Source organism: Neltuma alba, unplaced genomic scaffold, assembly GCF_004799145.2.
Source record: "Neltuma alba isolate B1F8T4 unplaced genomic scaffold, ASM479914v2 tig00011497_pilon, whole genome shotgun sequence".
Classification (NCBI taxonomy): Eukaryota; Viridiplantae; Streptophyta; class Magnoliopsida; order Fabales; family Fabaceae; genus Neltuma; species Neltuma alba.
In genome coordinates, this window is record NW_021636165.1 from 569,191 (window position 1) to 641,279 (window position 72,089).

Here is a 72,089-nt window from a genome sequence, read left to right on the forward strand (position 1 = left end):
AGGCAATCACTCTGTGCCGGGAACCACATTTTATGCAGCTCCAGAGGTATATATTTGTTTTCTCAGTGATCTATCTGGACATCACTATGTATACTGATAAAGCTGTTAAATTTCTCATACAGCTTATGGAGCGGGGAGCATATAAAAGCTCGGGTGAAGGCTGTGCTGCTGATATATGGAGTTTGGGCTGTGTAGTCATTGCAATGTTCACGGGCAAGCGTCCTTGGCTTGATTGCAGTCTGCCGGTAGGCACTTTGCATTTTAGGATTTTAATACTTTAAACGCACTTATATTCAAGCTTTAGAAATTACACACACACAATTTAGGTGACATTTCTACAAAACTTTAATATTTTACTGTCAAATTTTGTTGACTTTCAGCTTTCAAGACCATATATGTTGAGCTCCAACTCTCTCATTCGAGCGGTTTAAATTTCTCCACAAAGTTTGAAAAGAGATGTAGGTACCTAATTAAAACAAGGAATTAAGCCTGAACTCCACCATGTGACCAAGATAAACCTTCATACCCTGATCAAGATGCCCGTTTTAGGCTCTCAGACCTATAAATTAAACAATGGTTCCAAAACAAATCCTATGTAGTTTTAATACATTCAAACCCACACCATCGGCACAATTGAGTCCAAACAACTCTTACACAACAGAATTTAGTCATCCTGGCTAGACTAATTTAGCAGAGATGTTATATATGTTATATGGATTCTTGGTTTATTAATTAAACATGTTACTGACTAAAACATGCTTATACAATAAGCAGGAACAGGTCATGTATGAAATTTGGATTAATAAACAACATCCGGAAATACCAGCAAATCTGTCCCTTGAGGGTAAAGGTTTTCTCAAAAGCTGTTTCAGGATTGATCCAGCCACGCGACCATCTGCTGCAACATTACTAAAACATCCATTTGTGAAATATCAAACTCAGCTGAAGAAGCATGGAGGAGGAGATTGAGGTGCTTAATGTCACTCTGCCACAAGGCCACGGACTGTTTTATTTTTTGCGATTTAAAACTTAACCTGTGAAAACCAAATTATAGTTTTAAACATAATTTTATGATATATGATATGAATATGTGGAGAGGTTTGCCTCAATTTGTAAAAAGAGTTCTTTTTAAAAGCACTTTTGAGATGTTACAAACATGCCCAGGTTTTATCAAAAGAGGGCACCTCCTACTTTCTTATCCCTTTGGTCTTGTGTATGAAGACAGAATTGTTGATGCAAAAATTCTCTTTTCGTGCTTCTGCCGCCCCTAAATTTTTCACTTTGCCTCTCCCTAAAATTTTTTAAAGTGTTTTTTGTTGGCGTAATTATTTGGTATTCTTATTGCACCACGTTATCTATATTCAGCCATCCAACTAATATAAAGCCTCTGAATTCTATAAAATGAGCCTTATTGTTTTCTAGTCTTACACTTCACCCCTCAACTTCTTGCATGTCCTCTGTTTTCTTAATGTCACCCCTTCTTCTATTTTTGCTTTCATTTTTTATTTCATGGAAATTTCTGTGATTATTATTTCTCATCATTTTCTTTCTTTTTACTATTTAAATGTCAAAACCCGTACATGATAAAAACAAATTCTTTCAACTAACACTATTATCATCCATTTTCAAAAATTAATATTGGTTAGATACAATTTTAGGTCTTCAGGATTTGCACGAATTTTGTATAAGATCTCTTTTAAATTATCTAGGGTATTAATTATTCCTAATAAAAACGTCCTTATCAATCACACACAAAATATCCATCATTAGTTACATATAAAGAAATCGGCCAATCATTTTAACGGAAATTTTGGAAAAGCAAAGGAAATTGTCAACAAATTTAATGCGATCACCTAAATTAACTACTCCTCCGGTCCTTAATATAGGACCCATTTAACTAATTTGATTAAATTAAGGAAGTTAGGTAAGTTAGTTAATTATAAAAATTGTGATACGTTTTTCCTAAAATACCATAATCATCTTTCTTAATACCCCTCTCTATCTTCTACTTGATTATGGTTGATAGAGTATCCATAAGGGTAATTTAGAGAAAATTAATAAATATGAGAAATGGGTCTTATATTTAGGACCAAAACCAACTCAGTAATTAGGTCCTATATTAAGGACCGGAGGAGTATTTTTTTTTTAAATTTTTGCAGTGAAGTAGTTTGAAAGGATCTGCACAATGTAATCAAAAGCGTGATTTGACTTGTATAAACGGACGATTTTGTGATCATACGTGCTAGTTTCCGCTTAACATGTACATAAAAATGGGACTAAACTCGACTAAAATCGGAAGCCTCGGTAGCTTACTGATAAAAGCTCTTGAAGTCCTTTCATTTTTATTTTCTTGGGTCATTGCGTCAATGGCATTTCCAAATTGTCTCAGATGCCCAGTTTGACTTTTCAAGCTCAGTATCATCGAAGCACTATGATATTATTGCTTTCTTTTATAATATCTTCTCTCTCTCTGTTTTTTTTAATATAATTGTTTAGGAATTTTTTAACTAGCATTTTGATTTTATATTGATACCTCAATATATATACGCCTTCCTATTTATAATATAAAAAGTCGGTTAACTTTTTTCCCAAATCAAGAAATGATATTTTAGTCACTAAATGTGTCATAAGATAATAAAATTTTTCGATTTTACCCTTAATTAAAGAAACAAATTACGAGGAGCCATGTTCTTAAAACCCTGAAAATCAATTATCAATTAATAGTCTGGTAAAAAAAAAATCAATTAATAGGCGTAATATTTTATTTTGATTTAAACTATCTAAATTATCAATATCGAAATTGAAGTATAGCAAGTGCAGCTTTATCCCTGCAGCTTATTTTGCGGTGTGTTAATGCATGGGATGATGGGATCTACAGTAAATCGATAATGAGTCGGTCTTTTTCTACTGCAGTATAATTCTTTTTTTTTTCAATAAAATAATTTAGCAGATTTAAATTCTGATTAATTTTGTATTATTGAAATTGAATTATTAGTATTTTTCTAAAATATTAGTTGGAGAATCATATTTATCTGGGTTATATATATTATAAAATTTTACAATCTTAATTTTTAATTGCATCTATTAAGTTCATATCACGTGAGTGATAAATTTAAAGTTTTTTTTTATAATAATTCATTAGTGACCTCATATACTAACTTTGCAGAGCTTTTTATGTTGAGTATGTTAAACTAACCTGAAACGACGGTCTGAACCAGTACGATTCCATACCTTTTTGCCATAAAAATTCATGCACAAAACATTATTACTTTCATATTGATTACTCCTCTTTGCTGGTTAAAAAAAAAAAAAGGTTATTCCTCTTGCTATTTCTCGTCCTTGTATCTTTTTTTTTTTTTTTTTGGATACAACACATTCTTATGTCCTTTACCATATCAAAGTTTGTACTACTACATTATAAAAAATATCTCCACCTAACACTTGTCTAAGTTGACTCACAGACAAGGTTTTTTTTTTTTTTTTCCCGATACAGAAATTTTAGGAAAGGGGTCGGGCACCCGCCCCTTTCCTAAAATTTATGTTCACCTGTCCGGTCCCTTTTCTAAAATTTATGTTCATCAGAACTTTAACCCTTCATTCTTTCCAGTGCTGAGAGATATCTCCTTGTTTTACTATTCGCTTAAGATGAGCTCATGGGACGTCCAGAACCATCCTCTTCATCTATCACTTACAAAAGGGACATATTCCATATTTTTCGCAGTGCAGAAGCTTGATTTTCACCAGGCATCTCTATGATTCTCTGCGTCAAAGTAGAATTCACGACTTTCTCGATGATGATGCTGTTGATCCGGTCTCTGATAGCACCCGACTTGACCTATGGGAAAGAAGGGAATTTATTGGAGGGGCAGATTTGGAATTTTCCGTCGTGGCCTCAACAGGTACATATGCATCTCTCTATACTATTCAGGAGCAGATTGATATTTTGATCTTATTCTCCTAATTTAATTTCGAAACAAATAATTGGTCAAATATGGGAAATAGCCTAATATCCTGCTCAATACTCGTCTAGCATCTAGCATTATACCAAAATATGTTGTGATGTTCATTTTTGACAGGGAAACTGGAGAATCATGTGCAATTAAGGAAATGCGTGACATTGGCGATCCTGGAGTTGCGGAATCTCTACATCTGCTCCGTCTTATGTATACTGCAATTTATCTGTCACACTTGGCTGTGAATTAAGGATTTTCAAGTGTCTTTTTCAAGAAACAATTCACAAATTAATCTCCAAAAATAAAATATTAAACAGAGGAAGTCTAGGAGGACGCTCTAGCCCTCATTTTGTTTTTAAAGAAAAAGTAAGACTCTATTTTCATGAGTTTCATATGCTCAAATACTTTCAGTTTTAATCCCTCATATGCCTTGTGTTTAACGCCGATGAAGCTCTAGAAAACAGCTTCATAGCGGACTAGTTTCATACCCTAGCCCATAAGATTAGAATTAATTGTTTCCGTATCATTGCTTATATAGGTTGCATTATCATAATCATAATCACCTCATAACATTATCCAAGGAAGGATTATATTATTTTTCATTTTTAGGATCAAGCACGTAAAGCATATATACATGCTATACTATGCTCCACTGGTAAAAACGATTTTTTTGGTCTTATGTATAAGGCAGAGAAAGAAAAATTTTGCATATGAATGTATAATTGTACCCTTCATTTATTATCGGATTGACTTTGTTTTCATGGGATATAATGTATATTAAATAGGAATAGAGTGGAAAAATTGTTGAATTTTAATACATATTTAATGTAGTTTAAATTTTTTTTTCCTTTGTGTGAAACATATTAGAAATAACTTATAAATAAGATTAGAGTAGTACTTTTTGTAATTGAGTGTTCACCCACTTTAATATCTTGTTTGTATCTTATACTAGGTTCTTACTAGGATTCTGGTACCTCTTTAGATGCTAATTGAAAAAAGCCTTCTAACTTTCAGTATATTTTTAGAGCCTTGTATCCATGCACAGCACCTTATTCTTCAAGAGTATACTGAGCCTCACTGTAGCAGAACTTGTATCTGCCACTGCACAGTTCAGTATCCTTACTCAGATTAGCAATGAAGGTGAAAGAAGCTATTTGGCAAGTGCATACACAAATTTTATGTTTGCTGTCTGGCAATCATATTAAATTTAGCTTGACACACATTTAAAAGCGTCACGGTTGGCATATAGTCCCTCTTTAGACAGGACACATGCAGGCCTAAAAACAACGGCTTTCCTTTGAATCGCTCCCAATAACAGCTTGCAAAAACGTTTCCCGTACAACCGAAATTGTGCTACACAGTTTATAAACGCGAATATGTTATTCTGAGTCCCGTTTGTGCCCAGATTATGCCATAACCTGCTAAAATAGTGTTTTTGGCACTCAGGAAGTTCCAAGTTCTCAGCCGACTGGAACATCAAAACATTGTAACGTATTATGGCAGTGAAATAGTAAATTGTCTCCTGATTTATGGAGAGGAACTAAGTTTTTCACTGTGGAGTAGCTGTAAATTCTTTTTGTTCGCTCTTGTGGGTAATTAACCAGTTCATGTGCCTACGTAAGGAGGAGGGAAGCCGGATATCCATATACATGGAATATGTTCAGCCCGGTTCACTGAAGAAATATATCAGTTCTCGAAGTGCTTTACAAGAATTATCAGTTCGAGATTTCACCGAACAGATTCTCTCTGGATTGGTTTACTTGCGCAGTCAAAGAGTAGTCCACAGGTATATTCACATATTTACGTGTAATACTGCATGAGCTCTGGACAATATAACACAAAATCAGGTGTTAATTGTAGGATAACTGATTTTTAATTAATGTTTCTAAAACATTAAAAAATGGGGGTTGTCAAAATGAATTTGACCCAGTCTCGTAAACAAGCTGGACTAGACTGGAAGTTCTCTGGTAGGGTCACTAACTGCAGATATTATATTCCTGTATGGCATCTTAAATCCTCCTCCAACATGCTTTGGTATTAATTGAAAACTTCAGTTGCTATGGTAAATAAATATTTGATTAGTTACAATTTGCACTTATTTATACTTATTATCAAGTGTGTGTTTCAAGCTGTGGACCGGAACCATGTAACCATAAATGTTGGGATTCTTTAATTGCGAAAGCAACATTTATACTGTTTTCATAGCTATTGTTTCTTTAATTTGCGTATGCTGGAACCATCTAAGATAACTGTCTCATTTCCTTCATTGGAGGAGGCTCTAGCTATACATAATTTTTTTAAAAATTCCTTCCTTTACTTTTATATATGCTTATAGGAGTATTAAACCGCGTAATATACTTGACTGTCTCATTTCCTTTATTGGAGGAGGCTATCGCTATATATCATTTTTTCAAACATCCCTTCCTTTACTTCATATGTTTATGGGGTTATTAAGCCGCATAATATACTTGTCGATTCTGAGAGCAATGTAAAGCTTGCTGACTTTGATTTGGCTAAGCAAGCAAGTCCTTGAATATCTCCAACATCTTGTATACTGATTAATTACCTCAATAGTTACCATATTTATTATTAATCTTTTTAAATTGCATTTAATCTAATAACTTGCAGGCTTTTTTGAACCTTTTTTTAAAACTAGATTAACCTTGTTCTTTAGTTCTTTACCTTCAGTTGCAATATCTTGCCTCAGTCTTCGAAAAAAGAACCATTATATATTTCCCATCTAAGTAATATTATGAAAATACCCGTAGTCCTTTCAACAGATTCTCCTTATGTTGACCAAGAATTTCGATATCCTCCAAAAACACTTCACTATGTCCATGCATGGTGAAGTATGAACCGATATAAAGAAATAGAAGAACGTCTCGTACTTGTGTGTGTTTGAACCCCTTAAAGGTAGGATCGGCTGCTATCTTCGAATCTCTTTCCACTTTATTCCATGAAATTCGAGGAGATTCAAATTATTTTACCTAATGTTGAATGGCAAATGTTCAATCCATCTTTAGTTTAGAAATTAACAGAGTCTCAAATAACTTGATGAGATTATTTGGTTTCATATTAGGTTCGAGTATGTGCGTGTATTGTACAATATTTTTGGTTTTTTATTTTAATACGCTTGGAGTTGGTATGACAAATGCTACATATAATGGACAAGAATAACTGGGATTTTGTGTGTTGAAATAGCTAGCTGAATCGGCGGGCAATCACTGCGTTGGGAACCATATATTATACAGCTCCAGAGTTATATATTTGTTTTCTCAGTGATCTATCCGGACATCACTAAGTAAAGTGATAGAGCTGTTAAATTTCTCATACAGGGTATAGAGCATGGAGCATATAACATCTCGGGTGAAGCCTGTGCTGCTGATATATGGAGTTTGGGCTGTGTAGTCACTGAAATGTTCAAGGGCAAGCATCCTTGGCCTGATTGCATTCTGCCGGTATGCACTTTTGCATTTTACGATTTTAATACTTTAAACGCCTTATATTCAAGCTTTAGTAATTACACACACACACACACACACACACACAAAATATTTAGGTGACACAAAACTTTGATGTTTTACTGTCAAATTTCGCTGACTTTCAACTTTCGAGATCCACATATGTGTTGAGCTCCAAGTCTCTGATTCGAGTGGTTTAAGTTTCTCCACAAAATTTGCAAAAAGATGTAGGTACTTAATTAAAACAAGGAATTAAGCTTAAACTTCACCATGTGACCAAGATAAACCTTCATACCCTGATCAAGAAGCACGTTTTAGGCTCTCAGACCTATAAATTGAACAATGGTTCCAAAACAAATCCTATATAGTTTTAATACATTCAAACCCACACCATCGGCACAATTGAGTCCAAACAACTCTTACAACAGAATTTAATCATCAGGGCTAGACTAATTTAGCAGAGATGTTATATGGATCTTTGGTTTATTAATTTGACATGTTACTGACTAAAACATGCTTATACAATAAGCAGGCACAGGTCATCTTTAATGTTTGTATTCGTAAACAACATCCGGCAATACCAGAAAATCTGTCACTTGCGGGTAAAGGTTTTCTCAAAAGCTGTTTCAGGAGAGATCCAGCCAAGCGCCCATCTGCTGCCAGCATTACTAAAACATCCATTTGTGAAACCTCAAACTTATAGCTGAAGAAGCATGAAGAGATTGAGTTGCTTAATGTCACTATGCCACAAGGCCACGGACTGTTTTATTTTTGGCAATTTAAAACTTAACATATGGAAACTAAACCATAATTTTAAAAGTAAAATTACGATATACTAAATAAATATGTAGAGAAATTTGTCTTGTTTTGTGAAGAAAATGCTTTTTAGAAGCACTTTTGTGGTGTTACAAATACCTCCAAGTTTTATGAAAAGAAGGCACCTCCTACTTTCTAATGCCTTTGGCCTTATTTATGAAAACAGAATTGTTGATGCAAAAATTCTCTTTTCTTGCCTTTGCCGCCCCTAAAATTTTCACTTTGCCTCTCCCTAAAATTTTTCGCTGGTGTTTTTCGACGGAGTAATTATTAGGTATTCTTATTGCGCCACATTATCTATGCCTCTGAATTCTATCAAATGAGCCCTTAATGTTTCCTGGTCTTATAGTTCACCCCTCAACTTCTTGCCTTCTTCCTTAATGGCCCCTGTTTTCTTAATATCACCCGTTCTTCTCTTTTCACTTTCATTTTTAATTTCATGGAAATTTCTGTGATTATTTCTCATCATTTTCTTTCTTTTTACTGTTTAAATGTTTAAAACGGTACATGATAACAAAAAATTCTTTCAACTGATAGTCTTTTTGTCCATTTTAAAAATTAATATTGGTTAAATACAATTTTTAGTTCTTCAGGGTTTGCACGAATTTTTATAAGATCTTTTTTAAATTAGAAAAAAATTATAATAAGGCTCAACCCAAGATTATTAAATACAAAAATATCTTTTAAAATTATCAAATTATTTTAAAGTCTTAGGAGATCTTATTGTAAGAGATTTTATTTGTTTAGTTACCAAATTATCCTTTTTTTTGTATGTATTGACAATTGAAAGAGCAGTGGTTAATAATTTAAAGTGTAACGATTAACAACTATTGTGGTAAGTATTAACAATATAGTTTCTCAGTGTATCACAAAAATATAATGCATAAGTTGTCAATATAGGTTATGATAGTTGTTAATTATTATATCTTAAGTTGTTAATGACCACACTTGCAGTTGTCAATGCATAATTAAAAAAAAAGGGACAATTTGGTAATTAAACAAATGGAATCTCTTACAATGAGGTCCCCTGGGACTTTAAATTAATTTGATCTTAAAATTTTTTTTTTGTATTTAATTGTCTTAGATGGGGTCTTATTGCAATTTTTTTCAAAAAAATTATCTAGGGTATTAATTATTGGGTTAAGATGCAATTTTGCTCTTGATCTTTTCAGTAGTGCAATTTTGACCCTGATCTTTTTTTTTTTATGCAATTGTATTCGAGGAAAAAAGATCAAGGACAAAATTACACTTGAGAAATAAGATTAAGGCAAAATTGTACCATTAAAAGATTAAAAGCAAAACTACACCTAAGAAATAAGATGAAGGTCAAAATTGCACCTTAACCCTAATTATTCCTAACAAAAACATCCTTATTAATTACTCACAAAATATCCATCATTAATTAGGTATAAAGAAATTAACCAATCATTTTAAGGAAAATTGCGGAATAACAAAGCAAATTGTCTATAAATTTAATGCTATCACCTAAATTAACTAACCTTTTTTAATTTTTGCAGTGAAGTAGTTTGAAAGGATCCTACACAGTGTAATCCAAATCGTGATTTGACTCGCACAAACAGACGATTTTGTCGTCACACTTGCTAGTTTCTAGTTAACCTGTACATAAAATTGGGACTGAACTCGACTAAAATCGAAAGCATCTGTAGCCTCGCGTGTTTCTTCCAAAATTGGCTAGCTTACTGGTAAAAGCTCTTGAAGTCCTTTCATTATTATTTTCTCGAGTCCTTGCATCAGTAGCTCTTGAAGTCCTTTCATTATTATTATTATCATCGTGGCACTATGATAGTATTGCTTTCTTTTATAATATCTTCTGTTTTTTTTAAAAAAAATTTTATTGTCTAAGAATTTTTTAACTAGCATTCAATTTGTATTTGTTATGTTAGCTGTTATAATAAGGAAAATTTAATTTGCAGGTCCTTCTAGTTTATTTTGATTTTGGATCAGATCCCTCGACTTTGTTGTCTTTTTATCACATCTTCAACTTTTTATTGTTAAATTTATTGGTCTTACTGTTAGATACACATTGACACCGTTGAAAATTTAGCATAGGCACTTAGGTTTGACCAACTCTCCTCTCATTTTCCTTGCTGCCCAGCACCGTCTCCTTACCCGAGACACTCCGCACTTGAAAATACCTTACCATTCCTTCCCTTCCCTTAGTCATATTCACCAGGACCTTTTTATCCATTCCCATGGTTGTTGGTGGGGGCTCAACTTCCCAACCCAACATCCCAATTTGTGAGGTGTGAAATAAAAAAGAGACAGAAGAATGACCTTACATAAGGCATTTGCAACCCATGAAAAGAAATCAAATGTTTAGTTAGGCTTGTTTGATCATCATTCTCCACCTTCACCTTTGACCCTTGTTGGCCATTGCTATTGATCTAATTGAGTGGGGAGGCTAAAACAGTTTTGTTAATTAAAGGACTCTGTTTGGCTCTGTTTCTAATTCAAAAAACAAAACCATCACTGATGGTGGCTGTCATTTGAAACTTCAATCACAACCCAATACGCTCTAACTAGCAAACCACCACTCTTGTTTATTACCACATATGTGTGTTCCAAAGCCACCGTGCACGTCTTATACTCCCTATTTGATGTTGATGCTTTTATCCTCTTAATCTTTCCCTCCCCTCTGTTTATCGTTTCATCTTACATATCATTTTTAACTTTTGGATAATAACTATGTATAATATACATGTAGCAAACAAAAACAATGAAGATGCATTGCTTGTGGATTGGGGTATATATGAGGCACATGTGAGTTAAGTCCAACAAAACTTGGAGTTAAGCCATCGCCACCTCTTCCTCAAAATCACAAGAGTCCATTGGATTCAAGAGCCAAGGGTCTGTTACGTCCCTTTCAACCCATGTTCTCCAAATCGAAAGAATCACTCCTTGTGTATTTGGCTCAAACATAGCTTCTAGAGCTCTACATCTCATTCAAAATAGTTCAATACTCATGTTGAAGCTAGTCTTGCGACTCAGAAATAAAGACATTGAGGCTGGGGACCTGAGCCTCAATTGAGTCCATATTTTCATTTTGCGACGGGGATAGCTAAGAAGGGTCCCAGTGACTATGTGACTGAGGAAATGGAAAGTGTTATGGAGAGACAGGAAGGAATGACGAGCCATTTTCAAGTGGGGAGAATGTTGGAAAGGAGACGATGCTGAGCAACAAGAAAGAGAAAGAGGAGAGTTTGGTCAAACTTAAGTGTCTAAGCTAAATTTCTAACAGTGTTAATATGTATCTAACGGCAAGAATCAATCAACATAACAATAAAAAATTGAAGGATCTAATAAAAAGAAAAAAGGTTGGAGGAACTTGAAGTACCTGCAATTAATTTTTTTTTAATAATATACAAACTTTAAGACAGCAAAAGAGATGAGAATGTGTTGTATAAAAAAAAAGATATAAGAATGTGACGAGCAAGAATTATTATTGTGGCTTTATGTAAAATAAAATATAGATGTTATTGAGGAATAATCAATATGAAAGTAATAATATTTTGCGCATGAATTTTTATCACAAAAAGGTATGAAGTCGTACTAGTGTTCTCTTCCCCATCATGTCCCTCTCTTTATTGTTAGATTAGTATGATAAATAAGTAATTGAAACAAGTAATGAAATATATAAAAGTTAGATCATTAAAAAGAAGTTTGTTTTGTGCCAGATCATTAAAAAGAGGTTGAATTAGTTAAAAGAAAATAGTTACGTCAAGTTTTTTATATCTATTATCTCCATTTTTTTAATAATATATAGTCATATATCCTAACTTTTTTTTAATGTGGATTTGTAATTAAATGCTACTCCTTTGGTCTTTAATATATAATTTAATTGTTGAATTGATTTTAATCCTAAATATAAAACCTATTTCTCATATTTATTAGTTTTTTCTAAATTACCCCTATTGGTACCTCCTCAACATAATCAAATAAGTGAGGGAGGGGGGATATTAAAGAAGATGATCATGGTGTTTTAGGACAAAAATTTCATATTTTTTATAATTAATTAACTTACTAACTTTCTTAATCTAATAAAATTAGTTAAGTAGGTTTTATATTAATGATCAGAAGAGTAACATTTAAAAAAATAATACACATGATCATATATAATTAGATAACTTAACATAATAAATATAAGGGACTTGATGTAAGTATTGTGTTTAGTAAAAATGTTAGTTAAAACTGCTATATAAATAAATAAGGATTTAAGATAGGGAAGACAATAATAGAAATAAAAAATATTATAAATTTAACTTTATCCCATACTTCTCTTTTTCTTTTATTTTATGTGGTTTTTGGAATGATAATATAGAGAGGGAAAAAAAAAAAAGAAGTTTTATGAATTTTTAATAAGGGAAAAAGGTGAATTTACTTTATATCTGTTTGCGTTTTTCCTTTTCCATTTTAGCCTCCCCACCCTCTTCAAGCGTTCAATGCTTCCAACAGCACAAATCAAAGCATATCATCGAAGGCCCACGTCCTTCTCCATTGATGATCAGCAGAGTCTCTCATTTCATCGAAAACCTTCACGGCCGGCGTGGCCGTATGAAAGTCATCTTCCACGACAACGAATAAGGAACCATTTCTTCATCGACACCAACCCTGAAGATTTCAGGGCTCTCGTTCAGGAACTCACCGATGTGCCCCGCCCGTCCTAATTAAACAAAGCCGTTGCAGTTTCTGGCGCCGGCATCGAGAATTTGGTTTCGTCCTTGTTCGATGAATCCGTCATTATATATAGCATTATAAAACAAGAGAAGAATGGTTCTTGTGATGATGTTAACAACGGAGTTACGATCATCATCGGTGCTAAATGGATACGCCACTGAAACTGCAGATTTCAAGATCGGTGCTTAATTAAGCAATCTGCAGATTCAGTCTTCGCTTTGCTTGGTGGTTTGATTTCATCTCCTGGCTTGGAGTTCATCAAAGAGCTTCCTTAATCTTGAATTTTAACTTTGGAGTTCATATTGCACATTGTGGTCAATCTGAACTTTTCCTTTAAATGGTTGTCAAATTGTGTTATTTTTCTTACTGGATTGGCTTGCTTGTCTACTTTGAATGATAATCTCTCCTGCCCTTAATAAAACATCCAGTTGGTTAAATTACTAGCATCATCTTCAATAAATATCGTTTTTTTCTCAATTTTTATTCTAATCTTCCGTAGTATCATCCTCTTCTTATAGCAAAATTGCTTATTTTAATATTATTTGTAATATTTACCAGACATTTGATTATCATCACAGATATACTACTTTTAATATACACCCTAACACATAAATACACACACAGTGCACACAATTCATATACACGATATTTATTCAAAATATTCAAAATATATAATTCATTATTATTAATGTTGCTACAATTGCGACCATCACTACTTTCTTTTTAACCAGCATCACAGCTCAAGTTTTATTCTATATTTTGAACATTTAAGAAATGTTTACGTTATTCTTACCTTAATATGTATTTTAACTGTGTTTCTCAATATTTATTTCTGTTTTCATGGATCAACAGTCATGTCAGTAAAAAGAAAACAAATAGTAAAGTAACAATGCTCACACACTTTAGTTTTATATAGTATATTGATGATCTTGATTACTTCATTTTGAAACAGGGCAGATATGATGAGGCAGAGCTGGAGGGTAAGCTGCTAGGTGGTCAAATCACGGATTTTGTCAGGCTTGATAAAAGTGCAAAGAGAAGTACCCTGCCTTTTTGAGGCACTTATAATTTTCCCCTCACCCCCAGATTTACAGTTTAATGGCTTGTTGCCTTTTGTTGAGAAGTACAAGTTCTTGTGGCAGACATCCATCTTCTGAATCAAATCAGACTTCATGCACTTGAAGGCACTGAGAAGGAAGCACTGCAAGCAGAAATTAAGTTGTTGGAGATGAGGTTGGCAGAGACTGATGCACAGGAAAAGATACGTGTGTGGAATCCATGGAGAACCAGTTAGAGATGAGTTGCAAGGGAATTGCAGAAGGAATCGGAATGACATAATTCATTCCCTTGCTGAGGAGCTCTGTTAGTTCATTAAAAGTAGAAAATGACTACTTAAGTAATGTCATTGAATTATTGAGAGAAGAGCTCATGGTAACATCCCAATTTTAATTTTGGGATTGAAGCAATATTGGGTGGGAGATTAATCATGGCAATTGAGAATCCATGTCATTATTTGAGCAAGGAAAATTTACTTAAAAATGAAATTAAGTCTCTTAAGATAAATTAATACATTATGTGGGATTAAGTTGAAGTATTTATAGTAATTTTCAAAATAACATGCTATAATTATTTAAACATTATGAAAATTCTAAGAGTAAAATAAATACATAAATTTGGCCCAAATTTGAATTTTAGGAGAATGATGAAAAAAAATTATAAAAAATAATAATAAATAAAGTACCAAAAAAAAAGAGTTACTGTTCCAGTCAGTCGCGTGTCTCTGGTTTAGAAGAGATTTTATACTATATAAAAACAGATGATAATTGTTTTTGCGAAAGTTCTTGCCTTTGCCTCCCCCAGAAATATTTTACTTATATTCCATCTAATAAAAAGGCTCTTAATTATATAAAATGATACCACGTCTTTTATAGTTCTATACCATGTTCCTTAAACTTCCCATACCATGTTCCTTAAGCCACTACTTAAAGGGAAAAAAAAGGTTACTTTTATCTGTTTTAGAGGCCCTTTTTCATCTGTATAAAGGGAAACGTAGACAAAAGAAACATACATAGAAGTTAGATATGTGTCTTGTTATAAAATATGTGCTCACATATTCGTCTGTTCAAGAACCCATACTCATCTGGTCACCTAACCAGATGACTATCTGGTCCACATACTCGTTTGGTCCAGAGTATATGGGCCCATACTTGCTTGTTATGGCCCAACAGACGAGTATGGGACCTTATACTTCTCTGTTTGGCATAACGAAACGAATATATCGTCCTTTTTTTCTTTCTCAATTTTCAATTTCAGACAAAAATAAAAGGAAAAAAAAATAGACTTTTTTGTAGTATTGACCCCAATTGTTTCGTTTCTACCTGCTTTTCATATATACAGATTCAGTTTAGTTGCTGCTATATAAGTTTTTTGGGCTTTATTGGTCACTTAACATCCTAAGAGGAAATGCAAGGCTTGCATGACGCACAGATTAAAGTTTCTTGCTTTGTCATTTTTCATCCAAATCAAATGGAGTGATAGGTTCTGATGATGCGCAGCACAAGAGAGTGAACTATTTGAACTGGTGCTCTGTGGTGCTGCTGCTGGATCTCAGCATTGCACTTTAACTTTTGTTGTTGCTTTGTGTTATATGCTTAAACTGGCGAATCACATCACCATAGGCTTGGTATGTAACATGAAGGTCTTCCTATATTTATTAAATCCTAGTATTATTGCAACTTGTTTTATATGGATATGATCTATCATTGTATTTTCAATTACACACAGAGTCTTTAGGTCTGTTGATATTGATGCCCTTTATATTCGTCGTGGAAATGAATCCACATTTTGGTTGCCCTTTATATCAGTTGTCTATAATATATATAGAAATTCAGTATCAGATGTTTCAAACTTTGGGTTTACTGTCTCTAAATGTGAAAACATGGAAATGGTTGTAACTGGAATAGCCTACAGGGCAATATTAGGAGGCCACGGCCTTTAATTTTGCGAGAAATATTAACAGCTGTTATTGTGAATAATAGACGTTATGATCTTTCTCACTAAAGTATAAAATATTTAATACTAGATGTAGGTCCTGCATGCACATTAACCCAAAAAAAAAAAAAAAAACTGGCTAGCAATATATCATGGTGCTATTATTTAGTAAAATGTGATGCCAAAAATAATTATAGTAAAACATATTTCACCATATTATATAAGGTTTTCACAATTATTTTGATTTTCAACCATTAAAATTTCAAACGTACGTCTATTTGATATTTTTAGAAACATAAATTACATCATTTCTTATTGGGTCAAATGAAATTTCATTGACATTTTTAGAAACATAAAAAAGAGGTACCTCCTACTTTCTTATCCCGTTGGTTTTATGTGTGAAAACCGAGTAGTTTATGAACAAATTCTCTTCACCTACCTTCTACCTTTGCCGCCCCTAAAATTTTCACTGTGCCTCTCCCTAAAATATTTCGTGTTTTTTGATGGAGTAATTATTAGGCATTCTTATTGCACCATCTTTCTTTATGCCTGCCGTTTTCCTACCGCCAGCCCTTCTTGTCTCTTTCCTCTTTCAACTTTCATGGAAATTTCTATGATTATTTCTAATCATTTTCTTACATTTTTATTTAAATTTTAAAAATCGTACATGATAAAAATTAAAAAATCTTCAACCTAATACCAAAAGTCTTCCAAGTCCACTCACAACAGACAAGCTTACTGACAAGTGACGGCGGAGTAAAAAGCAAAACACATTCAGAGATTGCGTTCTATGCATTTTAAAAATATTTCTTATCCCGTTTTTGCAACAGGAATCTTCTAGGATATTTGTTTTCATCCTTTTTCATAAGAGATCTTTTAATTAAATTATCCATGGTATTAATTTTTCCTTACAAAAACGCCCTTATTAATTACTCACAAAATATCCATCGTTAGTTAGGCATAAAGAAACTAGCCAACCATTTCAAGGGAAATTTTGGAAAAACAATACAAATTAACTAAACTTTTTAATTTTTGCTGTGACGTAGGCTAATTTAAAAGGATCCTACATATAAGATTTAAAAGGAGTATGTAATTATCAGATATTCCATATAATATAAAGGCTCTGTGCTGTCAAAATAATAATAATAATAATAATAATAATAATAATAATAATGAAGGCTCTGAAAAATCATATAAAATGAGCCTACATGTTTTATAGTTTTATGCCTCCTACCATCTTCCTTAATGCCTCCTGTTTTCTTAATATCGTCGTTCTTGTCTTTTTCGTCTTTTTATCATTCGTGGAAATTTCTATCATTATTTCTCATCATTTTCTTTCCTTTTATCTTTAAATCTTAAAATTGTACGCGAATAATTAAAAAAAATCTTCCACCTAATAGTCTTCCAAGTCCGCTCACAGCCAAGCTTGTTGACCACGGAGTGAAACTAAAAAGCAGAACACAAAGAATGCGTTCTTTTAGTTTTTGGAAATTAATATTTCCTTCGGTCCTTTATCTAGGAATCTTTTGATTACTGCTTTTACAAGACCTCTTTCAAATTTCTACTGTTATAATTTTTCCTGAAAAGGAGCCCTTATTAAAAGAAAGTGCATTCTAAATATACAGGAGATGACAGTTTTTCTGTGTTACGCTTTTAAAATCTCAAGAAAACCAGGATGCATTGCAGTATATTTAATTATTATCATGAATAATCATAAAATTTAGCGAAAATATAAAATATTTTGACAGTGGGGACGAGGTTAGTGAAGGAATTAATAAGAGCTGAAGATGTTAATATGAAATGAAGAAATGGGGGTAATGGTTGCTATGAAAGAAAGAGCTAACAAACGTTGGTGTTCTCCGAAATTACAACATCTTGTTTTAAATATAGAAGCTAGATAATATATTTATTTTAGTTCTGAATATAATATTACAATTTATTTTGTCCCCTGAAATTATAAATTTTTACTCTTACTGAATACACATAGTAAGGAGTAGTTTTCATCAATAGGAAGGTACAATGGATATGATTAGAAATTATATTTTAGAAAAACCAACAAATTTGTTTTTTTATAAATAATTGAATTAATTAATTTTTTTGATATTTACAAATTAATTATCTATCTCTTATATTAAGAATTTAATGTACACTTGTATGCTGAACTAAGCCAAGATGCGTATGTGAATATAACGATGAGTCCTCTTCCAAGTACCATTTAGACCCCACCAATATACATTGATAGATGGACATCTTTGAATTTCTGTCTCCATACTTTTTTTTCCTTTCCAATGTCATCTTTCGTCTTTTTCCTCTTCGATCGTTCGTGGAAATTTCTCTCATAACATCGCCTCACTTTCCCTTTCATTTATTTACCTCCTTGAGTCCTTGACTCTTTCACGCGTATTAAGAAATTTCGAGACAATTGCTAGCCTCTTTTAAGATGTTTTAAATTTAAAAATTGCACTTTTTTCTTTGGAAAATTTTTACGATGATTGGGCAGATATATACGTTTAACCTAGATACCTATATATCACTATGCATCTCATATTCATCACATTTTATGTTTCCATACCTTTTTGTCGTAAAAATTAATGCACAAAACATTATTACTTGCATATTGATTATTCCTCTTCAATAATATCTTTATTTAATTTTACATGAAGCCACAGTAATGATGATCATTTCTTGTCACATTCTTATATCTTTTCCAATCTTAAAGTTTGTACATTATAAAAAGTATCCCCACCTAATAGGCTTCTAAGTTGAGAGTCAAGCCTGTTTTAAAGTCAACACAGACTCTATTTCATAGTCACCAGAACCTCAACCCTTCATTCTTTCCGGTGCTGGAGATATCTCTCTTCTTTCTTTACTCGTCGCTTAAGATTAGCTCATGGCACATCTAGCACTATCCTCTTCTATAACTTACAAATGGACTTTTAATGTGTTTCTTAGTTTTCACGGTGAAGATACTCGCTTAGGTTTCACCAGCCATCTCTATCGTTCTCTGCGTCAAAGTGGAATTCATGCCTTTCTCGATGATGAATTCATTAGGATTGGAGAAAATATCACACCCGCGCTTTTTGAAGCTATACAAAAATCAAGAATAGCCATCATAGTTTTCTCAGAAAACTATGCAAACTCAACATTTTGTTTGCAGGAACTTGAAAAGATTCTGGAGTGCTTCAAGGAAGAGAGTCGGTTGATATATCCAGTATTTTATTATGTGGACCCATCAGAACTGCGACGTCCCAGAGGAAGCTATGCAGAAGCATTGGCTCGACTGGAGAAAAGATTCAAAGACAACAAGCACAAGGTGGAAAAATGGAGGCTCGCTCTGTCTCAAGCCGCTGAACTCAAAGGCTGTCATCTCAAACCCAAGTATATCTCTTCACTCTTTTCATCATCATTATCATGAGAACAGTTAATTACAATTTCAATCTTACAACAACATGCACATAGTCTATGCTGGCCAGTTCGATTCCTTTTTTGTTGGGTTAACAATATGCTGATTTTTTCTTTGAAAGCTGAATGAAGAACATGCTTTTAGTTTTATTTTTCTACAAAAGAGAAACAATAACTCTGGGCATGCCATATTCCTCCCAATACTTAGGGTGGCCGAATTCCATTAATTAGGGAGAACACACTAAATTCACACTTACTGGTGTATAAAAATACTTACCGTTTATATAATAAACTTAATACTTCTTTGATAATTGGGACTGAATTTAAAATAATGCTACAACACTCTCATATTTCATCATCTACTGTGTGAGGATTGAAACTATATCTTACATCTTATTGGGAGGAATAGGGAATACAGCCAAGTCTTTGTACATAAAATCCACATATCTTAATGTTTAGTTTGACTAAAAGCGAACTTCTTACAAATTGGTCAGGATTGCAAATGAACAAGAGTGTATTACAAGGATCACGAAAGAAATTGCTGCTAAGATCGATTAACCAGCAGCGTTTACATATTGCAGATTATCAAGTTGGACTTGTGCCCCGAGCCAAGAAAGTTATCTCTTGTTTAGATCTTTCGTGTACTGAAGAAAAAAAAATGATAGGAATTTGGGGAGCTGGTGGAATAGGTAAATCCACCATTGCAAGAGCTGTATATAATTCCATTGCTGATAATTTTGACGGCTCATGTTTTCTTTTTAATGTAAGAAAACATTCTGAAAATCCAACTGGTTTGTCACATCTTCAAGAGACATTATTACGTACATTAGTTAAGGAGAAAGATCTCAGATTGGGTGACTATGATGAAGGAATACCAATCATAAAACATAGGCTTAGTAAGAGGAAGATTCTTTTGATTCTTGATGATGTTGACAAATCAGAGCAATTAAAAGCACTTGCTGGTAGTTCTAATTGGTTTGGTTGTGGAAGTAGAATCATCATCACAACCAGGGATAAGAAATTATTAGAAAGTCATGGTGTTACAAGCATTTATGATGTCAAGGAATTGGATGATAAGGAATCCCTTAAGTTGCTTAGTTGGCATGCCTTTGAAAAAGAAAACGTGGATTCCAACTACATGGAGGTTTGCAATCGTGCCATAAATTATTCATGTGGTTTTCCATTAGTTTTAGAAATGATTGGTTCTAACTTGCGTGGTGATGGAGTTAATATTTGGAATTCTGCATTGGATCAATTCGAAAACATTCCGCATGAAAGCGTTTTGGGTGCCTTCAAATTAAGCTATGATACTTTAGGGGAAGTGGAGAAACAAGTTTTCCTTGACTTGGCTTGTTTTTTCGATGGTGAGAAGTTAGCACTTGTCAATGATATGTGGCTATGTGGTCGTGGAATCTGATTAGAATATGCTATTAAAGTGTTGATTGATAAATCCCTAATAAAGATTGAACAAGATTGTGTAACAATGTACGACTTGATAGAAGATACAGGGAAAGAGATCGATCGACAAGAATCACCATATGAGCCTGGTGGACGTAGTAGACTATGGTTCTACAAAGACATTCTTCATGTCTTGCAACAAGACTCGGTAAGATCACCAACATGCATTTTCATTTTCTCCAAAAAAAAAATTATAATGATTCATAACATGTAAATTTTGAAATTTATTGTGCGTGCTTTTCATTTTGGCAGGGGACTCACCAAATTGAAGCCATATTTCTGGACTTACCTGAAAGTATAGAAGTACAATGGAGTGGAGAGGCATTCATGAAAATGAAAAATCTAAAAATGCTTGTGATAAGAAAAACATGCTTCTCTGAATGTCCCAAATATCTGCCAAAAAGTTTGAGGTGGTTGGAATGGAAAGGGTGTTCTTTCAAATTTTTACCATCTTTGTGGCCAACTGAACTTGTTTATCTTGACTTGTCCTTTAGTTATTGTGAATTGCTCCAACCATTTGACAAGGTAAGTATACAAGTACCCTAATACTTTTACTTTTGTTTTTGTTTTGGCCTAATTATAAAAAGTAAATTGATATTTGTGTTGCAGGCGTTTCACAATATAAGTTGTATGAATTTAAGAAATTGCAAATTTCTGCAGCAAATACCTGACTTTTCTGGAGCTTCTAATTTAAGAGAATTGTGGCTTGATGGGTGCACAAATTTAATTAGAATTCATGATTCAGTTGGATGTTTAAATGAATTGACAGAATTGAGTGCCATGCGATGCAAAAATTTGAAGATTTTGCCATCTTGCCTTAAGTTGACCTCTCTTAAACATCTCAACCTCTTTGGTTGTTCAAGTCTCCAGACATTTCCAGAAGTATTAGTCATGATGGAAAAAATGCGAACACTTGACTTAGACAAGACAGCAATCACGGAATTGCCATCTTCAATTTGCAATCTTATTGGACTTGAAATCTTACACATGGAAGAATGTCCTAATCTTATGCAACTACCAGCTAGCATTTGTACATTACCAAACCTTTGGAAACTGACAGCAAATTCTTGTGAAGGAATGAGTCATTTTAAGATGTGTGAAGCTGGAGGTGAAGCAAGTGTAGGTTGCTCAGCAATGGCGTTGAAAATGGAACAACTTTTTTTCTCACATTGCAATTTATCTGATGATTCTCTTGCTTTCTGTCTTGCTAACTTCACTAACATGATACATTTAGATATGAGTTTTAACAATTTCACAATTCTTCCAAGATGCATCAGAGAGTATCACAATTTGAAATATCTTTTGTTGGATAATTGCTACAAACTTAAGCATATTGGAGGGATGCCACCAAACTTGGAAAAATTTAGTGCCATACGTTGCACATCATTGACTAAGTTATCCAAAAACAAAGTAATGGAGCAGGTATCTCCAACCGCCCAAGCCCTCTCTCTATGATTATATTCTTTTCTTATTACTTATGTGTTTGTGCTTTTTTTTTCTTTTGGCAATATGCAATTGGCAGGCAATAAACTTTCAATCTGGGAAAAGAAACTTTATTTTACCTGGGGAAAAATTTCCAGAAGGGCTCCATAATTATAGTGGGGAAAAGTTTGTGTCATTCTGGGTTCGTAATATGTTCCCCACGACTTTAATCTGGATTCTTGTTAAAGATGACCGGGATTATGCCTACAGTTGTCAATTCTCCGTGGACATTGATGAGTACACCAAGCTGGGTATTTCTTCTATGTGGAGTTCATTGTCACCAATAAAGACTAATCATATTTATATATGTGATATGCAAAGCATGATTCACAGCACTGAACTCCCCATTACAAATGAGTGGAGTCAAGTGAAGGTTTCTATTCAGAGCACAACACAGGAAACAGAAGGTGAAAAAGAAATTTACTTTGGAGTTCATGTACACGATCTACAAAGCAACTTGGAAAATATTCAATTCCTGCAACCCGTGGATAACTCAACAAAAGGTATTTTCCCTTTCCCCCGTCTCTTCATTTCACCATTGATATTCTTATTTCAACCGCTTGTAACGTCAATTCATCATCGACTTATACTTTTTTTTATTAATTTTTTTGACTTTTGGAAGAACTCAAAGAATATGGCTATAACCAAGAGACAAAGGAAAACATAACCGTTGTTCCTCTCTCCCAATTTTTCCTCCTCAATCTCCTTATATCCTCATACCTTTTCCCACACACTCTCTTTTCCTTGATCTGGCGGTGCGCCGAGTTTGCTGGAGGATATATATTTAAGGAGAGATTAGTAAGAAATCTCATAATAAGAACTTAACTAGTAATTGATTTCATTTAAAAAGAATGGTACTAAAGTCCCACATAATTGAAATAATTGCAGAGAAGTCCTAATATAATCTGAAATTACTCTGCATGACCAAGGAATTAAATGAAAAAGAATGGAGGGAGTAAAATTTAATTTTTAATTATTTATCTTGTGTGAGGCTTTATGCACGCGTCAACCTATGATGTGTGTCTATCACTGAGTGACATTTTGTAGACACTGAAAATTAAATTCCTATTTTTTTGCCAACGATTTAAATTCCGATTTTAGGACTTGTCTTTCCGACTCGAAGCATATACAATATTACTAGAACCCGCTGGGGGGTGGCTCCCTCATGACTTAGTTGACCATCACTCTCTTCGCATAGCAAAATTGCCTATTTTAATATTATTTGTAATATTTAACAAATAGAGTATATTTGTTTACCATAACATATATCCTGCTTTTAATATACATCCTAACACATACATACACACAAACACTCTTCATATACACAATATTTTTTCAAAAATATTCATGGAATAATTTATTTCTCATATATACACATATCTTTTTGTTAGGAAATCATATTACACTAGATTTTTCTGAAAAACGCTCTACTTGCTTTTCTGGTATCTCGGCATCTCAAAGAAAATACTGCTCCTGTCGGTTTTATAAGAGAGTTTTTTGAAGCATCAATTTATTCCTATTTATAGCATATTCCAATAACCTATCTAAAACATTTATCACTATCTTTGATTCTCAATATAAGACTATGAGAGCCAGTTAATTGATTTGGATAATAGATTAAGGAAGTCAAATTAGTTGATTATAACAAATGTGACATAATCTCATTAAAATAACATTAGATTATTTATCAATTTATAAGTTAGATAAATTAGTTTGAAAAAAAATAACAAATATAAAAATTAAGATCTTATATTTATAATCAAATCTAACTCTCAAATTAACTTTTATATTAAGTGTTAAAGGAAGTGTTAACTTATTATTGTGCCAATATTAATTAGTCAAGCTCCATTAGTTATCCAAGCCGCCCTTGTTTATAACACAATCTCGTAGGAGCATAAAATTTTTAAAATTGCTCATTCGCTACAAGGTTTTACCATTTTGCAGTTTATAATTATTATAAATTTATTGCTACTATTAACGTTGCTACAAATGTGACCATCATCAATCACAACTTAAGTTTCATTCTATACTTTTAACATTTTCAAGGTGAAAAAAAATTCTATATTTTTAACATTTTCGTAATGTTTATGTAATCCTTACTTTAGTGTTTCTCAATATTTATTTCTATTTTCATGGACAGAGATGTGTACTATGGGCGAGTTTGGATCATATGTGCGTTTAACATTTTTGCAAGATGAGGGGTGCAATATATCCAATTTGGTCAGGATATTGTCCCTACGAGGTCTGAACTTGGCCGACTACCTTCTCTGAGGTCCTTAAGAATTGAAAGATTACACAGTGTGGTGACTGTGGGTTCTGAGTTTTCCAAGGCTGAAGGTGATTCTGCTGTCATTATAGTACCGTTTCCTTCCCTTAAAATTCTTCATTTTGAAGGTATGATCTCCTTCCGGTCAAAAAAAAAGAAGGTATGATCTCCTGGCAACAATGGCAGTCTATTGATAAGAAAGCTTTTCCTAAACTCCGCTTTATTCGCTTTGTTGATTGCCCCAAATTAATTGGAAATTTACCTCTACAACTTCTTTCTTTAGAGGGTCTGGAGATTATGTCATGTCCACTGCTTGCTTCTTCTATCCCAGAGTGTTCAAACATTCACCAGTTCGCTATAATTAAAAGCCCAAATGCAGTGTTGCAAGAGCAAGAATTACCACCATCCCTACGCCGCCTGGCAGTTTCAGGTGGGCACATGTTGGAGCCTCTGTCTGAAAAGTTGCATATTGAAGATTTAACAGTGGATTGTTCTGATGCTGTGCCACCTGCAGTGATTCATATTCCCGCTTCAGTGAAACAGTTAGAGATGAGAAACTGTGAAAATCTCAAGGCTTTTTTTGGTTTCAAAGGCACGTCTTCTTCATCTCCGAAAGATTTCCATTTACAAATGCAAGTTTCTGCCGTCCTTGTTTGATGACATGGAACGTCTTGTCCCAAATGCAGAAGAGTTAAGCATAGCAGGATGTCCAGAAATGGAGCCATTTTCAGTAAGGTCCTTATCATCCAGTTTAAAACGGCTTGAGATAAGAGAGTGTGACAAGTTATTGTCATGTCATACACAATGGCATCGCCTTCCAACTATCACTGAGCTTCTCATCTCTAGTCTATCTGACACACTGCATTGCACAGGCCTTCAACATCTAAACTCTCTTCAACTACTGGAAATTGTGGATTCTTTCAGCCTTGAGAAACTAGAAGGAGGAATGCTGCGTCCTTCTCTACATCAGCTTCTCATCTCCAGCCTTGAAAAACGATGTCGCAACAAGGATGAGCAAATTTGGCCCAAAATCTTCCACGTTCCATACATCAATTTAAATGCAGAGGATTTAAGGTGCACTGATATGATCTCTTGCTCCAATTACTGGTTTAATATTCAGTGTTACATTTTGCATATTACATGCAAGCAGACAAAGGAGTGTTTCCATGTAAAATGTTCCTCATTATTTAATTATATGATACTTCTATTACTCGTCTTTTGCGGAGGAGTGAAATTAACTTCGAAGACACTTTTTCTTATTCTTAGTATTTTTCCTCACTCTGAACCTCTTGAAGCATGCTTTTTTTCCCCTGAAATTTTTCTCGCAATTTAATTCTTCAATGACTTCAAATCGTTTCATTTCATTGTTCTTATATATACTGCCTTCCAAGCCAACAAGTTACTGCAATTTATTCAAGGAGAAATTACAATTAAGTCCCACAGAAGAGAAATAATTACCAAAAAGTCTTAATAACAACCTCAGCAGCCCATAATAACAAGTCTTATAGTAATAATGACAACCTCTGGGACTTGTTTTTCTTGTTTGGGACCTCATTGTAATTATCCCTTTATTCAAGTACTTCTTGAAAAAGAGTATATATTCGCAGATATGTCGTCATTCAAAATTCTGTACAAGTTAGTGCACAAATTATCATGTGATTACATTTAAAATGAATGTTTTTGCTTTTAATTATTATTTTTCTTTGTATTTAAAACAGTTTACCTTGGGTGGAACTATTATTAGTTGGGGTGTGTGTGTGTGTGTAAAACAAGGGTGTTCTTCTGGGTGCAGGGATATGCATGAAGATTTAGATTCAGTGAACTCCGCGGAGGATGAAGGTAGTTATTGATCCTTTTTGTTTTGTCGTGTGCTGTCACTGACATTGTCTTCATATTATATCCTTGGTTTTATTTTAAAATGTTACTATCTCTAATCCATATTATAATAATCACCATAACAACTTTACATAAATAGTTAAAATTAATTATTTATCGTAAAATATTAGAATTACACTCAATAGTTAGAGGAGCTTCGATACTTGGGAAGTTTTAATAGTAAGTTAGGAATATTGGGCTGAAAAACTTGATGCTTCAAACAAAACATGTATTATGCTATACATATAATAAGAATAGGAAGCTTAAGGAGCATTTATCATGGTAAGAACTAAAAGAATATGCTTATAATGAAGAGAGAAAGGAAAACATAATGAAGTTATGTGAATTTTTAATATGAGAAAAAAAAAGTAAAATTACTTTGTATTTATTTCTCTTTATCCTTTCCTTGGCCTTCTTCCTCTACCAATTTTTTCCTCTCAATCTGCCAATTCTCTCATTTCGTTTTAGCCTTCCCCTCTCTGTTGCTCACCACCAACGATGAGCACGTAATTTGGACTGTCCAGTGTGTTGGGGATATTTTTAAAATGAAAAGCTGTATTTTTTAGAAAGTCAGGTACTTATGTAAATTTATTAAATTAATAAATTTAGATGGAGGGTTGTGTCCTATAAATTAATATATTTATATGAGGGATTATATCTTCATATAAATTAATATATATTTATATGAAGGGTTGTGTAGGTAATTACAACACTAAAAGATACCAAAGTTAACTTCTAAAGACATATAGAAAGGTATGATAACCACCACTTGGTGGAAGGTTATGTCATTTTCTCAAGGCAATCTTACATATTAAAAAGTATGACTCTTCATGGAAAGGATATTAAATATCTTTCAGTTATTTATTGGGAAAACCATATTAGAGGTACCTATACTTTTTTTCAATTTTCAATTTGGTATCTATGTGTTTTTTGTTCTTAACTAAATCTTTATTTTTCCTCTATTAACATCATTAATCCTTATGTAGAGACTAAAAATATCAATAGAACAAAGTTATAAGAGCTAATGTTGCTAAAAAGATAAAATTAAATGTTTAATTAAACAGAAAAAAACACATAGGTACCAAATTAAAAATTGAGAGAAAGTATAGGTACCTTTAATATGGTTTTCCCTTATTTAAATTATGGTGGTTTATGAGTCAACATATAGTTATGACTTTTAGTTGAAGAGATATTGTTCTAAGAGGAATCTTTTCAAGGAATCACTTCATAATCTATAAACCCCTCACCATCAATCTATTTAGACAAGAAGAAAGGACATACAACACAAACACAAAACAAGATTAAACTTGTTTCCTTTATCCTTGAATACAAGCAAAGGTATAGTCAAATTTTCACTTTGTAAAAGTTATTATTTCTTTGGCTTGAATTTTGATAATGCAATTGATAGTCAAGGATATTCATTGTATCATGTGGGAAATTGCTAGTCAACCTAACTTGTATCCTGTAATATTAATAGGTAGGGACGAATTAAGCCTAAAAAAAATTGACCATGCCTTAAAGATATCATGCATCACTTTTTTCCTTATCTCTTCTCATACTCTTTGGAGAATCATCTCCGCACACAGTGAATATCGAATTGGATTCTCTAAGAAATCAATGACTTGTCTGGATGTGTAACCTGGCCTGTGTTCGTAGTTCGTTAAACATGATTTCTTAGAAAGCCTTGCATGTAATTAGCTTTTGTAAACCTAATGAATTATCCTGTTTTAATTAAAAGTTTATGTTATAACACAGCGTCAAAGCATAAAATGTACTTAAAATTGCTCATTTGCTACAAGCTTTGGCCAATCTATAGTTTATTATTATTAGGGTAAAACACATCGACCTCCTCTCTATTTAACCTAAGTTACAGGACCTCCTTTTTATTTTGAAAACCTATACAGACCTCCCTTAAAACTGAAATATATATTGCACAAAACTTCTTTCTAGTATTGAGATTCAACTTCCATCCACCTAACCATTAGTTGACTATTAAATCATAGGATCGACCAGTTATTTTGACCAAAACACCCCTCCTTAATGCAAAAATTACCTAATAATTATCATTTAATCACATGTGATATATCTTTATTTGAAATTAAAAAAATAATTTTAATGCACATTTTAAATTTTTGTCACACTATTAAATCCATCGCCATATTATAAATTTAATTAATTTTATAAATACAAATTTTATTTTATAATAAATTTAAATATTTAATTTTATTTATTTATTAAAACTTACTTGTGATGTAATTTTCTAAATATATATATTATCTGAAAATATTTTGTAATTATATACATGTATTTTCAATTAAATTAAAAATTTATGTCTTAATTTAGTAAAAATATTAAATGGATCATTCGTAAATATTAATATTAAAAGATAAACTGAAAATTTAATATTCCTCCAGTTTTAACTATAAGACCCATTTTATAGTGTAAATTACACAATAAAATAGGTCTTATATTTAAGACTGGAGGGAGTATAATGAGAGGTAAAACAGTAACTAAGATTTATTTAATATTTTTTAATTAAAAAATATACTCAAAGAATCTTTTCAGAATATTCTTTAAGAGTAGTCACAGTATTTTATTTTTATTACACCATCGCAAGTTTTCTTTGTTTTTTTTTTTTTTTTAACCAGCACTACTGCTTAAGTTTTATTCTATATTTTTAACATTTTTGAAATGTTTATGTTATCCTTACTTTAGTGTTTCTCAATATTTATTTCTATTTTCATGGACAGAGATATGTATCGAGCACGAGTTTGAATCTTACGAGGATTTAGAAATTTTGGAAGATGGCGGCTATAGGGGCACAACATATGCAATTTGGTCATCAGGAGGTCGTTCCTACAACAACTTGATTGAGTTGCGGCTGACTGATTGCAACAAGTGTTGGAGAATTCCTGCAATTGGACAACTACCTTCTCTGAGGTCCTTAAGAATTGAAAGATTACAGAGTGTGGTGACAGTGGGTTCTGAGTTTTTCAAGGCTGCAAATGATTGTGCTTCACTTATAGTACCGTTTCCCTCCCTTGAAACTCTTCATTTTGAAGATGTGATCTCCTGGCAACAATGGCATTCTATTGATATGCAAGCTTTTCCTAAACTCCGCAGCCTTCGTTTTTTTAATTGCCCCAAATTAGTTGGAAATTTACCTCCCCAGCTTCTTTCGTTAGAGGGTCTGGGGATTGGGTCATGTCCACCGCTTGCTTCTTCTATCCCACAGTGTCCAAACATTCACAATTTAGCTATAATTAAAAGTCCAAATGTAGTGTTGCAAGAGCAAGAATTACCACCTTCCCTACACGAACTGGCAATTTCAAGCGCGCGCATGTTGGGGTCTCTGTCCGCAGAGTTGCATATTGAAGATTTAGCTGTGTGGATTTGTCTGACGCGGTGCCACCTCCTGTGATTCATATTCCCCCATCAGTGAAACGGCTACTTATGTGAAAATCTCAAGGCTTGTTTGGTTTCAAAGGCGCCTCTTGTTCACCTCCGAAAGATTTCCATTTGCAATTGCAAGTTTCTGACGTCCTTGTTTGATGACATGGAACGTCTTCTTCCAAATTTAGAAAAGCTTAAAATAGAAGGATGTCCAGGAATGGAGCCATTCTCACCAGGATTGTTACCATCCAGCTTAAAACAACTTAAGATAATAAAGTGTGACAAGTTATTATCATGTCATGCAAAATGGCATCACCTTCCAACTATCAATAAGCTTGTCATCTCTACTGGTTCTGACACATTGCATTGCACGGGGCTTCAACACCTAACCTCTCTTCAACAGCTAGAACTTCGGTATTCTAACAAGCTTGAGAAAATAGGAGGAGGAATGATGCCTCCTTCCTTACAAATGCTCCACATTAGGGGTGGCTCGCCTCTCGAAGAGCGATGCCTCGACAAGGATGGGGAAATTTGGCCCAAAATCTGTCACGTTCCATACATCAGTTTAAATGGCAGACGTTTAAGGTGAGTTGATCCTTTATTCCAATTACTAGTTTGATATAAGTATTATATTTTGCATATTATATGCAAGTAGAGAAGCTGGTAGATATGAATTGTTTCTCGGTATTTAATTATTCTTTTTATGTGTATACAGATTCATTGGAGTGAGATTTACTTCTAAGACTTTTCTTTTTTTTTCTTTTTTTTGCTCTCAACTTCTAGAAGCATGCCTTTCTTTTGATGGAAATTTTCTAACTATTTAATTCTTCAATGACTTCTGCAAATTCTTTCATTTAATTGTTCTTATAATCAGTCACTGCATTTTATTCAAGTACTTTTTGAAACTTTTTGAAGAAAATTAAAGGAGCATATTTATTATTCCAGATACAGCATTCAAAATTCTCCGTTCAAATTAGTGCACAAATTATCATGAGGTTACATTTCTAATGATTGAATTAATATTACTTTCGGTCCTAAATATAAGACCCTATTTATAGTAAACGAGGTCCTATATTTAATACCGAATGTAGTATAATTGTCAGCTCTCAAACTTATAGCCGTCTCATTTTCTGCAGGGACTTGTTGGTGGAGCATATTGTTGAAGACCAAGACGTAAATGATGTAACAATCCTTGAAGACCACCAAGACAACGATGCAACAATTCAGGTAATTGGGAATGAAAATCTCTCACTCTCTCCCTCTTAAAGAAATGAATATATATATATATATATATTTGTATATATGTGTGTGACTACTCTGTATAAATTGAATTGAGGTGATCATCACAAACATTCGTTGCTAAAAATGTTCCTCCCTGCTTTAGGTACAGCAGTCACCATCACCATCAAAGTCAAGGGCGATGATCAAATTTTTCACAGGATGCTTATCTTTTCTTTTCTTTTTTCTTTGTTCTATTATTAATGTTTTCTCCATTTTTCTTTATATTTGTAAGACTTTTACTGTTATGCTATTTTTTTCTTGGGTTTTGATGTCTTGGCATTAGGATCTTAGGTATTAGAAAGTCTTTTTTTCCCCCTATTATTTACATTTGTTTGTAGTAATATTTGATGTAACCGTGCATTCTATTTGTCCGCCTAGTCCGTCCTTTAAAAAAACAAAAAACAAAAAACAAAAGAAAGCTCTTAATGGTTTTTTTTTAATTCTTTTACCATGCATGATTGCTTGATGGCTTGCAATATTAGGAGAAGTTATTTTAAGTTTTCAATAATGTTTTTCTCATGTCACATAAATATGAGAAATAAATTGATGCCAAAAAAAATATTAAAATGAACTATCAATTTAATTGTTTTCGTTCAAATATCTTATTTTGGAAAAAAAATTATAATATTAACATAACAGATATTTAATCTGTCGACAAGATTAAAAGATATTAACATCGGTTTCCCTTGCCGTGGCATAAGTTTCTCACTGCCTCATGTGGACTGCAACATCGTAATCTCAGGTGCTAATAGATTCCTTTACCACGTTAATTGATTCGGAAGCCTTGATTTATTTGATTGATTTGTTTGCCCATTTAATGATCTTTTTCAGGTTCAAGCCCATTTTAGTTGGATTCATTACAGATCTGCCGAAGCCAGGAAACGAGATTCATAAGTGTTGTATATGCTTTGCTTGTTTTTGTTATTTCTTAATCATAATCAAAATGTGTTAGCAAGTGAGCTATTAAGGCCCATTGGTACAAAGTATTAAAAATAAGAGATAGAGACTGATATTGTAATTAAGAAAAATTATTTAAAAAAGTATTTGGTATGTTTAATTACATATTACATGAGATTAGGCAAACGTATTGAGGTGAGATTAGAGAAACCACATCCTACCATGGTATTCTCCAATCTCACATATATAAGTTTGTCTAATATCATATAACAAGAAATTAAAAAAGTATTTAGCATGAGTAATTACATGTTACATGGGATTATGCAAACCCAATATCATGGTATTCTCCAATCCCACATATATGAGTTTATCTAATCCTATATAACAAAAAATCTCCCATGCTAAATATTCTTTAAATAAGGTTTTTTAATCTCAATTTCAATCCCTATCTTTTATTTTCAATGTTTCGTATAAGATGAGAACTTAAGTTTTTGTAAATCTAATGTGTGTCAATTTTGACAGTCTAGTCCATTTAAAAGTAAAATCACTTCATTTCATTGCATTAATGAATTTCTTTTAGGCCATACTACGCACCTTTCATAAAGTGTGACATCTCGTTTTTCCTTCCCATTTAGGATAATTATAATATATAGCAATTAAATATGATAAACTTTGATAATGTTGACATACTTCAAAGTTCAAAGAACAAATACTTCATAGAAATAAATTTCGAATTACTTAAAAAGTATGTAGTGTGAAATTTCAATAAATAGATTGGAATCGCTCGATTCTCCTAATAAGGTTAGTCGTTGATGTTGAAGTAAACATTGCAGCGTTATGAAGGCCATTTTATATTGACCATTGACCAGTGATACACAATCTATCACCGACAGTGTTGAAGGGCCATCTTTTTCTTACTGTTTTTTTCTTGGCTGAATATCTTTTTCTTACTTTTACTTCTTTAATGGGTACAAGAAAATAAAGTAGTCATTTCACATTGGCTTAATGCTGCAGTTTACTTTTTAAGTGATTTTTTTTCTTACAAGTGACTTGTAATAAGGCATTAAGGCTCGAAATGTTATTTACAAGTAGACTGGGGATGGGTTTCTTAGTTTTCATGTGAAAATGCTCGTTTAGGCTTCACCAATTATCTCTACCATTCTCTGCACAAAAAAAGAATTCATGATGAATTCATTAGGACTGGAGAAAATATCATACGCGCACTTTTCAAAGCTATACAAGAATCAAGAATAGCCAACAGAGGAGCTTTGATCTAACAATGTGGTCTGTGGAGGATGTCAACTGCTGCTCATTCTTCTCATGGAAGAGTAAGCTTTAAACTTTGACGAAGCAGTTGTAAGAACGCACTGTGATTCCATGAAGAACGTGATAATTCTTTTTAATTAAAATCAAGTCCGGTCAGCCTACCAATTCAGCATGCCATGTCAGTAGAATAAATGGTGTTAATGACACATCAGCAAACTTAACAGTGTTAACTTCACCTTCACATCCTTATGAAGCTACAATGACTAAAGTTATAAATGGAGTAAAATTTAAATAATTAAAACCTATAATTTGAAATTTTATGAACCGAAAATCAAAACTAAAATTAAAATGAGGACAAATTATAATGACCAAACATTACATTAACCTTTTTTTCATTTTATCACTTTCCATTCATCTTATTTCCCGTTCAAATACAGTCATCACATTGATGGGGATCCAATTAAGATCATAAAAAAGATGGCCACCCAGGATTAGTGCTATGAACCATTTAGACCTGATTTGAATAGTCTAGATTTATTTTTTTAAAATTTTGATTTTGACTAAAGTATACTTTTAGTCCTTTAACTTTATATAAGATTTTATTTTAATCCCTTAACTTTAAAAAGTAAATTTTTAGTCTTCTAATCTTAAAATTGTTAATAAAAAATGATGATATTGAGCTCTTAAATGCTGATAAAACATTACTAAATGTTAATATATTAAGTTTAATATTCAAAAAAACTATAATTGTTACAAAAAATCATTATTTAAGACTATAATTTTGGGGTTAAAGAACTAAAAGTATACGTTTTAAATTTAAGGGACTAAACTGAAATTACAGAAAGTTAAAGGACCAAATATACATTTTACCCTTTTGATTTTTAAAAATAATTATTTTAATGGATATAAAATTTAAAACAAAATTAATTATTACTTTTCAAAAAATAATTTTTATTTAAAATAATTAATTAGAAATATTAAATATCTCAATCATTTAAATCATATTTACACAGTCCAGTGCTTATCAAGAGTTGAGTAGGGAAGATGAGCACCCAAACTAAATCTCGACAAAAGAGATGAAAATAATCTGCTAAAGGAAAAGGAAAAGAATAAAATGTTTCAAAATCGCCTATCTGATGTTCCATTTGGTTGAAAAAAATGAGAAGTTATTATAAGTTCTTAGCTTCTCATTAATGTTTTCCTTATGTCACATAAATATCAAAAATAATTATAAATTTTTTTACTCAGATGATTTTCATGAAAGAAACGATGATATCAACGAACCAAAAATTTAAACTATCAATGTGAAATTTTGTTCCCGTAATTATAAAACGACAAGAATTGTAATATTTGCCTTTTGAATTTCGAATTCTTATCGTTGCATCCTAATGTAAGCTATAATGTTCCGTTGATCAGTATAAACTAGGTTTGCTTCTATGAAATTAATTTTTAAATTTTTTTCTTCAAGTCTTAAATTAAAATAATTTTATTTAAAATATGAAAAAATTAAATAATCTTAAATTTTGAACAATCATTCACACCCGAAGGACGATTATTAGTATATGTTTGTTGAGATATACTCCTCTGCTCCTTAATATAAAACCTATTTAACTAATTTGATTAGATTAAGGAAGTTAGGTAAATTAGTTAATTATAAAAAATATGACATATTTTTCTTAAAACACCATAATTATCTTTCTTAATACACTCTTTCTCTCTTCTACTTGATTATGGTTGATGAAGTACCTATAGGGATAATTTAGAGAAAATTGATAAATATGAGAAATAGGTCTTATATTTAGGACCAAAACTAACTCAATAATTGAGTCTTATATTAAAGATCAGAGGAGTATTACTATTTCAAATAGCGGGTTCGGAAACAATAATTTTTAATATTATCATCATATTTGATTATTTAATTTTATCGTGTCTTTAGTTCCAGTATATTCTAATTCTATAAATTATGTGTCAGTTTTGTGCGATCCCAAATGCTGTGTAAAATGGGAAGAAAAATTCAAGAGTTGAGTGTAGTAAAAGAGGCTAGTTCCTTACAATGTGACTAACTAAACTTCAAATTTTTACTGAAAAAGATGCCTACATTTAGTGCATGACAATACTTTAAATAAAATTGTCTCTAATAGAAAAATAAATATGTCCAACAAAAAAAGGGAAAGAAAATTCTATAACATAATACCACCTTTAATCCTTAAAATATGACCTAAATAACTTATTTGCAAATATTTTTTAAAAAATAGTTAAATTAGTTATTTGTAATAAATAATTTTTTTTAAATATCCTTGTTAATTATGTACATTAAAACGAATCCTTTACCATATGCAATCACTTAGGAAAAAATGAATAATTATGAGAGATAAAGTGAATTAGTTTCTTATATTTAAAATCAAATTAAATATCTAATTAGAGTATATATTCAGGATGGGAGGTAGCATATTACTTTCTTATCGTAAGCCATATGTTCGCAGTGACTTTGTTTAGAGGATTTAATTTTACTTTATCTATTAAATTTATCATTGTTTTTAATTTTTTTTCTTATTAATTATACATATTTAGAAGATTTTTTCACCATGAGAGTAACTTCACAAACTAATAAAGGGGTCATTTAAAAAATAAACACATAATTTTTATAAATAATTAAATTAATTAATTATTAGATTACTATATGCCTTTTTTTTTGCCAACATATTAAGTTATCAAATGTATTTCATACGTTTCTTATTTTCGATGTAAGAGGCTAACAGCTATTAAACTTATTTGGTTCTATTAAGAAAGTTAAATAAACTATTAATTATAACAAATATGTGACTAACAAGTTATTAATTAGGATAGTAAGACCTTATAAAAAGAAGAACGCAAGTTCGAATTTTGAGACACTTTAAATTACACAAAAAAATTTTATAACAAATATATAACATTAAATTCTCTATATTAATTTATACATATAGAAGACAAAAAGAAAATTACTCCGCGTTGGACCCATGCATGTGTAGTAACGGTTATAAATGGGTGGTTAAAAAAAAAAAGAAGGTTATAAACGGTATTTCCCGCGATACCATTTGACATTGGGAGGATAAAATGGGCGCCCCGCGTTGGACCCATGCATGACCGTATGGCGTTGTGTGGACTGTGGATGAAGCCATTTGGTTATGTAACGTCAATCTTTAGATAAGGCGGCTCCATGATCACACTCCGTTTTAGTCAAATTTCAGCCACTCTCTGTCTTGTTCCTTATATATATATATATATATATATATATATATATATATATTATTCCTTACCCGAAAGACACAACCCATGTGGCACTCACCAATCCCGGACGAAGACGTTGTGCCAACGGAATCCTGGAAGCTTTTCGTTCACGGCTTCTTCTTCTTCTCCTGATGCTGTTTTTACTCAGTCACATAGCAAAGCTTGAGGAACAGATATGGCGACGAAGCTCTCCACTTGCTTTCTTTGCTGCAATTTAAGTCACCTCAGCTGTAATCACTCTAATGCAGTTCGCTTTTCCTTGCCGTCGCAATCGGTTTCTCACTGCTTCCTGTAGAATGCGACAGCGTAATCTCAGGTGCTACTTGTAGTTTGCTTTACCACATGTTAATTGATTCGGAAGCGTTGATTTGTTTGCTTAGTTTTCTTGGCCATTAATTCCTTCAACTTGATTTGGTTTAGATTGGGGAATGGCTTTGTTGGATTCTGCATAATGTTTTTGTTGTCATTTTTTCGTTCATTGATTGAAGCGTAATTCATTTTCACTATTCATGAGAAAACGTGATTATTTGAGGTTGAATTTTAAATGAAAGTTAACGAAATTTAAAGTTTTTTTTTTAGCCTGTATAAAACATGTTGAAAGTGACTTAACTAATTAGATAGTATATCCAATCCTTAATATAAGAGTTAGATAACTAATTTAGAGAGATTAAAAAAATTAATTTAGTTAGTTATTTGTAACAAATATGTGCTGACTTCCTTAAATTGCTCTTATTCAATCATGTACATTGAAACTACACTTGAGTGGAAATACCTTATAATTATTAGAGATATTTTTTAAAACATATTATAAATTTGAAAGACAAAATAGATTGAAATATTATATTTAGAAAATCAAATTAAGTCTTATATCTAAGATAGTAGGTAATACCTTTGATTTGATAATAACCGAATTATATATATGTAAATCAAAAGGTTAATTAACATTGATTAAAACATAATAAATATGTAAAATGTTTTTTTTGAATAGTCTTATTTATGGGAACGCTTGGAGAGAGGAAATAAGTGAAAAAAATGATAAAAAAAAATGAATAAAAGAGATACCAGTGTATAACCAACTGACCAGAAGGGATGAATGGATTATTTGGGCAAGTAGTTCAGAAAAAATACTGTACGTGGGGATATTTTTCACAAATAAATTGCGGTTCTTACAGAGAAAATTGGCGCATAAAGTGCTATTAATTTTTTAAAAAACTTTCTGGACTTATCCCATGTGGTTGTCACACGGGTTTTCCCCAGCGTTCGAGCCACTAATGCTGCCGGACCATATTAATGAAGCGTGCATTAATTGTCTCAAAGTGGGTCATGGCTCCAATGAATGCTCTAAGGCGGTGGGCTTTCAAGGAGACTACGAGGGCTATTTTAATGGGCCTAAATCTTCACACATAAATAATCTTGGCCCATATTACTTTTTTAAAATGGAATTGGGTTTCCTTCTTCACAGGCCCAATAGCACTTCAGACCCCTTGTCTTCTTTTAAATTGAACGTTGATGTTGTTGATTTGGATGGCTCTGATAGCGTCAGTAGTCATTCCCCAGACAGGTTGTCAGATCTCTACACGTGTAAACGAAAACGGTTGGAAGCTGAGGAAGGAGCTATAGCCAAGTTCCCTCAGACTAGCTGTAATGATGGTTTTTCAGGTGCTGCTAACATTTTTAATTATGTTATAATATAAATTGATGGAGAATTATAATTTAAAATAATAAAATTTAAAATTAGTGACGAAAAAAAATTGTTATTAATTTTCTCACTAAGAATTTTATTATTAAAATTAATGACAGATTAATGACAAAAATTTCTAATGGAAAAGTTTTGTTACTAATTCCGTAACTAAAAAATTACCAATGAATTTTTTTGATAGATTAGCAACGAAATTTAACAATGAAAAAATTTTGTTGCTGTTGTCAGTAATTTGTCAAAAATTAACTACGAAATAATTTTTTGTCACTAATTTTATTGGTAATAAACTGTTTTTTTTTTGTAGCACAGGAGGAAATTAAGATGCTTAATGTCAATATGCCATAAGGTTATGGACTTCTTCTTTTTTTAACAATTTAAAACTCAACCCACTTCAAGTCGGATTGTTTGCAAAAGAAAGATACCTATACGTGCATAGTAAAAGAAAAAAAAATAAAAAAGAGGTACCTCCTACTTTCTTATCCAGTTGGTTTTATGTGTGAAAACCGAATTGTTTATGGGGAAAAAAAATCTCTTTTCTTACCTTTGCCGCCCCTAAAATTTTCACTTTGCCACTCGCTAAGATATTTCACTTGTTATAAATATTATGTTGTATCGATATTCATAACTCCTTAGTTTCTTGGAATTCCCTTTTATGATTAATAGCATTATACCTTATAACTCCTAAATTGAAGGGTTCTAGAATTTATTTCCTATGAATTTTAATTGTACAGTTATGTTGCTTAATTTCTTTTTTTATGTACTTGTAACTCTTTAGGTTAGATTTTAATATTAAGATCCTATAAATAGGAGATGATGTACACACATTTACAATAATGAAATGAATGAGAACTTCTTCTCAATTTTTCCTCCATATCTCTCATAACAATCTCTGTATTTTTCTTATTTTTCATAATGTTACTTGTGTTTTTTGATGGAGTAATTGGAAGGTATTCTTATTGCACCATATTCGGCTTTTTTACCAATATACGATAAACAGTAAAATTATATACCAAAATACTGCACTTTTGATTATTTAATTTTATCGTGGCTTTAGTTCTAGTATATTCTAATTCTATAAATTATCTGTGGGTTTTGTGCGTTCCCAAATGCTGCATAAAATGGGAAGAAAAATTCAAGAGTTGAGTGTAGTGGGAGAAGCTAATTCCTTATAATGTGACCAACTAAAATTCAAATTTTTGCTGGACAAGTTGTCTATATTTAGTGCATGACAATGTCTCAAATAAAATTGTTTCTAATAGAAAAATAAATGTGTCTAACCCAAAAAAAAAAAAGGAAAGGAAAATTCTATAACATAATACGACCTTTGGTCCTTAAAAATATGATCTAAACAACTAATTTGCAAATATTTAAAAAAATCTTTCAATTAGTTATTTGTAATAAATAGATTTTTTTTTAAACATCTTTGTTAATCATATACATTAGAATAAAAATCTTTTACCAGATGCAATCACTTAGGAAAAAATAAATAATTATGGGAGATAAAATGAATTAGTTTTTTATATTTAAAATTAAATTAAATATCTAATTAGAATAGATATTCGGAATGGGAGGCAGCATATTACTTTCTCATCATAAGCCATATTTTTCGTAGTGACTTTGTTTATAGGATTTGGGTTTACTTTGTCTGCTAAATTTATATATATTTTTATTTTTTCTTCTTAATTATACATATTTAGGAGATTTTTTCACCGTGAGAGTAACTTCACAAATTAATAAAGGGTCATTTAAAAAATAAACGCCAATAATTTTTTTAAATAATTAAGTCAATTAATTATTAAATTACTATATGTCTTTTTTTTTGCCCCCAAACACATTAAGTTATCATATGTTTCTCATCTTCAATGTAAGCGACTAAGAGCTATTAAACTAATTTGGTTATATTAAGAAAGTTAAATAAAATAATTGATGATGCCTCTATCGTTAAAGCACTCAATTAAACTAGGTCCTAATTGAATTGTAGTTTAGGATCGACCTAAGTCATTACTTCCAAAGAGCAATTTATGGGTTTCTTTAGGTAAAAATTCAGGTGATAAAAAAAATGCAATAAATTGGACCTAAACTAAAATGCAAAATTCTAATCCTAAATGGAAAATGTAAATGTCCTAAAATCTATATGAAAATTAAATTAAACTAAATAAATGCAATGTAATTTTTGGGGGGTTTTTTGAAGGAAAATAAAAATAATGAATAAAGAAAATTAAACAGAAAGCAAAGAAAATTAAGAAGTGAAAATTGAGAAGTTCTCTTCAGGTAAGGTAAAGGGGACAACTTAGGATTTGCATGGATTTAACCTTCATAACCTTAATCAGTTAATTAGACCAAAGGGAAGTGATAAGAGAGTGGAATTAATAAACTTAATTACCTACTTGAAACAAAGGGAACCCTCAATTTCAAAAGCCCTTAAACTATTAGAGAACTTATAACAGTATAAGGTTGGTTAATTAAGCTTATTAAAACCAATGAAAAATAACCCAATTAATTCTGGAAATTATGTTTGAAATTATCCAATTAAACAATTAGACAATTAACCAACTTAATTAAACAATTAAGAGGCAAAAGAACCCAAATTTTACAATTCAAACCACATTGATAATTAAACTCATAATGAAAACTCAATTATAAATTCAATTAACAATGCAAAGGTTCTAAACATAAATTCCAACAAGTGTCTCAACAAAAATAAAATCCAAATATCAATCCAATCCAAGCATAAAGATGACAATCTAGAACTAAATTGTCTCAACAAAATTACAACTTGAACCCATTTAAAACTAAACAAATTCAAGTCCTTGAATTAAAAAGATAAATGGAATATCACTCTTTTGTGGTCTTCAAGTGCTAGCCCAAGGCTCTAGTCTCCTTCATGCTCCTCCCAAGTTGCCTCCCTATAAGCTTAAGCTTCCATGTATTATCTCCTCCTCCAAGCTCCTTAGTGCAATTCATGGGTGTGTGACGCAATGAATAGTGAAAGTGATGTTGGGTGGATAATTGAGAAGTGGCGTGACTGGAGGGATGGAGAACAATGAATATTTATTGGTAAGAGATGGAGTAGGCGTTGAGTTCTTCCGTGGGTGTGCATGAAGAAGGAAAGAGTGTGATCTTTAGGCGTGCCTCCCTCCTTCAAAAATAAGGAAAATAGTATAATGAGGGAAAAGGAAATTTTTGCGTATCCAAAGCTCAAGCCCATTAGTATTTAATTGATCCACTTGATATTAGCCATTGGATTGTGCTTAAATTCCAAGAAACAATCTTGCACTATTGGATTTCCCATATGCTTTTTTCTTGACCTACAAGAATTTAAATGCATCCATTAATGTAGATTATATCCAAATACAATATAATCTCTATCAAAATTAACTGTTAGATATGCACAAAAATTAGGCAAGAAATTGCAAAATAATCTTTCTAAAAATATGAGACTTGTTTTCAAAGAAATAGGAAAATTAATTCCAAGTCAAAAATAGGAAATCACAAAATATTTATATTTTTAATCCAAAATCTCAATTTTTATGCAAAATCCAAAAATCAACCAATTAATCAATAATGCATAAAAAGTTCATTTAAGCTCAAAATTATCATTTAAATCCTAAATTAATGTGGGATAAAATGTATAAAAATTGGGCTTTATCAATAATTAATTATAACAATATGTGTCCAACAAATTATTAATTAAGATGGTAAGACCTTATAAGAAAGAGAATATAAATTTGAATTCTGAGACACTTTGAATTACACAAAAAAAATTATAACAAATATATAACATTAAATTCTATATATTAATTTATAAATATAGAAGATATAAAGATTTAAGAGCAGAACTAACTCAACACCCCAAACTAGTTGGCAAAAAAAAAAAAACCCAAACTAGTTGTTACCTAAACGCGAGGAGTAAATATGCAAGGATATTGTGGGTAGTAACGGTTATAAATGGCTGGTCAACCAAAAAAAAAGGGGGGGGGGCATAAATGGGTGGTATTTCCCGCGATACCATCTGACATTGTGAGGATAAAATGGGCGCCCTGCGTTGGACCCATGAATGACCGTATGACGTTGTGTGGACCGTGGATGAAGCAATTTGTTTATGTATCGTCAATCTTTAGATAAGGCGGCTCCATAATCACACTCCGTTTTAGTCAAATTTCAGCCACTCTCTGTCTTGTTCCTTATATATATTATTCCTTACCCGAGAGACACAGCCCATGTGGCACTCACCAGTCCCGGAGACGAAGACGTTGTGCCCACGGAATCCGGGAAGCTTTTGGTTCAAGGCTTCTTCTTCTTCTTCCGATGCTGTTTTTACTCAGTCACAGAGCAAAGCTTGAGGAACAAATATGGCGACGAAGCTCACCACTTGCTTTCTCTGCTGCAATTTAAGTCACCTCAGCTGTAATCACTCTAATGCAGTTCGCTTTTCCTTGCCGTCGCATCGGTTTCTCACCGCTTCCTGTAGAATGCGACAGCGTAATCTCAGGTGCTACTAGTAGTTCGCTTTGCGACATGTTAATTGATTTGGAAGCGTTGATTTGTTTGACTAGTTTTCTTGGCCATTAATTCCTTCAACTTGATTTGGTTCAGATTGGGGAATGGTTTTGTTGGATTTTGCATAATGTTTTTGTTGTCATTCTTTCGTTCATTGATTGAAGCGTAATTCATTTTCACTATTCATGAGAAAACGTGATTCTTTGAGGTTGAATTTTAAACGAGAGTTAGCGAAATTTAAGACTTAACTAATAAATGATATTTCGGCTAATTAGATAGTATATCCGATCCTTAAGGTAGGAGCTAGATAACTAATTTAGAGAAATTAAAAAATTAATTAAGTTAGTTATTTGTAACAAATGTGTGCTGACTTCCTTAAATTGCTCTTATTCAATCATGTACATTAAAACTACATTTGAGTGGAAATACCTTATAATTATTAGGGATTTTTTTAGAACATATTATGAATTTAGAAGACAAAGTATATTAAAATATTATACTTAGGAAAGCAAATTAGGTCTTATATCTAAGATGGTAGGTGGTAATACTTTTGATTTGATAATAACCGAATTATATATATGTAAATCAAAAAGTTAATTAACATTGATTAAAAACATAATAAATATGTAAAATGTTTTTTTAAAAATAGTCTTATTTATAGGAACGCTTGGGGAGAGAAAATAAGTGAAAAAAATGATTAAAAAATGAACAAAAGAGATACCAGTATATAATTAACTGATCAGAAGGGATGAATGGATTATCTGGGCATGTAGTTCAGAAAAAATACCGTACGTGGGGATATTTTTCACAAATAAATTGGCGCATAAAGTGCTATTAATTTTTTAAAAAACTTTCTGCACTTATCCCATGTGGCTGTCACACGGGTTTTCCCCAGCGTTCGAGCCATTAATGCTACGGGAAAATATTAATGAAGTGTGCATTAATTGTCCCAAAGTGGGTCATGGCTCCAACGAATGCTCTAAGGCAGTGGGCTTTCAAGGAAATTACGAAGGCTCTTTTAATGGGCCTAAATCTTCACACATAAATCATCTTGGCCCAGATAGTTTTTTAAAATGGAATTGTGTTTCCTTCTTTACAGGCCCAATAGCACTTCAGGCCCCTTGTCTTCTTTTAAATTGAACGTTGATGATGTTGATTTGGATGGCTCTGATGGCTTTAGTTGTCATTCGCCAGTCAGGTCGTCAGATCTCTACACGTGTAAACGAAAACGATTGGAAGCTGAGGGAGGAGCTATAGCCAAGTTCCCTCAGACTAGCTGTAATGATGCGTTTTCAGGTCTGCTAACTTGTATCCGGAAGTGATCCTTAAGTCCAAATTTTGAGTTTCCTCTAGTTTTAAACTGCCACGAAGATCAGATCAGTGTTCGACCTATTTGTCTTGATAATTTTTCATCTTTCTATCAAACAGTTTCAGCTTTACACAAGAAGAGAAGGGCATTACTATTGTTATCCAAGGCATTACATCTCGGTTTTAAGTGTCTAGGCAGGGGATTTCAGTGTCGTCGAGCAAATTCTTGTATAGCAGGAACAATGGCTACGTCGGTCAAGATCTACAGTCTGTGGGTTTTCGCAAATCTTCAGCCGAAAAGATTCACGTAATCAACACATGACTATCTGGGTTACTTGCAGGCCCAAAATGGACAGTGTCATGCCTACTATTAGTTCACTTTAGACTGCTCAGAACATACTTTTGTTTGTCTTCTGCTCGCTTTCATTTTGGTGGTTTACTATAGGTGTTCTCTTTGGATGTTTTTGGATGAGCGTTCACTTGTGATGTTGTGATCTTTTTTTGCTTTCAGACAGCAACTCTATTAAGGTTTCATGTTTATTTTTGTCTCTGCTGTATAGCCCAGGGGCTTTGTACTGGAGCTTCTTTCAACACCCAAAGGGTGCAGATATCATGAGACATTGGGTTGCATCAATGACTCACAATGGCGTTCTCTCTTGAAAAATGTGATGCAGCTTCAAGAAAACAGGTGCTTACTACTGAGTATCTATGCGTGGAAAAAAATGGTTGATGTAGCAAGAGATTCAAGCTTTGAATTGTCTCCGATCTGCCGGCAACAATTGGGGTCTACAATCACAACCAAGTTTAATTTAGTTGTCGTAATGTTGCATGTTCTCTTATTGTTAATTTTTTTTGGGGGTTGTTTGTGTTGTTGGTTTGTTCTATTTTTTTATTTCAGTTATATTGGCGCGCTGTTCTCCTTTGATTTATGAGAAATGACAGCAACAAAAAGAAAGAAGACTGAAATTGTAAATTCCCAATTCAAGAAGCTAAGAGTTAAAAATAATAAGAAGAAAAGTAAACTCAAATTAAAATTTTAAAATTTAAAGAAAATGATAAAAATATCTTTTTTGTTTTTTGAAAAAAAAATTCAATCCTTCGCCTAAGACCATGGCCGGCAACAGGCTGCCGCCACCATGGTGGCTACCAACGTGGTTGGTGCCAACAGTTTTTTTTTTTTTCTGACAGTAATATTTTTTGGTTGTAGAAAAGAAAAGTGGTAAGAATGGGATTTGATCCCACCACCTATCACCCCGTGATTATTTAGGCCAACCAAATCTCTGACTTCTTGTTTTGTGCCTAACTCCTACCTAAACTGGCGATCACATCACCATCGGATTGCTGTGTCACGTGAAGGCCTTCCCATATTTATTAAATCTTAGTATTGCAACTTGTTTATACGGATGTGATTTGTCGTTATACTTACGCCGAGAGTCTTACGTTTGTTGGTACTGATGCCCTTCATATTTGTTGTAGAAATGAATCTGTTAAAAAGCTCTAACATTTTGGTTGCCCTTATAATCTTGATGCCCTTTATATCGGTGGTCTATAATTTATATATAGAAATTCAGTATCAGATGTTTCAAACCTTGGGTTTACTGTCTTTACTGTCTCTAAATGTGAAAACATGAAAATGGTTGTAATTGGAATAGCCTACGCAGGGCAATATTCGGAGGCCATGGCCTTATATTTTTATTTATTCAAACGAGGTTTTAATCATTTAAACTGCAGTTTGGATGGAACTAAAAGCTCAACCAAGTTCTAACCAACTTCTAGTTTTCAATCTTAGTTGGACTCAATAGAAAAAAATATGATTTTTCCATTTCAAACTGCAGTTTCATGTTTTTCTATAAATTTTTATAACTGAATTCATTTTTCTATTTAGGATGTGTTTGGATTAACGTTGGGTAAAATTGACTTCTAACCCAATTGACTTTTGTAACTGAAGTTAGAATAAAAATCAGTTAGTGTAATGCGATTTATGTTTGGATAGGTGCTTATACAAAGTCAGTTGAAATAGTTTAAAGTTGTTTGGATGATTAATAAAAAGTTAGTTTAATTGTAAAATGACTGAAAAGGGCATAGACTTTATTGAATAGTGGTGTTTGAAATTTTATGTTTTTAACGTGATAATAATTTAAAAAAATACATAAAATTATTATGATAAAATATAAATAGTTTATTTGTGAAATTATAAAATAAAAATATTTATTACAAAGAAAAATTTGAAAACACATTGTAGATAATTAATTAGATATACATAATGGATAAACATAAATATAAATTAAAATTCATTTGGTCTCTAATTAAAATAAATGAAATTACATAACTAATTTGATTGTAAGCTTTACACAATTTTCCTATAGGTCAATTAGAAAAGTTACAAAAGAAACCCATCCAACCAATTAATTTTACCCAAATAAGTCACAAACCTCAGTTTCACACTTTCCCATGTGTTTTTACCTTTTCCAATGACAATTCAAATGAGGTTTTAATCATTTAAACAACTTTTAACTTTGACTTTTTATAAGTACTTATACAAACATAAATCGCATTGCACTAACTGATTTTTATTCTAATTTCAGTTATAAAAGTTAGTTAGACTAAAAGTTAGTTTTGCCTAACATCAATCCAAATACACCCTATAAGGAGTAGTTGTAGTTAAGATGGATATGATTAGAAATTTTATTTTAGAAAAACCAACAGATTTGTTTTTGTTTACAATAATTAAATTAATTAATTTTTTATAATATTTACAAATTAATTATCTATTTTTTATATTAAAAATTAAACGTGCTAATAAATACTTGTGCGGTGAACCAAGTCAAGATGAGCGGGTTTTTTTTTTTTTTTTTTTGGTGTCAAGATGCGCGTGGGAGTACAATGATGAGCCCTCTTGCAAGTACTACTGAGTTAGACCCCACCATTGTACATTTGGTAGATAGGCGTCTATTGAATTTCTGTCTCCATACTTTTTTTTTTCCTTTCCACTGTCGTCTTTCGTCATTTTTTCTATTCGATCGTTCGTGGAAATTTCTCTCATAATATCTCCTCACTTTCCCTTTCATTTATTTGCCTCCTTGAGTCCTTGACTCTTTCACACGCATTAAGAAATTTAGATACAATTGCTAGCCTCATTTAAGATGTTTTAAATTTAAAAATTGTACTTTTTTTTGAAAATTTCTACGATGATTGGGCAAGATATATACGTTTAATCTATATACCTATATATCACTATGCATCTCATATTCATCATATTTTATGTTTCCATACCTTTTTGTCGTAAAAATTAATGCACAAAACATTATTACTTGCATATTGATCAATAATATCTTTATTTAATTTTACATGAAGCCACAGTAATGATGATCGTTTCTTGTCACATTCTTATATCTTTTCCAATCTTAAAGTTTGTACCTTATAAAAAGTATCCCCACCTAATATTCTTCTAAGTTGAGAGTCAAGCCTGTTTTAAAGTCAACACAGACTCTATTTCATAGTCACCAGAACCTCAACCCTTCATTCTTTCCGGTGCTGGAGATATCTCTCTTCTTTCTTTACTCGTCGCTTAAGATTAGCTCATGGCACATCTAGCACTATCCTCTTCTATCACTTACAAATGGACTTTTGATGTGTTTCTTAGTTTTCACGGTGAAGATACTCGCTTAGGTTTCACCAGCCATCTCTATCGTTCTCTACGTCAAAGTGGAATTCATGCCTTTCTCGATGATGAATTCATTAGGATTGGAGAAAATATCACACCCGCGCTTTTTGAAGCTATACAAAAATCAAGAATAGCCATCATAGTTTTCTCAGAAAACTATGCAAACTCAACGTTTTGTTTGCAAGAACTTGAAAAGATTCTAGAGTGCTTCAAGGAACAGAATCGGTTGATATATCCAGTATTTTGTTATGTGGATCCATCAGAACTACGACGTCCCAGAGGAAGCTATGCAGCAGCATTGGCTCGACTGGAGGAAAGATTCAAGGACAATCCGCACAAGGTGGAAAAGTGGAGGCTGGCTCTGTCTCAAGCTGCTGACCTCAGAGGCTGTCATCTCAAACCCAAGTATGTACATCTCCTCACTCTTTTTGCTAGTATTTTAAGTATAGTTACTTTCAATTTCCATCTTACAACAACTTGCACCTAAACATACCCTACAAGGGCAGCGCTTGCCAAGTTTGGTACCATTATTTCGTGCTAACAATAGTTTTGTGAAATGTGCTGATTATTTCTTTGAAAACTCATCGGAAAACATGTTTTTAATTTCATTCTCCAAAAAACAAAAAAAGATAAACAGTAATCAAGCATGCCATATGATGTTCCTCCCAGAATTCTGTTCACTAGCTAGAACACCATTAACCCAACACTTAAAAAGGCGCACAACACCATAACTCCGAGTTTTTATACCTAAAATTGACATATCTTGAAGTTTTAGTTTAACTAAAAGTGAATTTCTTACAAATTGTTCAGGATTGCAAATGAACAAGAGTTTATTACAAGGATCACGAATGTTGTTGCTGCTAGGATTAACCGGTTGCCTTTATATGTTGCAAAATATCCCGTTGGACTTGAGGCTCGAGCCAAGAGAGTTATCTCTCGTTTACATCTTTGGTCCACAAAGGAAATTAAAATGATAGGAATTTGGGGAGCTGGTGGAATAGGTAAATCAACTATTGCTAGGGCTGTATATAATTCAATTGCTGATAATTTTGAAGGCTCGTATTTTTCTCCTAGTGTAAGAAAGGACTCCAAAATGCCACATGGTTTGTCACATCTTCAAGAGACATTATTGCGTGAATTAGTCATGGAGAAAGATCTTAAATTGAACGATTATCATGAGGGAATACCAATAATAGAACATAGGCTTGGTCAGAAGAAGATTCTTTTGATTCTTGATGATGTTGACGAATTAAACCAATTAGAAGCACTTGCTGGAAGTTGCAATTGGTTTGGTTGTGGAAGTAGAATCATCATCACGACCAGAGATAAGCAATTACTTGTATGTCATGATGTTACAAGCATTTATGAAGTCGAGGAATTAAATTATAAGGAATCTCTTAAGTTGCTTAGTTGGTGTGCATTTAAAAAAGAAAATGTAGATTCCAACAACATGGAGGCTTGCAATCGTGCAATCCGTTATTCGTGTGGCTTTCCATTAGTTTTAGAATTGATTGCTTCTAAATTGTGTGGTAAAAGAGTTGATCTCTGGAGTTCTGCATTGGATAGATTAAAAAGCACACCACATCAAAGAGTTTTGGATGCCTTGAAATTAAGCTATGATAGTTTAGAGCGAGTAGAGAAACAAGTTTTCCTTGACTTGGCTTGCTTTTTCAATGGTGGGAAATTAGCATATGTCAATCATATCTTGCACTGTGTTCGGGGAATCCAACAACCAGAATATGTTATTGAAGTGCTGATTGATAAATCCCTTATAAAGCTTGAACAAGATCTTGTAACAATGCATGACTCGATAGAAGATGCCGGTAAAGAGATTGTTCGACAAGAATCATCATATCAGCTTAGCAAACAAAGCAGATTATGGTCCTATCAGGACATCCTTCAAGTCTTAGAACAAGACAATGTAAGATCACCAACATGTACTTTTCAATTTCTATGAAAAATTCCTAATGATTTATAATATCTATGTTTTGAAATTTATCGTGTGCTTTTTATTTTGGAAGGGGACAAACAAAATTGAAGCCATAATTCTAGACTTGCCTGAAAATATAGAAGTACAATGGAGTGGGGAGGCATTTGTGGAGATGAAAAGTCTCAAAATGCTTGTGATAAAACAAGCATGCTTTTCTGAATGTCCCAAATATCTGCCAAAGAGTTTAAGGTGGTTGGAATGGAAAGGGTACTCTTTCAAATTTTTCCCATCTTTGTGTGCAACTGAACTTGTCTCTCTTGACTTGTCCTTCAGTTCTTGTGAATTGCTCCAACCATTTGACAAGGTGAGTACATAAATACCCTTGTTCTTTTCTTTTTAATTTGCTTCTATGCTGAATTCTCAAAGTAATTAAATTGATATTTTGTTTTGCAGAAATTTCGCAATTTAAGTAGTATGAAGTTAACAAATTGCAAATCTCTACAACAAATACCAGACTTATCTGGGGCTTCTAATATAAGAGAATTATGTCTTGATGGTTGCACAAATTTGATTGAAATTCATGATTCAGTTGGATGTTTAAATAAATTGAGAGAATGGAGTGCTATGCGATGCAAAAACTTGAAGATTTTGCCATCTTGCCTAAGGTTGACATCTCTTGAACATCTCAACCTCTTCGGTTGTTCAAGTCTTCAAAGATTTCCAGAAGTATCTATCTTGATGGAAGAAATGCAGACACTTGATTTGGACAAGACAGCGATTATTGAATTGCCATCTTCAATCTGCAATCTTATTGGACTTCGAGTCTTAAGCATGGAGGAATGTCCTAATCTTATGCAGCTACCAGCTAGCATTTGTACGCTACCAAACCTTTGGAAACTAACAGCAAATTCTTGTGAGCAAATGAGTCATTTTAAGAAATGTGAAGGTGGAGATGAAGCAACAAACTTAGATTGCTCGGCAATGGCATTGAGAATGGAACACCTTTTTTTTTCAAATTGCAAGTTATCAGATGAATCTCTTGCGTTTAGTCTTGCTCACTTCATTAATATGACACATCTAGATCTGAGTTTTAATGATTTCACAATTCTTCCGGAATGCATAAAAGAATATCATAATTTGAAATATCTTTTGTTGGATAATTGCAACAAACTTCAGCATATTGGGGGGATGCCACCAAACTTGGAAAAATTTAGTGCCATATGTTGCTCATCATTGACTGAGTTATCCAAAATCAAAGTATTGGAGCAGGTATATCCGCCCTCACTCTATGATTATATTCTTTTATTATTGCTTATGTGTTGGTGATCAACTTTTCTTTTTCGGCAATATGCAATTTGCAGGCTATCAACTTTCAATGTGGGAAAAAAAACTTTATTTTGCCTGGAGAAAAATTTCCAAAAGGGCTCCATAAGTATGATTGGGGAAATTCTGTGTCAATTTGGGTTCGTGACGTGCTCCCAACAACTTTTCTTTGGATTCTTGTCAAAGATGTCCAGGATTATGTCTACAATTGTGAATTCTCAGTGCACATCAATGAGGAAACCAAGCTGGGTATTTCTTCTAAGTGGAGTTCGTTGTCACCAATAAAGACTAATCACATATATATATGTGATATACAAAGCATGGTTTACAACACTGAACTCCCCCTTGCAAATAAGTGGAATCAAGTGAAGGTTTGCATTCAGAGGAAAACACAGGAAAGAGAAATCCTAAAAGAAGTTTATTTTGGAGTTCATGCATACGATCTACAAGGCAACTTAGAAAATATTCAATTCGTGGACCCCATGCCTTACTCAACACGAGGTATTTAACCCTTCCCCGGTCTTTTCATTTTACCATTGGTATTCTTTATTTCTACCGCTTGCAACTTCAATTCATCATCGACTTATTTATTTTTATTTTTTATTTTATTTTGATTTTTGGAAGAACTAAAAGAATATGCTATAACAGAGAGAGATAGGAAAACATAATGGAAGTTCTACGAATGTTTAATAATGGAAAAAAGTGAATTTACTTTTTATATGTTTCTCTTTATTCTATCTTATCGGTCGCGTTTTCCTCTCTCCCATTTTTTTTCTTCTCAATCTCCTTATATTCCCCCCGTCCCTCAAAAAAAAAAAAAAAAAACCCCTTTTCCTTGGTCTGGCGGTTAGCCAAGTTTGTTGGAGGATATATATTAAATATAAGGAAAAAATAGTAAGAAATCTCATATAATAAGAACTTAATTAGTAATGGTCTGGCCGGAAAAAAAATTAGTAATTGATTTCATTTAGGAAGAATTGTACTAAAGTCCCACATAAGAGAAATAATTGTAGAACAATCCCAATACAATCCGAAATTACTCTGCATGACCAAGGAATTAATTGGAAATTATTTTTATTTTAAATTACTAAAATGCTCTTCAAGTAATAATTGCAGAGCTTTTACGATTTTGTAGTTTATAATTATAATTATTGTTATTTATTATTACTGTTAGGATTTGTTTGGTAAGAAGGGAGAGGATGTGGTGGGAGGGATATTTTGCTTCCTTCCCCTTGTTTGGATTGCCAAAATTTTTAGAAGGGGAAGGAGAATTTTCTTTCTTCTCCCCTCTAACCCTCCCCTCCCAAATTGGGGGATTTGGACATAGTGGAATATTTTAGCTTATTTTGACTAACATACTTATAATTAGTTTTTAATATCCCCATATTATCCTTCTAATCTTACATCATGTGTGTAAGGAATGGTAATTGTTACATTCTTATTAAATCATATCCCTCCCCTCCCTCCTTTTCTCATCAATCCAAACAAGATAATATTAAAATCCCTCTTCTCCTTTCTCTTCTCTTTCCCTCCATTGAAATCCCTCCTCTCCCCTCCCCTATTTTGAGCCAAACACACCCTTAATGTTGCCGCATATGTGACCATCAATCACAACTCATGTTTTATTCTATATCTTTAACAATTTAGAAATGTTTATGTTATTCTTTCTTTAATTTCTTAACCGTGTTTCTCAATATTTATTTCTATTTTCATGGACAGAGATATGTATTAAGCACGAGTCTGAATCTTATGGGGATTTAGAAATTTTGGAAGCTGGCGGTTATAAGGGTACAACATATGCAAGAGGTCATTCCTACGACAACTTGACAGAGTTGCGCCTTACAGATTGCAACAGATGTCGCAGTATTCCTGCACTTGGCCAACTACCTGCTCTTAGGTCCTTAACTATTGAAACATTACGAAGTTTGGTGGCTGTGGGTTCTGAGTTTTCCAAGGCAGATGATTGGGCTTCACTTATACCATTTCCATCCCTTGAAACTCTCAGTTTTAAACATATGATCTCCTGGGAACAATGGCATTCCATTGATATGGAAGCTTTTCCTAAACTCCAAACTCTTAGCTTTATAATTGTCCCAAATTAATTGGAAATTTACCCCCCAAACTTCTTTCTTTAGAGCGTCTGGGCATTCAACGATGTCCACTGCTTGCTTCTTCTATCCCAAAGTGTCCAATCATTCAAAAGATTGCTATAATTAAAAGTCCAAATGTAGCGTTGCAAGAGCAAGAATTACCACCTTCCCTACGCCGTCTGGCAATTTCAGGTGGGCACGGGTTGGGGTCTCTGTCCGTAGAGTTGCATATTGAAGATTTAATTGTCTGGGATTGTTCTGATGCGGTGCCACCTCCACTGATCCATATCCCCCCATCAGTGAAACAGCTAATTATAGGAGGCTGTGAAAATCTCAACGCTTTTCGGGTTCCAAAGGCACCTCTTGTTCATGTCCGAAAGATTTCCCTTTACTATTGCAAGTTTCTAACGTCCTTGTTTGATAACATGGAGTGTCTTCTTCCAAATTTAGAAAAGCTTAAAATAAAAGGATGTCCAAAAATGGAGCCATTCTCACCAGGGTTGTTACCATCCAGTTTAAAACAACTTAAGATAAGAGAGTGTGACAAGTTATTATCATGTCATGCGAAATGGCATCACCTTCCAACTATCATTAAGCTTGTCATCTCTACTGATTCTGACACATTGCATTGCATAGGGCTTCAACACCTAACCTCTCTTCAACAACTAGAGCTTCGGTATTCTGACAAGCTTGAGAAAATAGAAGGAGGAATGATGCCTCCTTCCCTACTAAAGCTCCGCATTAGGGATTGCCCGCTTCTCGAAGAGCGATGCCTCGACAAGGATGAGGAAATTTGGCCAAAAATCTCTCACGTTCCATACATCAGTTTAAATGGCAGACGTTTAAGGTGCATTGATCCCTTATTCCAAGTACTAGTTTCATATAAGTATCATATTTAGCATATTACATGCAAGCAGAGAAGCTGGTAGTGTTTCCATATAAATTGTTTCTCAGTATTCAATTATCTGGTTTGCTGAATCCGCCAATATTATTACTCTTCTTATGTGTATACTGATTCATTGGAGTGAAATTTACTTCTAAGACTCTTTTTCTTATTTTTAATATTTTTCTTTACTCTCAACTTCTTGAAACATGCCTCTCTTTTGGTGGAAATTTTCTAGCTATTTAATTCTTCAATGACTTCTTCGAATTCTTTCATTTATTAGTTCTTGTATATACACTCACTACATTTTTTTTTCAAGTACTTTTTGAAAAAAATTAAAGGAGTACATTTATTATTCCCAGATGCAACATTCAAAATTCTCTGTCCAAGTTAGGGCACAAATTATCATGAGGTTATATTTCTAATGATTGAATTAATGCAATTGTCAACTCTCAAACTTATGCCTTCTCATTTTCCGCGGGGACTTGTTAGAGCATATCTTGAAGACCAAGACATGAATGATGCAACAATCCTTGAAGACCAAGCAATCTTTGAAGACCTCCAAGACAATGATGCAACAATTCAGGTAATTGGGAATGAAAATCTATCAGTCTCACCCTCTCCAAAATGAATATATACTACCTCCGATCGTTAATATAAAAGTTAACTTAACATTCAATTTAGTCTTAAATATAATATCTCAATCTATCATATTCATCCATTTTTTTGTAGTAGTTACATATGTTAATAGTTCCATTAAATAGTAGTTTTAACTAAGACACATGATTAGTATTTTAAGAAAGATAATACCTATTTATTATAATTAATTAACTTAACAACCTGTTTTAATTTACTCGTGTTGGTTAACTAATTTTTATATTAAGGATATGAAGTAGTGTGTGTGTTTATATCTCTGTATAAATTGAATTGAGGTGGTCACAACTCACAAACATTCCTTGCTAAAAATGTTCCTTTCTGCTTTAGGTACAGCAGTCACCATCACCATCAAGGTCGGAGAGATGATCAAATTTTTCATAGGATGCTTATCTTTTCTTTTCTTTTTCCTTTGTTCAAATTTTAATGTTTTCACCATTTTTCTTTATATTTGTACGACTTTTACTGTCATCCTATTTTTTTCTTGGGTTTTGATGTCTTGGCATTAGGACCTTAGGTATTAGAAAGTCTTTTTTCTATTATTTGCATTTGTTTGTAGTAATATTTGATGTAACCATGCATTCTATTTCTCTGCCATATGTGAGGGCCGTCAATAAAATTTGGAGATGCCGTCCTTTTTTAAAAAAGAAAAGAAAAAGAAAACTCTTAATGGTTTTTAAAATTCTATTACCATGCATGATTCCTTGATGGCTTGGAAATATTAGGAGAAGTTATTTTATGTTCTCAATAATGTTTTTCTCACGTCACATAAATATTAGAAATGAATTGATGGCCAAAAAAAAATATTAGAAATGAATTATCAATTTAAATATTTTTATTCAAATGTCTTTTTTGGGAAAAAATGATAATATTAGCATGACAGATATTTAATCTGTCAACAAGATTAATAGATATTAACATCGGTTTCCGTTGCCGTGGCATAGGTTTCTCACTGCCTGCTAATAGTTTACTTTGCCACATGCTTCAACTTGATTTGGTTGGACGAGTTGGCTTAGTGCCTGTTTGGGTCAGCGTTTGCTGGCCCAAACGTGGCTTAATTTCAAGATAAGCCATATTGCAGCGTTTGATGATGTTTGGCAGGGCTTCAGATTCATTGAGCTTATTGGATTTTAAGCTAGCTCAACGTACGATTGGAATAAGCTGGAGGAGGGAGCTTATGACTCAATTTGAAGAGCTTATTTCTGCAAGTGTGTCAGATACCTTTTTCCTATTGTTCTCTCCCTTCCGGCACTATTCCTCCTCATTATTTCTCACTCCTCCTTATTATTTCCAATCAGAAAGGGTCCTCGCATAATATTCTCTCGCCTCTGGACTTCATTCGCTCTTTAATATCTTCCATAATTTACAACCATTGGCAGTAATTTTTTTATATTTTTCTTATGTTTTCAATTTTAATTTACTTATTAAATTTTACTTTTTATATTAAATTAAATTAAATTAATTGTATTATTTCAATTCATTTTTTATCATGTTTCATTTTATATTTAAAATATTTTTTATGATTTTTCTAAAATTTTAAAATTTAATTCAATTCTTAAATTTGATTTCTTCATATTAAATTATTTTAATTCCATTATATTATGTGAAATCATTTTTTTAATCATATTTCATTATTTATTAAAATTCATACCCATTTTAGTCATTTTACAACCAAACTTACTTTTACTCAACCATAATCCAAACAACTTTTTACCAACCTCACTTTTGCAAACTAGCTTTTCTGAACTCCAATCCAAACATAATTTAGCTTATCCAATTTAGCTTTTACCCAACTTCACTTCTCTATAAGCTACTTTTTCAATAAGCTACTTTTTCAATCGCTAATCCAAACGGACCCTTAGATTGGGGAATGGTTTTGATGGACTTCGCATGATGGCCATTCTTTCGTTCGTTGATTGAAGCGTGGTTTTATATGATCACATTGCATTTTCTTTTTTTTAGAAAAACCTACTGAATACATACTATCCAATTGACTAATTTAAAAAAATTAAAAAAATTATTTAATTATAGCATGTTATTTATAATTTTTATATTTGTAGTCAAAGTTCAGTCATACGCTGGAGAAGGAAGAAAAAAGTTCAGAGCGAAAGAAGACGACAGAGGGAAGAGAAGACATTTCAAAATTTATTATGCCGCACCCATTCATTTCGAGCCCAACGTGAATGGCCTAATAGTGATCTTTTTCAGGTTCAAGCCCATATTAGTTGGATTTTCTTTTTTCCTGCTGAAGGATAGGTATCTTCGTATTGAAAATAATTCTATCCGAAGTACTGTCAGGTACTAAATGTAGACACATCTCTCAGCAATTATTTGAATATTGATTCGTCACGTTATGAGGAACTAGCCTCTTCCGCTAGATCCAAGCTCATTGATATATTAGTTGGATTTATTGTTTTGAAGCCAAAAAACAAGATTCATTGGTGTTGTACATGCTTTGCTTCTTTTTGTTATTTCTTAATCATATTCCAAGTGTGTTAATGAGCAAACTATTAGGGTTTTGTAAATCTAATGCGTTAGTTTTGACAGTCTAGCGCATCTAAAACTAAAATCACTTCATTTCACTGCATTAATGAATTTCTCCTGGCAAATACTGTGCACTTTTCATAAAGTGTAACCTCTCGTTTTTCCTTCTCATTTAGAATAATTATGATATATAGCAATTAAATATAATAAACTTGATAATGTTGACATACTTTAAAGAACAACTACTCCTCCGGTCCTTATTATAAGACCCAATTTGACTTTTTATTTGGTCCTAATTATAAGACCCAATCCATTTTCTCTTTTATATTTATGCATTTTTTTCCAAGATAATCCTTCTAATAATGATAGTTTTAGCCAATATACTTAATTAGCAAGGATATTTTAGGAATAACAACACTTATTTATTATAAATAACCAACTTAACTTACTTCCTTAATCTCCTCAAATAAGTCAATTTCTTATAATTAGGACCGGAGGAGTACTTCATAGAAATAAATTTTGAATTACTTAAAAAGTATGGTAGCGTGAATCACTCAATTATCCTAATAAGATTGTCGTTGATGTTGAAGTAAACATTATATTGCAGCGTTATGAAGGCCATTTTATATTGACCATTGACCAATGATACACAATCTATCACAGACGGCGTGGAAGGGTCATCTTTTTCTTACTTTTTTTTTTTTGGGTGAATATCTTTTTCTTACTTTTACTACTTTAATGGGGACGAGAAAGTAAAGTAGTCATTTTACATTGGCTTAATGCTGCAGTTTACTTTTTAAATGGTTTTTTTTTTTGCCTCACGAGTAACTTATAATAAGGCCTGAAATGTTATTTGCAAATAAACTTGTGACGTGTTCCTTAGTTTTCATGTGAAGATAATTGTTTAGGCTTCACCAACTATCTCTGCCATTCTCTGCATCAAAAAGGAATTCTTGCCTTTCTCGATGATGAATTCATTAGGATCGGAGAAAATAGCATACCTGCATTTTTCAAAGCTATACAAGAATCAAGAATAGCCAGCAGAGGAGCTTTGATCTAAGAACGTGATCTGTGAAGGATGTCAACTTCTGCTCATTCTTTTCGTGGAAGAGTGAGCTTCAAACTTTGACGAAGCAGTTGTAAGAATGCGCTGTGGTTCCATGAAGAAGGTGATGATTTTTTTAATTAAAATCATGTCCGGTCAGCCTACCAATTCAGCATGCCATGTCAGTAGAATAAATGATATTAGTGACACATCAGCAAACTTAACATCGTTAACTTCACGTCCATATCTTTATTAAACTATAGTAGCTAATGTTATAAATGGAGTAAAACTTGAAGAACTAAAACTTATAATTTAAAATTTTATGAACCAAAACTAAAACTAAAACTAAAATAAGAACAAACTATAATGATGAAATATTATATTAACCCTTTTCCATTTCATCACTCTCCATCCATCTTATTTCCCATTCAAATGCAGTCATCACGTTGATGGGGATCCGATGACGATGCTCATAAAAAAAGATGGCTACCCAAGACGAGTATTCTGAACCATCTAGATTTAATTTTTTAATTTCGATTTTTTTAAAATAATTATTTTAATGGATATAAAATCAAAAACAAAATTAATTATTACTTTTCAAAAAATAATTTTTATTTAAAAATAATTAATTAGAAATGTTAAATATCTCAACCATTCAAATCATGTTTGGATAGTCTAATGCTTATCAAGGGATGAGCAAGGGAGATGAACACCCAAACTTAATCGAGATAAAAGAGATGAAAACAATCTCCTAAAGAATAAAATGTTTCAAAATCGCCTATCTGTTGTTCCATTTGGCCGAAAAAAGATAAGTTATTATAAGTTTTTAATATTAATGTTTTCCTTGTGTCACATAAATATCAAAAATTAATTATAAAGTTTTTACTCAGATGATTTTCATGAAAGAAACGATAATATTAACACACACAAAATCTAAACTATCAATGTGAAATTTTGTTCCCGTAATTATAAAACGACAAGAATTATATTATTTACCTTTTGAATTTCGAATTCTTATTGCTGCATCCTAATGTAAGCTATAAATATTCTGTTGATCAGTCTAAACTAGGTTTGCTTCTATCAAATTAATTTTTTAATTTTTACTTCAATTTTAAATTAAAATAATTTTATTTAAAATTTAAAAAAATAAATAATTTTAAATTTTGAACAATCATTTACACCCGAAGGACGATTATTAGCATATGTTTGTTGACATTTATTACTATTTCAAATACCAGGTCCGGAAATAATAATTTTTAATATTATCATCATATTTGATTATTTAATTTTATTGCGTTTTTAGTTCTAGTATATTCTAATTCTCTAAATTATTGTGGGTTTTGTGCGTTCCCAAATGCTGTATAAAATGGGAAGAAAAATTCAAGAGTTCAGGGTAGCAATGAAGGCTAATCCTTATAACGTAATGAACTAAAGTTCAAATTTTTGCAAGGAAAGATATGTATATTTAGTGTATGACAATGCTCTAATAAAAAAATAAATGTATCTAACCGGAAAAAAAAGGAAAGAAAATTCTGTAACATAATACCACTTTGGTCCTTAAAATACAATCTAACTAAATAATTTGTAAATATTTAAAAAAATAGTTAAATTAGTTATTTATAATAAATGGATATTATTTTTTTAAATATCATTATTAATCATGTACATTAGAATAAAAATCCTGTACCAGATGCGATCACTTAGGAAAAAAATGAATAGCGGTGAGAGTAACTTCACAAATTAATAAAGGGGTCATTTAAAAAAAAAGACACGTACTTTTTATAAATAATTAACTTAATTGATTATTAAATTACTATATGTTTTTTTTGCCAACATATTAAGTTATCATATGTATTTCATACGTTTCTAATCTTTGATGCAAGAGACTAAGAACTATTAAACTAATTTAGTTACATTAAAAAAATTAGATAAACTAGTTAATTATAACAAATATGTGACCAATAAGTTATTAGTTAAGATAATAAGACCTCATAAGAAGGAAAACATAAATTTAAATCCTAGGACTCTTAGAATTACAGGGAAAAATGTATAACAAATATGTAATATTAAATTCTATATATTAATTTATACACACGGGAGACAAGAAAGATCAATATTTAAGATGAAAACTAACCCAACACCCCAAACTAGTTGTTACCTAAACCGGAGGAGAAAATATGCAAGAATTGTACGTGTAGTAGCGATTATAAACGGACGGTATTTGCCTGCAAGGGTCGAGTCCGACTGGTCGCAAACGGGAACGCAAGACGCCTTCCCTACCATGTCATGGACTCGATACCTGTGAGTGTACCTGGGATTAGTCTGACCGTTTGTGTTGAGATACCCTAAGGCAGCGATACCATTTTACTCAAAAAAATAAACGGACGGTATTTCCCGCATTACCATCTGACTTTGTGAGGATAAAATGGGCGACCTGCGTTGGACACATGAATGACTGTATGACGCTGTGTGGATTGTGGATGAAGCCATTTATTATTTCACGTCAATCTTTGGATAAGGCGGCTCCATAATCACACTCCCGTTTTTAATCAAATTTCAGCCACTCTGTGTCTTGTTCGTTGTATTTTATTCCTTGCCCGAGAGGCACAACCCATGTGGCCCTCACCAATCCCGGAGACGAAGACGTTGTGCCCACGGAATCCCGGAAGCTTTTGGTTCAAGGCTTCTTCTTCTTCTGATGCTGTTTTTTACTCAGTCACAGAGCAAAGCTTGAGGAACCAATATGGCGACGAAGCTCACCACTTGCTTTCTTTGCTGCAATTTAAGTCACCTCAGCTGTAATCACTCTAATGCAGTTCGCTTTTCCTTGCCGTCGCATCGGTTTCTCACTGCTTCCTGTAGAATGCGACAGCGTAATCTCAGGTGCCACTACTAGTTTGCTTTACCACATGTTAATTGATTCGGAAGCGTTGATTTGTTTGATTAGTTTTCTTGGCCATTAATTCGTTCAACTTGATCTGGTTTAGATTGGGGAATGGTTTTGTTGGATTTTGCATAACCCTTTTGTTGTCATTCTTTCGTTCATTGATTGAAGCGTAATTCATTTTCACTATTCATGAGAAAACGGGATTCATTGGTGTTGTGTATGCTTTGCCTCTTTTTGTTATTTCTCAATCATATTCGGAATGAGTTGGTAAGTGAATTATTAGGGTTTTGTAAATCTAATGTGTTAATTTTGAGACTCTAATGGCAAAAAGTGGGGCTAAAAGTAAAACAACTTCATGTCATTGCGTTAATGAATTTATTTTAGCAATGCTACGTACTGTTCATGAGATGCAGCAACTCGTTTTCCCTCTCACTCAGTGTAACTGTAATCTAGTAGTCAATGGAACTGAATGTCAACCTAATTAAAAGAACAACTAGCTATCTTTAGTTTGTTAAATTTTGTTTTGGTTGTACTTCTATAATGTGGCTACTATACCTCGCTGGCTAGTGATTTTGTATATTTGGTAGTTAGCATGCGCGAACTCATAAAACTGTTCACAGTTCCCAGCACAAAAAGCAGCAGATCAAGAAAGCTTCTCATGGAGCCCCTCCCACTGAAGGAGATCTCCATCCAAATGAGGACGAGGACTCTTATCTGCGCTTAGAGAGGTTTCCTTGGATGACGTACCAAACTTGAACAAGGAAATCTTAGACGCTGATACTGATACGGACAGTGAAAGCAGTGGAGAATTTGAATAATCCACCGTTATTTGCTGAACCAGCACCTTGGTATCTACTTCAATTAGGCATACAGCTTGAAATTGCGGATTGTTTCTTTCTGGTTTCTGCTGTGGAATTCTGTCTGTTTTGTTCAATTATTTTCTGTTTCGACCTTGGTCTGTCGTCAACCAGTCCAGCTAAGTCCATATCCAGCAACTTTTATTCCAAGAATTTTAAAGCAAATTAAAATTAACGTTTACTAGACCGATTCAAAATTTAAGACTTTATCTTCTATAGGGAGTAGAATTTCTCATTTCACTAATTCATGACTTTTCCCTTTTTTCATTGATTCCTAGCAAATTACAAGCACACATATATACCAACAATATGACTGTTAGGGCAAGTAAGCAACTCGATAGATACCCCTCAGCAAGATTTCATGCTAATGATAATGCTTAGATTTTTCTTATCAAACTTTATACTTGCTTCTGTGATAAGCTAGTCACCTCGGCATGTCAAAGAAATTACTCGTCCGTTAGCTTATGTCTTTTATACACATACACACACGTAGGCCTTGTTTTCTTATAGACGAAACGTTTCATCTTTTTTTTTTTTGGGGCCAAATAGAAACCTTTCATCTAATTAGCTTCTTTTGCAAGCCAAATGAATTATCGTTCTAGAAGTTTTTGTTATAACAACATATCGTGCAGAAGCATAATATCTGAGTTTGGGAGCTTAAAGTAGATGCTTTCTTGTTTTATGAAATAAAACTGTCCTCACATATTTAATTCGTTTACATAAAATTGCTTCTGCGTAGCTAATCCAAACAGCCTAAAATTGCTCATTTACTAAAAGCTTTTACCATTTTATTACTGTTAATGTTGCAGCAACTGTGGTCATCACACAACTAAAGTTGTATTCTATATTTTTAACGTTTTAGAAATGTTTGTTGCTCTTACTTTGTTAATCTTGTTTCTCAATATTTATTTCTATTTTCATGGACAGAGAGAGATATTGTGAAGACGCTTCGACCTTATTGGGATTTAAAACGTTTGAAAGTTGGTAGTCATTCCTACGAGAACTTGGTTGAGTTGCACCAGATTGACTGCAGAAACTGTTGGAGAATTGCTCCCCTCGGGCAACTACCTTCTCTGAGGCCTTTAGCTATTGAAGGATTACAAAGCGTAGTGGCTGTGGGTTCTGAGTTTCTAAAGGCAGATGATTGTGCTTCGGTTACACCGTTTCCATCCCTTGAAACTCTTGCTTTTAGAAATATGATCTCCTGGCAAGAATGGCATTTAACTGATACGGAAACTTTTCCTAGACTCCGCACTCTTCGCATTCATGATTGTCCCAAATTAATTGGAAATTTACCTCCCCAGCTTCCTTCTTTAGAGTTTCTGGAAATTGAAGAATGTCCACAACTTGCTTCTTCCATCCCAAAGTGTCCAAACATTCGCGAGTTAGTTATCATTCGAAGTCAAAATGTAGTGTTGCAAGAGCAAGAATTAGCACCTTCCCTACGCAGTCTAGCAGTTTCAGGTGCGCGCATGTTGGAGCCTCAGTCTGAAAAGTTGCATCTTCAAGATTTATATGTCGGGGATTGTTCTCATAATGCGGTGCCACTTCCAGTGATTATTCATATGCCCCGATTAGTGGAACGGCCAGCTATAAGAGATTGTGAAAATCTAAAGTTTGTTTCGGTTTCAGAGGCAAGCCTTCATCTCCGAAGGATTTCCATTTATAATTGCAAGTTTCTGACGTCCTTGTTTGATGACATGGAACGTCTTCTCCCAACTTTGAAAGAGCTATGCATATCATATTGCCCAGAAATGGAGCCATTTTCAGCAGGGTTGTTACCATCCAGATTCAAACGACTTGAGATAAGAAACTGTGGCAAGTTATTATCAAGTCATACGGAATGGCATCACCTTCCAAATATCACCGAGCTTCGCATCCCTACTGATTCTGACACATTGCATTGCACAGGGCTTCAACATCTAACTTCTCTTCAAGAACTACAAATTTGGGATTCTCCCAACCTTGAGAAAGTAGAAGGAGGAATGATGCCCCCTTCTCTACAAAGGCTCCACATTTGGGATTGCGGGCTTCTTGAAGAACGATGCCGCAACAAGGATGGGGAAATATGGCCCAAAATCTCCCACGTTCCACACATCAGTTTACATGACACGGATTCAAGGTGCACTTATATGGTCCCTTATTCCAATTACTAGTCTAATATTCAGCATTACGTTTTGCATATTGCATGCAAGCAGAGACTATAGAATGTTGTTTAATTATATTCCCTGAATCCACCAAAATTATTACTCAGGTGTAGACAAATTCATTCGATCGAACTTAAGACTCTGTTTCTTATTTTTAGGACTTTTCTTTATTGTGGATACCTCTCGAATCATGCTTTTTCTTGCTATGTAATTCTTCAATGACTTCTTCAAATCCTTTCGTTTAATTTTTCTTATATATACTCCCTTCCAAGCCAACAAGTTACTACAATTTATACAATTACTTTTTGAAAAATGAGTTTACTAATTATTCCCAGATACGTCGTCATTCAAAATTCTCTGAACAAATTTGTGCACAAATTATCACGTGATTACAATTAAAAGACTTTACCTTGGATGGAACTATTATTAACTGGGGTGTGTGAAAACCATGGGTCTTCTCTTGGGTGCAGGCTGGATGCAAACACTAATGAGATGCATCGATATTCAGATTCAGTGAAATGTACAGGGAATCAAGGTAGTTATTGATCCTTCTTTTATCATGTGTTATCGCTGATATTGTCTTACCTATTACGTCCCCAGCTTTATTTTAAAACGTTACTTATCTATTGTCCATACTATGAGAACCTGATAACAATTTTACTAAATTAAATGAAGTTAGCTAACATTACTTATCTTTTGTAAAATATCACAATTACATTCAATAAAAGTCAATAGTTAGAGGAGTTTGGTTAATTAGTTAGGAGGTTTTATAATCATTCAGGGACACTAGGCTGAAAAAATAAGTCTTTAGACAATGCATTATACTATATAAAAAGAGTTTCATATAATAAGAATCGGAAGGTGTATATTATTACGATTGGTAGGTACTTGAAACAAGTAGTGGAATAAATTGAATAAAAATTAGCTCATTAAAAGTAGTTGGATTAGTATAAATGTTAATTAGTTAGTTAAAATTGCCATATAAAATAAACAAGGATTTAAGATGGGGAAAACCATAATAGTAATAAGAAATATCATAACTTATATGTTCATCCCATCTCTTTTTCTTTTGTTATTTTTGCCGCTTGTAACTTGCAATTTGTCATGGACTTATTTTTTTCTATATTTTTTATTTTATTTTGATTGGAAGAATTAAAAGAATATACATAGAATAAAGAGAGAAAGGAAAACATGAAGAAGTTGTCTAAATTTTTAATAAGAGAAAAGAGTAAAATTACTCTTCATCCTTTTTCTCGGCCATCTTCTTCTCCTAATTTTTTCCTCTCAATCTCCCAACTCTTTCATTTCATTTTAGCCTTCCCCTCTCCAGGGATGAGCACCAAGGCTCAGTTCTTCAGTGCTCATCACTTGGTATCGAATTGGCTTCTCTGGAAGTCAACTAATTACTTGACTTGTCTGGATATATAGCCAATAGTCCTGTCCTGGCTTGTGTTTGGAGGTCGTTAAACATGGTTTCTTAGAAAGCCTTGCATGTAATTAGCTTCTTTGCAAACCTAATGAATTATCTTGTTTTAAAAGTTTATGTTATATCGCATGGAAAGCATAAAATTTATGTAAAATTGCTCATTTCCCACAAGCTTTTGCCATTTTCTAGTTTATCATTATGAATTTATTATTATAATTAATGTTGCTACAAGTGCGACCATCACAACTTCGGTCTTTTTTTTCCCCAAAAAAAATCCCCACCAGCATCACAGCTTAAGTTTTATTTTATATTCTTCACATATTAGACATGTATATGTTATTCTTTCTTTAATTTCTCAGTCGCGTTTCTCAATATTTATTTCTATTTTCATGGACAGAGGGAGATATTACGAACACCATGCTTCAACCTTATTGGGGTTCAGAAATTTTGAAAGATGGCGGTTATACGGGTAGAACATTTCTAAGTTGGTCAGGAAGTCGCTCGTACAATCACTTGATTGAGTTGTACCTGACTAATTGCGACAACTGTCGGAGAATTCCTGCCCTTGGCCAACTACCTGCTCTGAGATCCTTAACCATTTCAGATTTACGAAATGTGGTGACTCTGGGTTCTGAGTTTTTAAAGGGACATGATTGTTCTTTACTTGTACCGTTTCCATCCCTTGAAAAACTTTCTATTAAACATATGGCTTTCTGGGAAGAATGGCACTCTATTGATATGGAAGCCTTTCCCAAACTCCGCACTCTCTTCCTTTGTAATTGTTACAAATTAATTGGAAACTTACCTCCTCAACTTATTTCTTTGGAGTGTCTGGTAATTGAAGGATGTCCACAACTTGCTTCTTCTATACCAAAGTGTCCAAACATTGACGAGTTAGCTATAATCAAAAGTCGAGATGTAGTGTTGCAAGAGCAAGAATTACCACCTTCCCTTCCCTACGCCATCTAACAATTTCAGGTAAGCGCATGCTGGAGCATCTGTCTGAAAAGTTGCGTCTTGAAAAATTGACCGTGCGGGATTGTTCTGATGCGGTGCCGCCTCCAGTGATTCATGTGCCCCCATCAGTGGAACGGCTATTTATAGAAGAATGTGAAAATCTCGAGTTTGTTTTGGTTTCGGAGGCACCTCTTGTTCATCTCCAAAGCATTTCCATTTGCAATTGCAAGTATCTGACGTCCGTGTTTGATGACATGCAATGTCTTCTCCCAAATTTGGAGGAGCTATTCATAAAAAAAATGTCCGGAAATGAAGCCCTTCTCTCCAGGGTGCTTACCATCCAGTTTAAAACAACTTGAGATAACAGGCTGTGACAAGTTATTATCATGTCATACACAATGGCATCACCTTCCCGCTATCACTTGGCTTGTCATCTCTACTCAATCTCAGACATTGCATTGCACAGGGCTTCAACGTCTAACCTCTCTTCGACAACTACAAATTTTGTGTTCTCCCGAGCTTGAGAAAATAGAAGGAGGAATGATGCCTCCTTCCCTACAAAGGCTCTTCATTTGGAGGTGCTGGCTTCTCGAAGAACGATGTCGCAACAAGGATGAGGAGATTTGGCCCATAATCTCCCACGTTCCACATCCGTTTAAGTGGCATGGATTTAATAAGGTGCACTACTATGATCCCTCATTCAAATTACTAGTTTAATATTCAATATTACATTTTGTATATTACATGCAAGCAGACAAGGCAATGCTTCCATGTCAAATGTTCCTCTGCACATTTAATTATATGATTCGCTGAATCCACCACAATTATATTAATTATTACTCTTTAGTGGGGACAAATTCATTTGAGGGAAATTAACTTCCAAGACACTCTCTCTTGTTTTAGTAATTTATTTTTTCCATTCTGAACCTCTTGAAGCATGCCTTCTTGCTGGAAATTTTCATGCTACGTGATTCTTCAATGACTTCTTCAAATCGTTTCGTTTAATTGTTATTGCACACATACCCCCTTCCCAGCGAGCAAGTTACTGCATTTTATTACTTTTTGAAAAAATAAAAGTATATATTTATTATTCCCGGAGACATCACTCAAAATTCTCCGTTCAAATTAGTCACAAATTATCAAGTGATTACGTCTATAATGAATTTTTTTTTCAATTATCATTTTTCTTTGTATTTAAAACAGTTCTTTTTTTTTTTTGGCCATCGATTTGGAAAAGCAGTTTACCTAATTGGGCGGAACTATTATTAATTGATCATAAAACAACTGCTTTTGAATTCATACAATGTCAACTCTCAAACTTATAGCCGTCTCATTTTTGAAGGCCCGTGGAGCACAGTGCAGACCCATCAGCTACCTCATTCCGTGGACCTCCCATGAATACAGGCACTTCCTATGAAGACGAAGACGTGAATGATGCAACAATTCGGGTGATTGAGAATGAAAATCTCTCCCTCTCTCTTCCCCCCCCTTCATCTCTCTCTCTCACGCTTAATGAAATGAAAATATGTCCCTGAATAGTTGAACTGATGAGTTTACTAATATTCTTCGCGGAAAATATGCAGGAGGAGGACGGTCTATGTAGATGGGGCTTCATACTTACTTCATTCTGTCGGCTGTGGAGGCCTAGTCAAGTCGATGAAGGGAGAAATTGTTAAGTCGTTCATGCGTAGGGTTGAGGAGGAAGGAGACAGCTTAGTGGCGGAGCTTTGGCTGGGGTTGCCTCATGGGACACCGCTGTGCCTGGGATGGTGGTTTTCGAAACGTGAAACTCTATTGTGACTCAGAAAGTGGTTAACATGTGTAAAACTGCCAACTTCGACTTGCGTGAGATCAAGGATCTTATCCAGGAAGTGCAGAACATGTTGCAACGAGAATGGTCTCTTGCAGGTGTTGGCCATCAACAGATCGGCTAACGGTCCTGAGGATTTCCTTGCCAAGAAAGCTGTCTCAATGCCCTTAGGACTGCAGGTTCTTTCGAGACAAACCATACGCGAATTCCTCCAGGAGAGCGGCTTCAATTTGTTATCTTTATTTTGTTAACTTTTGCTTTGATTCAACTTCTATAATGTGGCTGCCATACTTTGCTGGCTAGTTATTTTGTATATTTCGTAATTAGCATGCACGAACTCATCCAACTGTTCACAGTTCCCAGCACACAAGGCAACAGGTCAAGAAAGCTTCTCATGGACCCCAACCCACTGAGGTAGACTGATAGGGTGATTGTAGAAAGAAGAATAGAGCAGAATAAAAAAAGAAGAGAAATTGAAATTATACTGAATAATTCAGGGGAAAAAAAAAACATATCAGATGCCACCCTTAATAAGTCATGGGTAACGTTAGTCCTTATTAAATATCCAACTCAAATCCTTAATACCTAAATTCCATCCAAAATCTTAGTAAAATATTCTAAATAAAGAAACTTAACTATCCAAGTGAAGATAAGCACTGTGAGCATAGAAAGGTTTCCTTGGATGGCATACCGAAGTTGAACAAGAAAATCTTAGACGCTACTACTACAGGGACGGTGACATCAGCGACCATATCAAGTATATGGATTTGGAGAATTTGAATCCCTGCTGTACTAGCTGAATCAGTACCTTTGGTATCCACTTCTACTAGAAATATAGCTTGAAATTGCGGATTTATTCTTTCTGGTTTCTGCTGTACAATTCTGTCTGTTTTGTTCAATTATTTTCTGTTTGGATGTTGGTCTGGTTCGCATGCACATATTTATGGACAGCCTATTTAGAGCTTTCATTGTGAAGACTAGTATATATATATATATATATATAGAGAGAGAGAGAGAGAGAGAGAGAGAGATTTTTTGCAATCTTTTTGTTTCACTAAATTTTAGTTCCTGTTCTGTATCACTCACAATGTCAAAATTTCAAACATGAGTCCTTTATCGGTCTTCAGCACTGGGTGGAACAATGGTGCATGGTCTTTTCGGTGTAAGAGTCTGTTCAAACAGTTACTATCCCATCTATGACCTTACTCGGATATGAAAATGTTAGATATAAAAAATCATGCTGTTATTTAGCTAAACTAAACTCTGCCCTGTGTATTGCAAGGGAAATTCAAATTCTTCTTAAAACCACACTAAGTTTGAAGGAGGAAATCAGTTGTTCTAAATCAAGAAAGAGGATCAACAGTCATGTCAGTAAAAAGAAAACAAATAGTAAAGTAACAGTGCTCACACATTCTAGTTTTATGTAATATATTGATGATTTTGATTACTTCATTTTGAAACAGGGCATATTTGATGAGGCAGAGCAGGAGGGTAAGTTGCAAGGCGGCCAAATCAAGGATTTTGTCAGGCTTGATAAAAGTGCAAAGAGAAGTAACATGCCTTTTTGAATCACTCACAAATTTCCCCTCATCCCGATGTTTACAGTTAAATGGCCTGTTACCTTTTGTCGAGAAGTACAAGTTCTTGTGGCAGACATCGATCTTTTGAATCAAACCAGACTTCATGCTATTGGAGACATTGGGAAGGAAGCACTGCAAGCAGAAATTAACTAGTTGGAATGAGGTTGGCAGAGACTGAGGCACTGGAAAAGATACGTGCGTGGAATCCATGGAGAACCAGTTAGAGATGTGTTGCAAGGGAATTACTGAAGGAGGAGGCACTGAATTTCAGGATACACAGCACTCTCTGACTCAGAATGATACAATTCATTCCCCTTACCGAGCATCTTTTAGCTCATTAAGGGTAGAAAACGACTCCTTAAATAAAGTAATTGAATTATTGAAATAAGAGCTTACCTGTAACAGCCCAATTTTAATTGTGGGATTTATGTAATATTGGGTGAGATTAATTCATGGTAATTGAGACCCCCTGTAAGTCTTATAGAATAAATTAATATATTAAGTGGGAAAACTAAATACATTATTTAAGGAGTCGTTTTCCAAAGATAACATACTATAATTATTTAGACATTGTGAAAATTCTATGAGTAAAATACATAAATTTGGCTCAAAACTAAATTTTAGGAGAGTGAGGAAAAAGTTATAAATGATGATGAGGAGGAGGAGAGTTGTTAGAAAATAAATGGATAAATAAATGTAAAAAAGGTAAAAAGATAAATAGTTGCCACCCACTGCTGACTTTCCTCTTCTCGCATCTTGTTTCTTTGACTTTCCACTGTGCGCGCCTCATCGATAAATTGGATTTTAAGGAGTATTAAGCTTCTTTTTTTTTTTATCCGGCAAAAAAATCAAGTCTTTTTTTAATTTTATGACATTCAATTGTTTGTACTAATACGTGTGAATTAGAGGCCTTTTAATTATACTCAATTAATATGGAGTAATATACAATTTTTTTTCGTCATATTTAACCTTAGGGAAGCAATTCACACATACACACAATCCATAACCTCAGGTTTAAAAGAGATTTCGGAGAGCTGGTCCAAAAACCCAAAAAAAAAAAAAAAAAGAGATTTCGGAGAGGTGGATAAGGTCACTTTACGACAAAACCACCTTTAAAAAACAACAAAGTCAAAAGGGGAAAGCTCCCAATTTCTCCCCCCATTTGTTTCATATATAAAAAAATTAATTGTTTTTGCAAAAGTCCTTACCTTTGCCTCCCCCTGAAATATTTACTTGTGTTACGTAAGGAGTAATTGTTGGGCATACCTTTTTTTTTATATAAAATGAGCCCACATGTTTTGTAGATTTATACTCCACCCTTCAGCTTCCCACCATCTTCCTTAACCCCCGTTGTATGTTCTCTTTCTGCCTGCCTTTTCTTAATGCCATCCTTCACGTCTTTTCCTCTTTACTCTTTCATGGAAATTTCTATGATTATTTCTCATCATTTTCTTTCTTTCTTTTGTTTAAATTTAAACACTGTACATAATTAATACAAATACTGCCTTCCACCTTAGTAGCCTTCCAAGTCCTCTCGCAAACAAGCTTGCTGACCACGGAGTAAAAAAGCGAAACACGTTCACAAATTCGTTCTATACATATTTTAAAATTAATATTTCTTCCGGTGCTTTATGTGTAGAAATTTTTTAGGGACAAGATCCAATTTTGCCCTAACAGTTTTCGACTAGGAGCTGTAGATATTCAGATTTTTTTTTTTGGGTTAATGTCATCCCGAAAATTTTAACATGTACAAATAGTCAAGCATTACTTGACCCATTATGCTGAGGTGGCATGCCCACATGTCATCCACCTCGATTAGAGCCATTCATAACTTCACCCATATCCTTCCCTACATTCTGATTTGACTATTTGAGATTCCTTTCCCATCCCATTCTCCTTCTACCTCAGTCGTGCTCTTTGATTTTGTTTGCTGGGTCATCTATCTGATGTTTTATACGATTGAAAGGAACCAATTTTTTTGGTGTTCTGTTGTTGAAACAGTTTAAGAAATGAGATAGATTTGAAATAAGTAGTTTGATGTTAATTTTTAGTTCTAGGGTTAGTTGGTTGTATTTACCTTTTGCTGTTGATTGTTGTTTAGGAGCTCTAGGACATGAATTTAAAATGATTTCTGGTGGTTCCTAGATCAGAGGAGCGGATTATCGTCGAGCATGCGGGGAAGAACACGAGGGATCTGTTTTTTTTTTTTTTTTCCTTGGTTGTAAATCTGAGCTGGCAAAATGACTGAGGTGGATGATACGTAGACATGTCACCTCAGCATAATGTATTAACTAAGATTTCACCATTCGTATCCGTTAAAATAGGGTGACATTACTCCAATT

General features: G+C 33.2%; 4 protein-coding genes and 1 long non-coding RNA gene across 5 annotated transcripts; all 5 read left to right on the forward strand.

Moving 5' to 3' along the window:
- Nucleotides 1-18,806: 18,806 nt before the first annotated feature.
- LOC114714282 (TMV resistance protein N-like) lies at nucleotides 18,807-19,331 on the forward strand. Its single transcript, XM_028899010.1, has one exon. The coding sequence runs from the start codon at nucleotides 18,807-18,809 to the stop codon at nucleotides 19,329-19,331; it is 525 nt and encodes a 174-aa protein (XP_028754843.1).
- Nucleotides 19,332-19,976: 645 nt separating this feature from the next.
- LOC114714283 (TMV resistance protein N-like) lies at nucleotides 19,977-20,735 on the forward strand. The gene has a single exon (XM_028899011.1). The coding sequence runs from the start codon at nucleotides 19,977-19,979 to the stop codon at nucleotides 20,733-20,735; it is 759 nt and encodes a 252-aa protein (XP_028754844.1).
- A 66-nt stretch (nucleotides 20,736-20,801) lies between these two features.
- On the forward strand, nucleotides 20,802-25,181 carry LOC114714284 (disease resistance protein TAO1-like). The gene is made up of 5 exons (XM_028899012.1): nucleotides 20,802-20,924; nucleotides 21,029-21,301; nucleotides 21,386-22,198; nucleotides 22,299-22,761; nucleotides 24,808-25,181. The coding sequence occupies exons 1-5, from the start codon at nucleotides 20,802-20,804 to the stop codon at nucleotides 25,179-25,181; spliced, it is 2,046 nt and encodes a 681-aa protein (XP_028754845.1).
- A 339-nt stretch (nucleotides 25,182-25,520) lies between these two features.
- On the forward strand, nucleotides 25,521-29,205 carry LOC114714224 (uncharacterized). Its single transcript, XR_003737428.1, has 3 exons — nucleotides 25,521-25,598; nucleotides 26,317-26,363; nucleotides 29,150-29,205. It is a non-coding gene; the product is annotated as an uncharacterized LOC114714224 (long non-coding RNA).
- An 18,386-nt stretch (nucleotides 29,206-47,591) lies between these two features.
- On the forward strand, nucleotides 47,592-54,923 carry LOC114714285 (TMV resistance protein N-like). Its single transcript, XM_028899013.1, has 10 exons — nucleotides 47,592-48,079; nucleotides 48,485-49,595; nucleotides 49,696-49,968; nucleotides 50,058-50,582; nucleotides 50,781-50,873; nucleotides 50,966-51,176; nucleotides 52,647-52,931; nucleotides 53,063-53,864; nucleotides 54,393-54,486; nucleotides 54,885-54,923. Exons 1-10 carry the CDS (start codon nucleotides 47,592-47,594, stop codon nucleotides 54,921-54,923), a joined length of 3,921 nt encoding a protein of 1,306 aa, XP_028754846.1.
- The last annotated feature ends 17,166 nt before the right edge of the window (nucleotides 54,924-72,089 follow it).

Excerpts from the sequence above, each read along its gene's own strand:
- LOC114714282 (XM_028899010.1), top strand. The coding sequence starts at position 18,807 with ATGGCACATCTAGCACTATCCTCTTCTATAACTTACAAATGGACTTTT.
- LOC114714283 (XM_028899011.1), top strand. The coding sequence starts at position 19,977 with ATGATAGGAATTTGGGGAGCTGGTGGAATAGGTAAATCCACCATTGCA.
- LOC114714284 (XM_028899012.1), top strand. The coding sequence starts at position 20,802 with ATGTACGACTTGATAGAAGATACAGGGAAAGAGATCGATCGACAAGAA. Across the intron at positions 22,199-22,298 it reads AAAACAAAGTAATGGAGCAG|GCAATAAACTTTCAATCTGG; the intron begins GTATCTCCAACC and ends TGCAATTGGCAG. Across the intron at positions 22,762-24,807 it reads CGTGGATAACTCAACAAAAG|AGGGTCTGGAGATTATGTCA; the intron begins GTATTTTCCCTT and ends TTCTTTCTTTAG.
- LOC114714285 (XM_028899013.1), top strand. The coding sequence starts at position 47,592 with ATGGCACATCTAGCACTATCCTCTTCTATCACTTACAAATGGACTTTT. Across the intron at positions 48,080-48,484 it reads GGCTGTCATCTCAAACCCAA|GATTGCAAATGAACAAGAGT; the intron begins GTATGTACATCT and ends CAAATTGTTCAG. Across the intron at positions 54,487-54,884 it reads ACAATGATGCAACAATTCAG|GTACAGCAGTCACCATCACC; the intron begins GTAATTGGGAAT and ends TTTCTGCTTTAG.